This window comes from Papaver somniferum, chromosome 3 (genome assembly GCF_003573695.1).
Source record: "Papaver somniferum cultivar HN1 chromosome 3, ASM357369v1, whole genome shotgun sequence".
NCBI classification, from domain to species: domain Eukaryota; kingdom Viridiplantae; phylum Streptophyta; class Magnoliopsida; order Ranunculales; family Papaveraceae; genus Papaver; species Papaver somniferum.
Genome location: NC_039360.1, coordinates 129361930 through 129433313, shown reverse-complemented (window position 1 = coordinate 129433313; position 71384 = coordinate 129361930). Strand labels below are relative to the sequence as shown.

The 71384-nt window shown below is 37.1% G+C and overlaps 8 protein-coding genes and 1 long non-coding RNA gene across 9 annotated transcripts; 6 read left to right on the top strand and 3 right to left on the bottom strand.

Moving 5' to 3' along the window:
- Nucleotides 1–17337: 17337 nt before the first annotated feature.
- LOC113357358 (uncharacterized GPI-anchored protein At3g06035-like) lies at nt 17338–19257 on the bottom strand. Its single transcript, XM_026600736.1, has 2 exons — nt 19108–19257; nt 17338–18021 (listed from the first exon to the last, which is right to left on the bottom strand). Exons 1-2 carry the CDS (start codon nt 19190–19192, stop codon nt 17516–17518), a joined length of 591 nt encoding a protein of 196 aa, XP_026456521.1. The 5' UTR covers nt 19193–19257; the 3' UTR covers nt 17338–17515.
- Nucleotides 19258–27959: 8702 nt separating this feature from the next.
- On the top strand, nt 27960–30023 carry LOC113357357. Its single transcript, XR_003363580.1, has 2 exons — nt 27960–29327; nt 29534–30023. It is a non-coding gene; the product is annotated as an uncharacterized LOC113357357 (long non-coding RNA).
- A 1749-nt stretch (nt 30024–31772) lies between these two features.
- Nucleotides 31773–32450, top strand: LOC113359982 (uncharacterized mitochondrial protein AtMg00810-like). Its single transcript, XM_026603537.1, has 3 exons — nt 31773–32015; nt 32162–32253; nt 32351–32450. Exons 1-3 carry the CDS (start codon nt 31773–31775, stop codon nt 32448–32450), a joined length of 435 nt encoding a protein of 144 aa, XP_026459322.1.
- Nucleotides 32451–34577: 2127 nt separating this feature from the next.
- On the top strand, nt 34578–36836 carry LOC113361626 (ankyrin repeat-containing protein BDA1-like). The gene is made up of 2 exons (XM_026604814.1): nt 34578–35387; nt 35508–36836. The coding sequence occupies exons 1-2, from the start codon at nt 34797–34799 to the stop codon at nt 36255–36257; spliced, it is 1341 nt and encodes a 446-aa protein (XP_026460599.1). The 5' UTR covers nt 34578–34796; the 3' UTR covers nt 36258–36836.
- Nucleotides 36837–36884: 48 nt separating this feature from the next.
- On the top strand, nt 36885–39362 carry LOC113357356 (ankyrin repeat-containing protein BDA1-like). Its single transcript, XM_026600735.1, has 3 exons — nt 36885–36914; nt 37306–37958; nt 38163–39362. Exons 2-3 carry the CDS (start codon nt 37368–37370, stop codon nt 38958–38960), a joined length of 1389 nt encoding a protein of 462 aa, XP_026456520.1. The 5' UTR covers nt 36885–36914; nt 37306–37367; the 3' UTR covers nt 38961–39362.
- On the bottom strand, nt 39142–44646 carry LOC113357355 (something about silencing protein 10-like). Its single transcript, XM_026600734.1, has 16 exons — nt 44446–44646; nt 44243–44337; nt 44035–44107; nt 43534–43652; nt 43230–43376; nt 42786–42925; nt 42488–42575; nt 42064–42243; nt 41426–41584; nt 41253–41324; nt 41000–41136; nt 40797–40914; nt 40162–40448; nt 39886–39955; nt 39715–39783; nt 39142–39610 (listed from the first exon to the last, which is right to left on the bottom strand). The coding sequence occupies exons 1-16, from the start codon at nt 44564–44566 to the stop codon at nt 39479–39481; spliced, it is 2007 nt and encodes a 668-aa protein (XP_026456519.1). The 5' UTR covers nt 44567–44646; the 3' UTR covers nt 39142–39478.
- A 12390-nt stretch (nt 44647–57036) lies between these two features.
- LOC113357353 (E3 ubiquitin-protein ligase RHF1A-like) lies at nt 57037–60175 on the top strand. The gene is made up of 8 exons (XM_026600732.1): nt 57037–57487; nt 57803–57849; nt 57956–58018; nt 58196–58307; nt 58391–58746; nt 59157–59264; nt 59359–59722; nt 59841–60175. Exons 1-8 carry the CDS (start codon nt 57347–57349, stop codon nt 59850–59852), a joined length of 1203 nt encoding a protein of 400 aa, XP_026456517.1. The 5' UTR covers nt 57037–57346; the 3' UTR covers nt 59853–60175.
- Nucleotides 60176–60275: 100 nt separating this feature from the next.
- LOC113357354 (agamous-like MADS-box protein AGL29) lies at nt 60276–61389 on the top strand. The gene has a single exon (XM_026600733.1). The coding sequence runs from the start codon at nt 60427–60429 to the stop codon at nt 61282–61284; it is 858 nt and encodes a 285-aa protein (XP_026456518.1). The 5' UTR covers nt 60276–60426; the 3' UTR covers nt 61285–61389.
- A 6228-nt stretch (nt 61390–67617) lies between these two features.
- Nucleotides 67618–68139, bottom strand: LOC113359981 (heme oxygenase 1, chloroplastic-like). Its single transcript, XM_026603536.1, has one exon. The coding sequence runs from the start codon at nt 68137–68139 to the stop codon at nt 67618–67620; it is 522 nt and encodes a 173-aa protein (XP_026459321.1).
- Between the last annotated feature and the right edge of the window lie 3245 nt (nt 68140–71384).

Sequence of the window (71384 nt, the reverse complement as noted above, 5' to 3'; positions counted from 1 at the left end):
ACAACGACAATCAGAATATCCCGGAAACAATTCCGGACTCCAACACTGACGGTGGTGACATTACTCCTCCTCACGCTGAGGGTCATCCCCTGTTCGGTCGACACCCTGAAGAAGTCAGAGGAAATCCATCACCTACCATTGTTGATCTTATCAAAGCGCAAGAGACTCTTGCAAAGAATCAGACTGACATGGCTGCTACACAGAAGGAGATGTGTAATTTTCTCAAAACTCTTACTGATAAGATGTCAGAAAAAACTCAAGAAAAGGGAAAAGAGAAGGAGAAATCCTCAAATGCTGCTTATCCTGAAGTAATCCCAATCGATATAGTGGATGATGATGAAACCAGCAAAGCTGCAGGTTCATCAACAAAGGAACCATCAAATTTCTTTACTCGGGAAGAAGTGGAGCGCCTTCTTGAAAACCGTGGAAAAGACAAGACATCACATGTACATCGTCACCAACCTCCTTATCCTGCCGCTACGCAAAGGATTCCCCTTCCAAAAGGTTACATTTCTCCAACTTTCACTCTGTATGATGGAACTTGCAATGCTCGAGAAAATGTCTCTCGTTTCCTCGAAGCCTTGGGAGAGCATGAACATAACCATATTGTTCGTCTCAAGGAGTTTTCAAAATCCTTGAAAGGCAAAGCATATACCTGGTACAAAAACGTCGCACCGGGGACCATCAATAATTGGGAAGAAATGATCAACGCCTTCTACAGGAAGTCCTTTTTCTTGTCAGAACAAGTTACTCTCTCTGACCTTGGAAGAATGTTTCAGAGGGCATTGAAAATCCCAACGACTACGTGAAAAGATTCAGAGTCCAATCCCTGGATTGTCATGACCCAAATGTCACGGAGCAACAACTAGTAGATTTGTGCATCAACGGCATGCTCACGGTTTAAGGAGCTCTACTGGAGAATCTTCGATTCAAAAATTTCTCAGAGCTTCACGATGTTGCGAAGAGATCAGCAATCACTGCGCCTGCTCTGTTGGAAAGAACAAAAGCTACAAAGGCTGAAGAACCGCGAGACACTCGAGGTAGCAGACGTCTGATCAAGAAGCAGTAAAACCTCCAGCCTTCCACAAACACTGTTGCAGAAGGGAGCAAACGGAAATCCAAACCGCCGTGCAAGCATACCTCAGCTCCTTCAAAAGCACAAAGAAAGGATAAGCAAGATGCACAAGCCTCTGACCAACGCACAAGAGTTCCTGATCAAGAAGCACCTGACTTTCCTTTTTTCCATTGAAGAGGTGACTTTCACAGGTTCGTTAATCATCCGACAAGCGACTGCGGAGTTTTGAAGCACATTTTCAAAGAGAAGGTTGATCCACAATAGCTTCGAATGGGTATTGAAGGAGTACACAAGAATTTATCCTAGTCAGAACCTTTACACTCTCTGAACAACCTATCAAAGAGGCAGTTCAATCCTTGGTCGAACGTGAATTGCTTTATCTGTCGAAGGCACAAAGGAGAGACATGTTCTGAACCACATTGTGTCAAGAAGTCCATTCCGAAAATACTTCTTGAGCCTGCAGCTACAGATCAAGAGATATACGACTGGAGACTGCTGATCATAGTCAATCTCAGAAGAAACGAATTTGGAAGAACGTTGATCGATATTGTCACCGCCATCAACAACATTCCATTGAAAACAAGTGGTTGAATCTGACGTTTCTCCGAATCAAGCACTAAAACATTCATTACTGACGTCCAAACATGGCAAAGAACAATTTTGGCGTTTCTCCTGCAAGTCCATGTGTTCCACAAAATCAGAAAGCTCTGATGTCTGCACAAGTGTCGAATCCCACTACTGCAACGAAAGGTATGCTGAATCAATAAAAGATACTCCAGGGTCGAGACGATCAAATCTAAGACCTTCGATGCTTAAGTAATATGCGCTTCAACGCTCAAGAACCTAAGAAGTCTTCAAATTGTACTCCCAATCAAAGAGTACACCTTCGCATCTGGCTTCAGCACCAATATCTCGACGATGACACACTGATTCAACACCAGCACGATCAAAGTGTAACTAAACTACAATCGATAAGTCTTCACTATCCCAGGATAAGACTTCCGAAGCAGATGCAACATCATTCATACATGGATGGCGCTAACTCCTTCAATATACACTGGGCAACCTGAGGTGATTCCACGAAACTTCATCAACAAGATTTCTCTACATCACAAGCCCCTGCACGATTGAGCAACTTCCTTTCTTCACCAATCACATCCAGTATGAAAACTGCTGCTTCTATCTACTGCAACAACGTCGACTTACTGAAAAAGCCAGTTCATGATGAAGTTTAGCTTTCAGAAGCATTCAAGTTGAACTCTCAGTACACCTTCATCTTAGGGACGCTCAGTCAAAGGCTCACTGGATGGAGGAGCAAAGATACTAGCCTTTTCGTTCTTTGGAAAAACTTCAACCATGGTATCAGCATTAACAATAATATCTAGAGGAACACCATACATGATATCAGCATCGACAAGGACCTCTGGAGCGTAATCATTCATGGTTTCAGCACCAACAACGGTCTCAGGAGCAACATCCTCAGGGCTTCATCAACTAATCATTCTCTGAAGTGTTACACATGAAGCGGAATTCTCTAAGAACCAATCATTCATATCAAGATGTGCAGACCGGATAACATGCTCACATGAAAGTCTTCCCAAAGCCGGCACAATCGGTGGGCATAATCCAAAGTCTTCTACAAGATGTTCTCATCACCTCTAAAAATGAGATACAACACACTCCAGGCCATGGGTTTGCAAAAACGTACCAATGGGTGAGGCATGGAACAATTCTTCCTCAATGAAATATGTTCATCTATGTCTCTTCTACAACATACCAAAAGGGAGCATCAATCGGACATACGAGCTGAAAGATATGGCCTTTACCGTCAGGTCTACGAAATCTGAAAAATTTGTACGGGATTACAAATGTGCACGCTTCGTTGGATGACCTATACAACTCCAAATTTAGTTATTCTTATCTAATTAGATAACTCAGTATCTTAGATTTAAAAGTTGGGGTCAAGCATCAAATTCCGACGTCGTATGAGGTTCCTACAGCTTCCAGAGCGTACAACATGCAGGAAGCAATTCTTAGACGGGATTCATAACTTCCACAGTCGATCGGTGTCCACCAGGTCTTTTCGCTAAGTCCTTCATCAAGGTACCTCCAACTTAGACCACCTAGGTCTTTACATCAATTTTTCTACCTGGGTCCTCTATCCAAGTCTTGCCAGAAGAAGAGAAAAGGAAAAGGGAGAGATTTAACAAAATATTGGGGACTGACGGTCCACTGATCATGACGATCAGTTTCACAGTCCAAGACTCGTGAAACCAGACTCTCATGTGCTAATCATTCACCATAAAAGCAATGCTACCACCGGGACATAAAACCATGGTCATTACATCACCCCGTCTCGAGAGCAACCTCAGCTATGGTCTCGTGACCAGGGTTTCAGAAGTGATGTTTCTACGACTGACAGAAGCAAGATGGCGCTGCAAGCACCATGCTCATGTATCAATCAAAGGGTCCTGATCTCAAAGTAATAAATGACATTAAAAGCCTTCACCAACCGTCCAAGACACAAGCGAATGGTCTAAAGACATAACATGAATGTTTTACAACAAGCTCGTCTGAGATGATTTTACACTGCCCTGTACAAACTGACGAGCTGGGAACAATTGGTGAAGAATTTCTGGATTGGTCGTACACCGTTCTCTTCGTATGGATGTCCTCTGCAACATATCCAAAATTTCGAAAATTTGCTCGTTCCTTCAAACCTTCAAAGTCGAGCAAAATTCATTAATCAAAATCATGACTTGATTTTCATCAAACCGTGAACAACCCACGTGAATTTTAACATTCACTGGTTTTTCAAAAAATTGGACAGACGTCCATTCTACAATTGTGAACACTCACATACAGACATTATTTCATCATATATAATTGTATACTTTCAACTGTTGTTCAAAATCAAAATATGATTTTACAAAATATATAAATATTTAACGTGAAACTCACGTAAATTTGAAAAAGATGTCTATATATTTTGCTCCCTTGCACGAGCATCTGTCTTTGAAGAAAGAGTATATTTTCAAAGATTTCTGAAAGCTCTAAGATAAAAAATTTCATGCAAGCTCATAAACAAAATTTTATTACTAACGACGCAAGTCTATTAAAAAAAACTTTTCTCTCGTACGAGCATTCACCTTTGAAACGGGAGTTTATTCCACTCTATGAAATCTCACATATTTACAAAAAATAATAATAAATTTTTTTTTTTCGTGAAACCTCATAGACAAAATTTTATCATTAGACTCGGGTCTATCTTGTTTGTTTCTTAAACTAACGAACGAACGTCCGCGGATTCCCTTTCTTGGTCCCGGACCCGTGAATCCTAAATTTACCAAGGGTCCACCATCGAATCAGCGGTTCTACACCAATTTATGCTCACTGGATGATGCTCTATTACGCTACTGGGATTCCGCTCAAACCATGGTTTGCTCATTCAGTCGAAATCCGGTAATGTCTTATCTTATGACTAAGTTCAATTACTTATTCTTGTCTGAACCTGGAAATTCACCATTCAATGCTAATTGAGGAACATGATTGTTCCTCACTAAGCATGGGACTTAATGTAGATGGTGGATTTTCGACAAAGGGTAAAATTGTAAAAGCATACTCCGAATCTGGCAATCGGATGGGTATTGAGACCCACGTCTCTCATTAAAGCGTAAAAGCTCATAAAATATTTGACTGAGAAGGTTGTCTCTCAGAGTACGTGTGGATGTGTAGTCTCTCAGCTGAGACCACGACACATCTCATGAATACTGAGCAATTTCAGTAATTACTCCGGATCCGGCAATCGGATGAGTATTGAGTCTCATGTCTCTCAATAAAGCATGAATGCATATGCCATAAAACCTCTGATTGAGAAAGTTCTCTCAGAGAAGATGTGGATGTGTGGTCTCTCAGCTGAGACCACGGCACATCTCATGAATACTGAGCAATTTCAGTAATTATTTATACTCCGGATCCGAAAATCGGATGAGTATTGAGACTCATGTCTCTCATTAAAGCATGAAACCTCATGCCATAAATATCTGACTGAGAAGGCTGTCTCTCAGAGTACATGTAGATGTGTAGCCTCTCAGCTGAGGCCATGGCACATCTCATGAATACTGAGAAATTTCAGTAATTATTCCGGATTCGGCAATCAGATGAGTATTGAGACTCGTGTCTCTCATTAAAGCATAAAAGCTCATGCCATAAATATCTGACGGAGAAGGTTGTCTCTCAGAGTACATGTAGATGTGTAGCCTCTCAGCTGAGGCCACGTCACATCTCATGAATACTGAGCAATTTCAGTAATTACTCCGGATCCGGAAATTGGATGAGTATTGAGACTCATGTCTCTCATTAAAGCATGAAAGGTCATGTCATAAATCTCTGACTGAGAAGACTGTCTCTCAGGGTACATGTAGATGTGTAGCCTCTCAGCTGAGGCCACGACACATATCATGAATACTGAGCAATTTCAGTAATTACTCCGGATCCGGAAATCGGATGAGTATTCAGATTCATGTCTCTCATTAAAGCATGAAAGCTCATGCCATAAATCTCTGAATGAGAAGGCTGTCTCTCAGAGTACTTGTAGATGTGTAGCCTCTCAGCTGATGCCACGTCACATCTCATGAATACTGAGCAATTTCAGTAATTACTCTGGATCCGTCAATCGGATGAGTATCGATACTCATGTATCTATGCATCAAAGCTCATGCCACCTCTGATGGAGAAAGTCTCTCAGAGAAGATGTAGATGTGTAGTCTCTCAGCTGAGGCCACGACAAATCTCATACTGTATAGAATCGAAAGATTGGGCGGCTCCTAGACAGTATGCTTGCTAGTATAAAGCGGAACGTCTTCGGGATGTAACCAGGTTTTCCCCGACTATACAAGAGGAATATGACACTCCATCAAGTTCATATTGCTCTACTCTCAGATAATTAATGCTCTTAGATAGGAAGCCCTGTTAATATAGAGCCATCAGTTAATTATCTTTAAATTGTCCGAATATCCAGCAATATTCTACGAGCCGTCAGTTAATCGCCTGAATATCCAGCAATATTCTACGATTCTTCGTTATATTTCGTTACTTCAATTTTTGGTAATTTCCTTTATTCCAAAGAAATTATCTAAATCATATGATTTTATCAAAAATAATAAAATTAAGGAAAGGTGTCGCCGGACCGAGCACCAGCCGGGCATGTCTTTGTCGTGGCCGGTCCCACATCTTACGACTTCAATATTTTATTATTTCTCTCAAATAATGAAAATTCCTTGATTTTATGAATTTTCCCTAAAATCATGAAAATTACCTAATTTCATGTATTTTTATCTAAATCACATGATTTTATCAAAGATAATAAAATTAGGGAAAGGTGTCATGGGATCGCCAGACGGCCGGTCATGCCTTGGTCGTGGCCGGTCCCACACCTCACGTCCGATTATTTTATTATTTCTTCTCAAATTATGAAAATTCCTTGATTTTATGAATTTTCTCTAAAATTACCTAATTTCATGTGGGATTACCTTAGTATTTTACAAAGTGGTTGAATCTGACGTTTCTCCGAATCAAGCACTAAAACATTCATTACTGACGTCCAAACATGGCAAAAAACAATTTGGGCGTTTCTCCTGCAAGTCCATGTGTTCCACAAAATCAGAAAGCTCTGATGTATGCACAAGTGTCGAATCCCACTACTGCAACGAAAGGTATGCTGAATCAATAGAAGATACTCCAGGGTCGAGACGATCAAATCTAAGACCTTCGATGCTTAAGTAATATGCGCTTCAACGCTCAAGCACCTAAGAAGTCTTCAAATTGTACTCCCAATCAAAGAGTACACCTTCGCATCTGGCTTCAGCACCAATATCTCGACGATGACACACTGATTCAACACCAGCACGATCAAAGTGTAACTAAACTACAATCGATAAGTCTTCACTATCCCAGGATAAGACTTCCGAAGCAGATGCAACATCATTCATACATGGATGGCGCTAACTCCTTCAACATACACTGGGCAACCTGAGGTGATTCCACGAAACTTCATCAACAAGATTTCTCTACATCACAAGCCCCTGCACGATTGAGCAACTTCCTTTCTTCACCAATCACATCCAGTATGAAAACTGCTGCTTCTATCTACTGCAACAACGTCGACTTACTGACAAATCCAGTTCATGATGAATTTTATCTTTCAGAAGCATTCAAGTTGAACTCTCAGTACACGTTCATCTTAGGGACGCTCAGTCAAAGGCTCACTGGATAGAGGAGCAAAGATACTAGCCTTTTAGGTCTTTGGAACAACTTCAACCATGGTATCAGCATTAACAATAATATCTATAGGAACACCATCCATGATATCAGCATCGACAAGGACCTCTGGAGCGTAATCATTCATGGTTTCAGCACCAACAGCGGTCTCAGGAGCAACATCCTCAGGGCTTCATCAACTAATCATTCTCTGAAGTGTTACACATGAAGCGGAATTCTCTAAGAACCAATCATTCATATCAAGATGTGTATACCGGATAACATGCTCACATGAAATTATTCCCAAATCCGGCATGACCGGTGGGCATAATCCAAAGTCTTCTACAAGATGTTCTCATCACCTCTACAAATGAGATACAACACACTCCAGACCATGGGTTTGCAAATACGTACCAATGGGTGAGGAATGGGACAATTCTTCCTCAACAAAAGATGTTCTTCTATATCTCTTATACAACATACCAAATGGGCGCATCATTTGGACATACGAGCTGAAAGATATGGCCTTTACCGTCAGATCTACGAAATCTGAAAAAATTGTACGGGATTACAAATTACAAATGTGCACGCTTCGTTGGATGACCTATACAACTCCAAATTTAGTGATTCTTGTCTCATTAGATAACTCATTCTCTTATATTTAAAAGTTGGGGTCAAGCATCAAATTCCGACGTCGTATGAGGTTCCTACAGCTTCCAGAGCGTACAACATGCAGGCAGAAATTCTTAGACGGGATTCATAACTTCCACAGTCGATCGGTGTCCACCAGGTCTTTTCGCTAAGTCCTTCATCAAGGTACCTCCAACTTCGACCACCTAGGTCTTTACATCAATTTTTCTACCTGGGTCCTCTATCCAAGTCTTGCCAGAAGAAGAGAAAAGGAAAAGGGAGAGATTTAACAAAATATTGGGGACTGACGGTCCACTGATCATTACGATCAGTTTCACAGTCCAAGACTCGTGACACCATACTCTCATGTTCTAATCAATCAACATAAAATCAATGCTACCACCGGGACATGAAACCATGGTCATTACATCATCCCGTCTTGAGAGCAACCTCAACTACGGTCTCGTGACCAGGGTTTCAGAAGTGATGTTTCTACGACTGACAGAAGCAAGATGGCACTGCAATCACCATGTCATGTAACAATCAAAGGGTCCTGATCTCAAAGGAATCAATGACATTAAAAGCCTTCACCAACCGTCCAAGACACAACATGAATGTTTTACAACAAGCTCGTCTGAGATGATTTTACACTTCCCTGTACAAACTGACAAGCTGGGAGCAATTGGTGAAGAGTTTCTGAATGAGTCGTACACCGTTCTCTTCATACGGATGTCCTCTTCAACATATCCAAAATTCACATTAATTGAAGAAACGAGCGAAGAGTTGTGGCCAAAACATTGGACCACATGCCAGCTGAAAATTTTCTGAAGGTCTCCTAGAAGTTTACTGTTTCGTCGATTTCGGATCCTAAACATGCTCGGAACCCAAAAATCTTCTTTTATAAAGTTTGTAAATTTCCTGGGCATGAGGATACATGGGTAGACCGCGAAAATCCAACATCGAACGAAGATTCTACAACAATTTCAATGAAGACCTAACTTCTGAATTTTCTGATGACGAATTATGGCGAAATTATTCGTTCATCCACATCTGAATCAGGAGCTACACCATCAACACAAAGCGAACTTCATCTTCAGCCGATATCCTCATTTGCTGAAGTCGGCGGTGCTTATGCTGATAAGGGACGACTCACAGATGATCTAGAGACATACAAAGTACCAGCTTTCCAGCGTCTCTGAAAGGTTGATTCATCCCAGGATGAACATCTGCAAACGTCTTCATGTTCGAATTGATATTTCTGGAGTGATCGCCGGAAGATCCAGAAGGGTGGTTGTAACCAGAAGTCACCACTATCTGAGGCGAAATACACGGAGTCATGGATATACCAACAACAAGCACGCACTGAAACGGTAACAATCCAACTCTTACCTATTTACAATTTCACTAGATGTAGTGATTATAACGTCAAAATTTCAAAAATTTGCTCGTTCCTTCAAACCTGCAAAGTCGAGAAATTCATTATTCAAAATCATGACTTGATTTTAATCAAACCGTGAACAACCCACATGAATTTTAACATTCACTGGTTTTTCAAAAATTGGACAGACGTCCATTCTACAATTGTGAAAACTCACATACAGATATTATTTCATCATATATAATTGTATACTTTCAACAGTTGTTCAAAATCAAAACATGATTTTACAAAATATATAAATATTTAACGTGAAACTCACGTAAATTTGAAAAAAGATGTCTATATATTTTTCTCCCTCGCACGAGCATCTGTCTTTGAAGCGAGAGTATATTTTCAAAGAATTCTGAAAGCTCGAAGATAAAAATATTCATGAAAGCTCATAAACAAAATTTTTTTACTAACAGATGCAAGTCTATTAAAAAAAACTTTTCTCTTGTACGAGCATTCACCTTTGAAACGAGAGTTTATTCCACTTTGTGAAATCTCACATATTTAAAAAAAAATAATAATAAAATTTTGTTTTTCGTGAAAGATCATAGACAAAATTTTATCATTAGACTTAGGTCTATCTTGTTTGTTTCTTAAACTAACGAACGAACGTCCGCGGATTCCCTTTCTTGGTCCCGGACCCGTGAATCCTAAATCGACCAAGGTTCCACCATCGAATCAGCGGTTCTACACCAATTTATGCTCACTGGATGATGCTATATTATGCCACTGGGATTCCGCTCATACCATGGTTTGCTCATTCAGTCGAAATCCGGTAATGTCTTATCTTATGACTAAGTTCAATTACTTATTTTTGTCTGTACCTGGAAAATCACCATTCAATGCTGATTGAGGAACATGACTGTTCCTCACTAAGCATGGGAATTAATGTAGATGGTGGATTTTCGTCAAAGGGTAAAATTATAAAAGTATACTCCGGATCCGGCAATCGGATGAGTATTGAGACCCACGTCTCTCATTAAAGCGTAAAAGCTCATAAAATATCTGACTGAGATGGCTGTCTCTCAGAGTACGTGTGGATGTGTAGTCTCTCAGCTGAGACCACGACACATCTCATGAATATTGAGCAATTTCAGTAATTACTCCGGATCCGGCAATCGGATGAGTATTGAGGCTCATGTCTCTCAATAAAGCATGAAGGCTCATGCCATAAAACCTCTGATTGAGAAAGTTCTCTCAGAGAAGATGTGGATGTGTGGTCTCTCAGCTGAGACCACGGCACATTTCATGAATACTGAGCAATTTCAGTAATTATTTATACTCCGGATCCGGCAATCAGATGAGTATTGAGACTGATGTCTCTCATTAAAGCATGAAAGCTCATGCCATAAATCTCTGACTGAGAAGGATGTCTCTCATAGCACATGTAGATGTGTAGCCTCTCAGCTGAGGCCACGGTACATCTCCTGAATACTGAGCAATTTCAGTAATTACTCTGGATCCGGCAATAGGATGACTATTGAGACTCTTGTCTCTCATTAAAGCATGAAAGTTCATGCCATAAATCTCTGACTGAGAAGGCTGTCTCTCAGAGTACATGTAGATGTGTAGCCTCTCAGCTGAGGCCACGACACATCTCATGAATACTGAGCAATTTCAGTAATTACTCCGGATCCGACAATCGGATGAGTATTGAGACTCATGTCTCTCATTAAAGCATGAAAACCCATGCCATAAATATCTGACTAAGAAGGCTGTCTCTCAGAGTACATGTAGATGTGTATCCTCTCAGCTGAGGCCACGACACATCTCATGAATACTGAGCAGTTTCAGTAATTACTCCATATCCGACAATCGGATGAGTATTTAGACTCATGTGTCTCATTAATCATGAAATCTCATGCCATAAATCTCTGACTGAGAAGGTTGTCTCTCAGAGTACATGTAGATGTGTAGCCTCACAGCTGAGGCCACGGCACATCTCATGAATACTGAGCAATTTCAGTAATTACTCCGGATCCGGCAATTGGATGAGTATCGAGACTCATGTCTCTATGCCTGAAAGCTCATGCCACCTCTGATAGAGAAAGTCTCTCAGAGAAGATTTAGATGTGTAGTCTCTCAGCTGAGGCCACGACACATCTCATACTGTATAGAATCGAAAGATTCGGCGGCTCCTAGACAGCATGCCTGTTAGTATAGAGCGACAACGTCTTCGGGACGTAACCAGGTTTTCCCCGACTATACAAGAGGAATATGACACTCCAGCAAGTTCATATTGCTCAACTCTCAGATAATTAATGCTCCTAGATAGGAAGCCCTGCTAGTATAGAGTCATCGGTTAATTATCTTTAAATCGTCTGAATATCCAGCAATATTCTACGAGCCATCAGTTAATCGCCTGAATATCCAGCAATATTCTACGATTCTTCGTTATATTTCGTTACTTCAATTCGTGGTTCTTCTCAGCAGAATTCCACGGGTTAGTAATAAATATTCAACGAAACAGGCATCTGAGCATCGAATAAGCCCTGACTAAAGTGGTACAAGTGTACTTAGCAAATAATGCACAGACCAGCATTTTGAATGTGCAAACGAGCATTTCAAAAATATGAACGAACGAGGAACCTATGCAAAATAGGAAGGGAAAATAATAATAATAAAATATTAACAAAGGCGCCAGGGGACTGGGCTCACCAGCCGGCCGGTCATGCCGTGACCAGTCCCGTGCCCAATATTATATATTACCATATTTTATTATTTTTTCCTGATCTCATGAAAATCCTCTCGTTCAAGCAAATTTCCTTTATTCCAAAGAAATTATCTAAATCATATGATTTTATCAAAAATAATAAAATTAAGAAAAGGTGTCGCGGGACCGAGCACCAGCTGGCCATGTCTTAGCCGTGGCCGGTCCCATACCTCACGTCTCTAATATTTTATTATTTCTCTCAAATTAATGAAAATTCCTTGATTTTATGAATTTTCCCTAAAATCATGAAAATTACCTAATTTCATGTATTTTTATCTAAATCACATGATTTTATCAAAAATAATAAAATTAGGGAAAGGTGTCATGGGACCGCCAGCCGGCCAGTCATGCCTTGGACGTGGCCTATCCCACACCTCACGTCCCATTATTTTATTATTTCTTCTCAAATTATGAAAATTCCTTGATTTTATGAATTTTCCCAAATTACCTAATTTCATGTATTTTCTCTAAAATCATAGAAAATATTAAAAAAAATTAGGAAAACTTGTGGGACCGAGCTCTAGCCGTCCGGCCATGCCCTAGCTGGCCCCACACGCCCATTAGTTTATTATTATTTGGTGTTTTGTTTCCTGATTTCATGAAAACTCCCTGATTTCAACAAAATATCTTGGTTTTCAACAAATCCCTTTGATTTTATGAAAATTATCTAAAATCATCAAAACTTAGTAAAATTGGGAAGAGTGGTGGGATACGCACCCATTGGCCGGCCGGCCATGCCGTGGCCATTGTCGGTCCCATATTCCCATTCCCTATTTTATATTTATTAATTTATGTCTCTCATCTCATGGAAGTTCCCTAATTTCTCCAAACTCTCTAGTTTCATGGAATTTCCCTTAAATCAGGAAAAAAATACATAAAATCACATAAAACTGGGAAAAGCATGTGGGACTGCGTGTCAGCCGGCCGGTCATGCCCTAGCCGTGGACGGTACCACACCTTGTAATTTCTTGTTTTATTTATTATTTTCATCATCTCATGTATTTTTGTCGGTTTCAGCAAAACCATGCATTTTGCATATTTTCTCCAAATGTTGCTCAAACGTGCACCAGAAAATATCAAAATTCTCAAGACTGAAACGCGAACACTATGGTGACATGGGCACATCCCCTTGACCGACCAAGGGTGACCCTGAGGCTTGCAAACAGCTGGTCCTGCGTGTTTTAATGATTTTAACCTAATTTGCTCAGCTGCTCATATTAGGTTCAAATTCTTTCCAAATAATTGGAAGTTTTCTCAAACGACCATCTATTGGTCCCACCGCCACCAAGAGCCTGTCCCATGACCTCTTGGCCGTTCCCACATCAAGTCTACATCAAGTTTTATTATTTGTCACTCACACGAGCATTATTTTAATAAATGATTAAACCAGCATTTAATCATTATTTTACCAACTGGTCCTCAAAAGACTTTGGTATTTTTGCTCATTCGAGCATCCGGGCGTTATATGGTGAACCCGTCATCCCATGTAGCCGGTCCCGTGTAGATTTGCAATAAATCATCATTTCGGTAAAATTAGGGTTTTGAATTCAGAGCTCTGCAGAAACGTGATTCTGAGCAGATTCGAACACTCTGATAATTTTATGTTGATTCCATGATTAATATTCATATTTATTTTGCTCGACCCAACAGTAAGTAACTTAAATTAATATTTTATTTGGTCCAGCTACCAACAATTCATCAAAAGAACAATATTTGTTCAAACTAGCAATATTTGCTCGAACTATCAGTATTTGCTCAAACCAAAGAATATTGGTTCAACTATCAATATTAAACAATTTAGCAACACAGTTTTGCTCGTCTTAGGTTATAATGATACCACGTCTCAGCAGACACGTTAATTTCATGAGTTTCAAAATATTTTCTAACCATGTTCAACTCAGCGCTACATGGACTCATCGTCTCATAAAGTCAGCAACTGACTCCAAAATCATGAGATTTCAATCGTGTCACATGGGGGGATATTAACTAGGGTTTTGGTCTGGCGGTCTACGACACGTGTGTTCACCCACGATGAGAATGTGAGCAAGTCGTGCAATCAGTTGGAAGAGTCAGCAAAGTAGTGGGTGGAAAGTTAACCAAGTCTCCGCACGATGAGTAATTGGTTTTAACACGATTTCCCACTCTCTGATTCCAGCAACTGTCACACTTCATGGGGTCATGGTGTTTTCAACTCCGGCATTATAAAATGTCTCTGAATCCTGATTGATAGAAAAAGTTTTTCGAACATTCGAAAGAACAAGCAATTTCTTATCAAAGTTCATACAGACAATCTTTCGTCTACACGAACTCATAGAAATCACTCTCAATTGAGCAAAATTCAATCATTCAGAGCATTTTCGCGCTGAATTCACAACATACCTACAAACTCATATCACCATTGATCTCACGCATTTCTCAGCTTCCCTCCTACAGATCAATCCATCCTCTCTTGTGACCGAATTAACTCTGGAACGGCCATTGTTCTTGGTTTAGGCCGGAGTTCTACATATTGATCTCTCGAACTTAAAACACTCCCTTCTTGCAGTGCATCTGTGTGAGGTTCAACATTTCGCTCGGTTCAGGGAGTCTCCACAAGGTCGACTCTTCAATTCCGTAAAAACCAGCAAATCGTTTTTCCCCAACCACAGTGGGAAACTAAATAATTGCAGTTTATCTTTTGTTTTCGATTGATTTGATTGACTAACGGTGGTTGAAATCTGATTGCACCTAGTTTGTTTATTCTTGAGAATCTTCTCTTCTGATATAAGATTCACTCAAACTAGTTCAGAGTTTCGATGGGGATCTTTAGACTGTTGTTAGTTATAAAGACGATCTTGTGATAATCCATTATTAACAGACTCCGTTCTGTGCGTGATTGATCACAAGAGATTCAAGTGATTGTATGCAGGTTTTTATTGAAGATTTAAGAAGATTTGAAGACAAAGAAGATATTGAAGATCTGACTTGGGTTTTATAATCTTTGGTGTGCACAATACTTGTTTTTGTAAAAGAGGATTCAATTAATAATCGGTTTATCCTTGTGGTAGATTGGATTGATTAATTGAGTAGATTGGCATCAATACGGTTCTTCGGATTAAAGGTGTTGTTGGCTTAATCTTAAAGGATTACTTCGGTAATTGAATATAAGATAGATCTAAGGACCTGATGAAGAAGTTTATGTTAAGATAAACAGAAGATCCTTTGTCCGACTCATATCACTTGGTTGAATAGAGTTGATACCAAACAGATTTGTTGTTCCTTTACTTTTTCGACTACGAACCAAAGGAATTGTCCCAAGTACGTGACTTATTCATAAGTCGGAGGCGTGGGAATACAGACGGAACTAGGTGAACTATAGGGTTAGTTACTTGGTATCAACTATACGAAGTTAGGTATAATTTTGTGTAGAGGCTTAATCCTGAGAGTATTCAATTCTGGACAAGGTCCCGGGGTTTTTCTACATTTGCAGTTTCCTCGTTAACAAAATTTTGCTGTGTCATTTACTTTTATTTTCCGCATTATAATTGTTTTATTATAATTAAAGTAAATTACACAAACGTTAATTCCCATTTACTTGATAAGTAATCCTATTGTGTTTGGTTAAGTCTGAACCTTTGTATCAAGTAAACATACTTCGTTGTTGTATTGTCTCGATATCGTATCCATAGACGATCACACGAAGTGTGAACCGATTAGTTGTATTGTCTCGAATCAGTCCATAGACAATCACTTTCGGAGAAAGGACTTATAGGTAGGAAAAGTTTTAGCTTGTGGTATATTTAGGTACCCTCGATTTTCAAAGCGTTATACTTCGTAGTCTAATTCCCTAATACTATAATCATATGATCATGTCTCATTACTAGAGTAATATATCCATACACAGGTTCGCAGTTATGTTTTTAATATAAGACGACTTGAAAGATACTTTAGGAATGAAACAGTTCAAGTCAATATTACTAAACTCAAGAGGAAGGATGATGTCGTCGTTGTAGCTCGTTACTTCTTTACGTTCTTCAGGTCTTCGAGTAATACCTGTATATCTCAACATTCCTAGACTTTCTAGTCTAACCTAAACAAAGTTGTCTCTAGTACATAATCAAGCGACTCTTAGATGAGTTTTGGCTCACTAAAATATGACAACCAAACTTGACATACCAACGCTTGGTGGGTTCAACCGAGCTATGCTCTAACAATCTCCCCCTTTGTCAATTTTAGTGAAAAAAATCGTAATAAATATGGATAAACAAATTACAAGAACTCATTATACATACGTTTGATTCCAAGTTTCAACAACACAATAACCTGCATATATTCAATCAATAAATGCCATTGTTGACATCTCAATAACAAATCTTATACTCCCCCTGAAGGTAACATAGGTAGATATTCAATCCGAACATCTTTGTTATTCCACTTTTGTAATACATAATGACTACACAACAATATGATATGTTACCCCCTAGACAATACACATAAGGGTATAAATGTCTTTTAATATTTTGGAGCTTAGTTTTAAACTTCTTTAATTAAGTGCATGATATTATGGGTAACCCATGAGTGGGGTCTTAGCGTAATTTCCCGTTATAAGGACAATACAGTAATTTGAATATCACTGAAACACTCCTTATATTAGCTTCCACGTGATGGGACTATAATTTTATATGCCCCAAAATTTCTATGTATACCCCAAATGAGGGTTCCTTGTAACTTGACGAGTACCTTGGAAAGGAACGTATGACCCAAAAGGCTAAAGTGGGAATACAACACTGACGGACCTATGAGAGGGCTAAACTGGGCTTTAGTCCGGGTAGCCCTCTGGTCCATCGGTGGAAAAAGTTTTGAAATCTCAAATTTTAGCCGTCTGGTCCGTCGGTGGAAAAAGTTTTGAAATCTCAAATTTTGGGATTAGGCCCAGATCAAAATCAGTTAAAAGGCAATACTTGGGTCCGTCCCTGTCACCGACTAAAGCAGCTGAATGAAACACCATGTTCTGGACTCGAAAAATCTCATTGATAGCAGCAATCATTCTCTTGACCCTGCATTCGTTTTGTTTCCAGTATGTGCAACATTGTGTGATTGTGATAAAGAAGTTTATTTCATGCATGCAACAGTGTGTGGTGGTGATAAAGAAATTAGTTCTACAGATTTACTTTGAGAGAGGTTTTTTTGCCCCTTCATGAAAAGGAGTTCTTCCTGAATCAAGATCTCATCTTCTTAACAGACAAGGGTCTGACATAACTAAGTAATTAAAATTCTAGTAGGATTCTGCTTCAACATCAGTCCAATAGAACAGGAAATGAAAGAGTAGCCAGTATTTCAAGTTCTTATGTAACATGTAACACAACCAAAACTCAGACGTGGGAATACAACATCTACATAACTACTCATCAGTGCATCACACAAACACTTATATTCAACTCCATAAAACAAGAAAGAACCCTAGCAAAGATATCAACAGAAATTTTAACCCCACATCAGGAACTGAAGCAGCTGAACCAGCAGGCGTAAACGCCCCACCCGCTGTGTTTGTGGTCAAAACCATCACAATCCAGTCATCTTCAGAACCAATTCCTACACCAGTATATTTGGTATCATTCAAATATGCCGAGTACTGGGATTGTGTGAAGTTGGTGAGTACCAATGCTGGATCCAGTCTCGGAACACAGACAGGCATTACGATACCATCCTTGGTGCCATTTATGTTCAGATGGCACTTTTCCAACATTTGTGGGTAGTCCGGAAACTGAGTTTCCGTGCCGGGAACCGTGTTAGAACCTGTGGTGTTGGTGCATAGTTGTTTTTTATATTTGTCCGCCATTTTATCTGCAAGGCATTCTGCATTGTCGTTCTCTGTGAAGGCTGTAAGGTTTAGAGATGCCCTGTAGCTGTTAATACTCTTAAGGAGAGTCTCTTCCTCATCTGCAATGGAAGTATATAGATTGTAAACACAATGTTGACAGTAAATCTAGAGAGATAGATGACTCCCAGAATGCATATCAATATGGATTTAAAGCCCATTATAAACAGAAACAGTTGAAGTTTAACTTAAGCACTCGGTGACAGTCATACTTATCCACATGTGTTCAGAGTTTTAACTCAGGATAAACATCCAGAACAACTACGAAACTACTTAAGTTGTATGATCACACATAACTTAGACAAGATGTCGAACATGTTTGCGTCCGATTACAACAAATATTGACTGAAAAATCCTGCAAACATTACTACTTCTAGACCAATGATTGAACACTGATAACACTTTACTGATGTATTATGGCGCCCATTTAGCATCTATGTAAGCACAAATCCTAAATCCAAAACATGAAGCACCAATTCCAATGTATGCAACACCATGCCAAACCAAGTAAAAAAACACAAAGACATAGTCATAAGAAGAAAACAAGATGTCAAGATCAGTGATTTTTCTACCTAATTTTGTTCCTTTCATTTCTTTCTTCCACACATAAATCTAAATTAAAGTAGTATTCTTAGATCTAGATCTTGGATTCTACCAAAAAAAGTTCCCAAAAAGGAAACTTAACAGAACACAAGATCAAAAATGCAGATAATTGTGCATTCAACACCCACCCTTTGTAGTTGGATCATCATCTGGCATGACATTTTTAACACGTTTCTATAAATCAACAACACACCACATGAACAAGAAAACCTGGTGAATTTGATTAAAAAAATAAAATCCTCCTTTTTCTCAGAACTTAAGACCATTAGAAAGAAAAAGGTAAGCAAATCTTAATCAAAGTTTAAGAACAACTAAGTAAATCTCAACAGAACAGTTTGAGAAAAACCCAGAGCCAGAATCAACATAAAACTTGAATAGACATTAAAAATAGGCTTCAAGCACTTAAAAATTTTCTTAATGAGAAACACCTTAAGTCATCAAAACAACACACAATGCACCAAATAATGAAATAGAAGATAAAATTCATGTCAGAGATAAGTAAATGCAACCAACAAGAGAGCCAGAGACATAGAAATACTTCTTACCATTATCAGACTTGACAGTGGAAGAAAGTAAGAGAATAACTGGAAGGAGAGCCAGTAGGAAGTGCTGAAATCTAAGGGAAGCCATTGTTGATGTTCAGAAGAAGCTTTGAGAAGCAGGATAGGATGAAACTTTAGATTTCTTTACTGAACTGCAGTACATCACATTTATATTGAACTAACTTTTTGTTCGGTTTGCTATTTTAACAATACCCTCCTAAGCTTTGGTTTGTTTTGCAATATCATCCCTACACAAATTCAGAAATTACAAACGCCAGTAGTAGGCTGCTACCGACGTAATATACTACAAAAAAAAAATTGATACGCGAAAGCAGTACCCAGACCCCTACCCGAACCCATCTAGTTGGGTTAGCCCCACTGCCAGACCCAACACCGCTAAACCCACTATACAACTAATCTATTACAAACCTTTACGGAGGCAGAGATTGAATTCCTGACTTCCTCCTTACTGGAGTTGATGAGATACCACTGAGCTATGCTCTTGGACCCGTAATATACTAATATGACACTATGATATTTCACGATTCTCACAGTTTCCAAGGGTAACAAATTTGAAGCTATATTTTGGAAATGTTCGTATTATAATGCTCTCTATATATAAATTGATTGCATTCCAAGATACCGAATTTCGTTGTATTTTAATAGTTGAAAATTGATTGATTACCAAACGTTGAATTTCAAGGTAGTAGATCGCAGTGTCATACAGGGACGGGCATAGAAAAAAGGTATAGTCCGTTCCTGTTTTTCCCAAATAAATAAATAATAATAATAATAATTTGTGTATAAGAACTTGTTACAATTGGTCTTGACCGGAGGTCCCGAAAGGAGGGAGTTCCTTTTATGCCACTTTTTATAAAATGAAACCTAACACAAATGTCCAATTTGATAAAAAGATTGAATTTGGTGAGGTTTTTTCGGGTGAAGCCTTTTCACATAAAAGGCTTTTGTTCGGTAAACCTCCCTGTCTATTATATGTCATTATATGAGATACATGCTTCTGTTTTGAAGAAACATGAAAGAATTATGAGAGACTACTTATGGAAGGATAATAAAGAAAAGAAAAAAATACATCCAGTAAAATGGACTGCTCTTTATAGGAAAAAGAAGTTTGGTGTCTTAGGTATTAAGAGACTAAATCTGTTAAATCAATCTTTGCTTACAAAGTGGTCCTGGAGATATGCTACAGAGGGGATGCTTTTTGGAAGGATATTGTTACTGAAAAATATGGTATTCGTGATGTTGTTTGGTCTCCTAAAATTCCTAAATGCACTTTTGGCATGTCTGTGTAGGCAATTATGAAACATAACTAATGGAGCCCTTGTCAGGTTCTGGCATGATAATTGGCTTTATGAGCATCCTATAAAATCTTGGTTTTCAAATCTTTTTGCTTCTACAAGAGCTAAGCTTCACTGTGTTGCAGAAATGGTTATTGTAATTGGTAATGTTGTTACTTGGAATTTTCATGTCCCTATAAGATTAAATTCTTCAGCAAGGATTGAACTCAATTTGCTTTCAACTAACTTGCAAACTTTCACTTTCAACATGAATCATGAGGATGAACTTTATTGGTCTTTAAACTCAAGTAAGTTTTTTTCGGTAAGTTTTGTTCATGAGAAACTTCCCATGAATATTTTCCCGACACAAATACTGCATTGGTACATCTGGAGTTGAAATGTCCACCAAAAATTGGGTTCCTTTAATTTATGGCTTATTGCTCATGATAGGCTTCCTATTAGGGACATGCTGATCAGAAAAAGAACATATGTGCCAAAGACTTTTCTTTTTTGCACTGCCAGAATCTAATTCTCATCTGCTTCTTCACAATGAGTTTGGTAAACAAGTTTGGGGTTTTCTTACTGTAAAGCTTAAATGGCTTTTTTGCTATGCCTTCTGAGGTTGTTTCTGCTCTGCAATCCTGGCAACTACATTTTTCAACCAAGGAAAAGAGTTAGATTTGGAGATTAATATGGAGTGTTTGGAAGGAAAAGAATAATAGGATTTTCTCAAATACTCATTGTAATGCCATTATAGTGGCTAATAAGACTATTTATGCTTTGTTTTGCTGGGTTTTAACTTTTCAAAGAGGTTGAAGAGGTGGACTCTACTGATGACGAAGCTATTTACTTTTATTTTATACAGAGTGCTATTTGTCTGTTTTTAGCACTTCTTTTCTTTTTTTTTCTCTCTTTCTGTATCTTGTTAGGGTGGTATAATCCTTTTATACCCTCTCATTTTGATGAATAAAATTTTCTTTGTCAATCAAAAAAAAAACGTATTTGTGGTTTACGGTTAGAAAACCCAACCGTATTTCAAATTTCTCCAACATTAAGTTATCCTGAATTTGTTTACAGTTGGGAAAGTATGAGCTCCCTTTCATATATTGTGTTTATGATTATATTTCAAACCGTAAGTATGAGCTCTCTTCCGTAAGGTCTTTGATTTATTTTTTTTATGTTTAAATATGATATCAAAATAGCTCTTTTATTTATATAATCAAAATCAATCATTAGCTAGTTAATCATTCATTAGCACTAATTAATTGATGGTAAGGCATTAGCAAAAGTAACAAGATAAGAGGTTTTGTTGATTGCTATTTGATGATCCGATTTCGTCATTTTGTGAGTCCTCAAAACCAAATATTTGGAGCTCTCTACGGTATAATTTCGATAAATTAATCCTCGATAAATTAATTACTTCGCTAAAATAATAAAATTTTCTGGTCCCAACTAGGCTTGGATAAGCTAAATTTTAACTCGATAAATTAATAACTTCTTTAAAATAATAATTTTTTTGGTTCAGTCGCTATTAATTTATTTAACTCCTTTAAAATCCTAAGCTCATAAGGCTCCACGTTGAACGGTGACCCTCACCCACTCACAGAATTGCTCCGTTTCACTTTTCCTCAAAGGAGAGAAAAACAAGGCTTTTTCTCACAAAATAATAGAATTTTTTTAATAATCTCGGGGAAAAAAAACAAAAAACGAAAAAAAAAAAAACTCGACTAAACCTAAAAGAAACCTCTCTTCCATTATTCGATATAGCTTTGCCTTCGCCTTCTTCTCCACTATCTACACATCTGTATCATCCTAATATATTCACCTCTCTTCTTATCTTGGTTGATTTACCTTCCGGTATTATATCTGTCTCATATAAGCTTGTGATGGATTTGATCATTTTGATCAACTAGGGTTCTTTATCCGTTGCAGGTAATAAGTCTCTCTGTTTTCTTATTTTTCATAATTTTTGATTCAATTTTCTTTTTAAGGTTACTATTATTGATTAACAGGAACGAAGAAGTAAGGCACATATGCGTAACAGCTTAGCTCAGGTAATGCAGTTATAATATTAGGGTTAACTTGTTTTTTGAATTCTTAAGTATGGGTTTGCATGATTTTAAGTGAATCCTCGTATTATTACCTGGTGAAAATGTTTCTTTTTATCATGTGTTTTGATTAAAGTTGATTTTGATTTCTATTCACAGATTAACAGAAGATTAAATTGATTTTGATCTATTTTTTCTCCTTATCGCGAAACCCTAATTACTATATTCCCTTTTATTTTTACCGCCTCCTCTCATCTCCCTTTTTCGATTCTCTTTTTATTTACGTGATGTTTCTTCTTCGTTATTTTTCTTTTTTTATATCACAGGTATGAATGTGTTAGAGGTTTATATAGCAAAAAGGATTAGATGTTTTGCTGCAGTTAAACGGGTAAAACAAAAGAACCAATGGTAACCCTAAAACCAAACCATAATGTTTGATGAAAAATATAAAAGCAAACATGCAAGGAGTCTTAGATTTTCTCTTTTACTAAACAAGAGATTATATGTGCAGATGAGATGTTACAAGCTTCACACAGCAATGATATGCTTCAAGTCCAGAGAACAATACTTCGAAACAAAACTTAAAAGCTTGCCAGATGTTACAGGCTTCACTCAATACCTCGCAGATTTAGGGTTTTGCAAGATGTTACTTACTTTGTTATTGAATCTAATCTCAACTCCGATCCACGGCAGGTAATTTATTTTTCTCTTATTCTTTCCTATGTTTGGTTAGAGTTTTAAAGTTTTTGGTTAATACATGTTCTCCATTTTGAATCTTTGATCAAGGATACCACTTTTTTTTTTTTGATTTGCAATTTAATAACAGGGTTAGAGAAGGACCAGAACTATCTGTATCTTGCATTAACCAGGTGCATTTACATTTCCTTTAAAGTTTAGAAACTTTGAATTCAGTTATTTATTTTACAGAAATAAGTAGGGAGATACCCTTGCAAGCAATTGGTTGATACTATATAGTTGCGTATGCCAATATGCTTCAGCCTTTATCGGTCACTTACTTTTCAATAATGTTGTAGTTATTTTCCAAATGTTGTTTTGATATTATAACTTCAATCTCGACAAATACAAATCAAGTCATTGTTGATGGACCGATTTATGTCCTCTACCTTGGGACATTTTAAGTTATGTATTTGTTCTTCTTTGAAAACTATACTACATCTTATACTTACCCTCTTCAGCTTTTTCTCCAGGTCCTGGACCCCATGGTTGGTTCTTCTTTAAGCTCGATTCTCGGTCGCATATGCATTAACACAGTTAATATAGTAAAAAACAATATAAAGGTGTTGTATATAGCTGCAACTTACGAGTACTGGGTTAAGAAAAGTAAGCAAACATCATGCTTGGTATCCTTTGTGCATACCAGAATGTTAATTATTTTCTATCTTTATTTAGTTGGTCGTGTGGTGGGCTACTGTAGAGATCACACTTTGTCAAGCATCGTTATTCTCCCTGGATGTCAGTTCAACAAACTACGGATTCATTCGGAACTCTACCCATTCTTGGCAAAACCATTTTGGTAGTTTTGTTTTTGTTTGCTGCATCCTCATCTATTTGGAGAAACTGTTATACAATATTGAACAGTCACTAAGCTCACTTTCACGGTAATATTCATCAATGGTAATACATTAGTTTATGCGCCTTTGACTTGATCCATGTAATTTTACTATGTTTCTTGGGATTGTGATATGAAGGTACTCATGTCTTCTACTATGACTGAGACGATGCAAGTTTTTTGTCCTTGAGTTTACTGAACATCTTTTCTTATATTGATGTGTTTGGCATTTATGAAACCCTTGATTGACTTAGAGGTTCCTGTGCGAATGCAGAGGTTAGGAATAAAATATTAAAGATGCATACGCATGGGTAAATAATACAAGCATTGATGGCGGGGTGTCAGTAGTAGATGAGGATCAACTAAGCGATCTGATGCTTGACGATGAAAAAACTAAATGAAGGAAACACAATGACGGTAAGATATGGTAAAAATGTCGGGCACCTTATTTCACCTCTTTGCATATTCCTTTAATTACAAAAAAAGTTCTTCACATTTATTCCCGGAGACTCATGAATTGATCAAATAGAACATGTTGCTGCAATGGAATCAGTGACATGCTATTCTCATTCCACCTCTTGCTGTATATATGGTAGAAGACCTCACCAAGAAGAATAATGGTGACCTAGGTTAGCAATAACTTGAATCATATGAGTTGGATACTCGGTCCAGTGCAACAGTTATGTTGTTTTATCTAAATTAATTGGTACATCTAAAGGTCTGGGTGAATTAATTGGACTTCGTGTTTTGTACATGTAAAGTTATGTTAATAATTAAATTGTTATCGTTTTATGTATTCTTTCTTATATTTTCTCTATTGTGTGAATATAGGTCACATGTAAGGTTCTAAGCTTCGGGAGTTGGCGTGAATATTTACATCAGTTCGTGCTATCACTCGATTGATCAGTATTACTCCAGCCGAGAAGAAGGAGGAGTTAACTGCCTCATAGTTGGCCGGTAAAGGGTAAGCTTGCTTTTCATTGTGTGATTTGGATTCTTGGGGTTGTATGTTTATCCACATTTCACAACACACAATATGAAACTTTTTCTCAACCAAATGTCAGCAATCAAAGAAACTGTTCTTATTGGTATACAATAAGTCATTATTTGGTTAGCAATCGAAGCCTACGAACAGGAACAATAATGCATCTTTTTTAACTAATGTCATGAGATTAAAATGTGGCTACTTTTAGCTCATTTGTGGTAACTTTGGAAGATGCTATCGTACCCATCCTTCAAATCTACTATGATAAAGAATGAAGCCTAAATGGGAACATTATTTACATCACCTTCCTAGGTTTGATGAGATTAGATCTGTGGAAGCCGTAGGTGTTCAAGTTTGCATCACATCCCAGGAAACATGAGCTTTCAAGTTTGCATCAAACCTGAAACATGAAAAGTCTCCAAGAAAGTTTCGTTTTCCAACCAATATGCATAAACATTTAGTTACCTTAGTGGTTAAAAATATAAAATTACGTTTTGATACATATTTAGTTTATAGCAAACTCTAATGTTGTGTGCGTTTTTTTTTTTTTTTTTTGCACAAATATTGAAATTATCCTCAAATTATTTATATATTTTTCTAAAAATCATTTCATTAGTAAGTAATAACCCTTCTATTCTTCTTCAATTTGATCACTTCACTCTCCTCCTTCTCTACATCTTTTTTTCTTTCTCTCTTGGTATACTTACTGATTTTTGCATTTGTGTTTGTTGTATAGAGGGGAAAGATCGCTGCGATTGTTTTTTGGTAGAAATTAATGAATTCCTCACTCATTGTATTATAACTCCGAAGGATACAATAGGTGAAAAAAACACATGTCTAAAAATATAAGATCAAATATCACTGCAGGCGTTACCAGAATCAGCAAACAATGAAAGTGCAGATGGAGATGAATACATGGATGATATGATGGCATTGGAAGAAATAGCAGAAAAAGGATTACCAGAGACTAATGAGCATCATGATGCTAACTGATGGCAAATATGTTGATGAAAACTTGGATGATATGATGAAACTTGGATGATATGATGGCATTTGCAGAAATAGAAGCCGCAGAAAAGGCATCACCAAACAGTAATGAGCATTTTGGGTAACTCATAATTATCATTACTTACAATGCAAATATTAATTGAAGTTTTTTCATGAGTTACTAAAAATTATGCTCTCTAATATATGTTACATCATGACTTTATCAACGGTTGTACATTTTTAATTACCATTCAACCGTATAAATACGATTATGATGCATCCTAACCATATACATTTTGGTATTGTGTATCTCTTACACCTCAAATTTATCTTCAATTTAAATTTTATCTTCATATTTAATCATATGGCGAGGTGAAGCCGAGCCACACCAAATCAAATCGGGATGGGCCGAAGCCGAGCTTTATCAAATTGGGACCGGGCGAGGTGAAACCGAGCTTTACCAATTCAAATCGCGGCGGGGCGAGACAAAGCCGAGCTTTACCAAATCGGGATGGGGCGAGACGAAGCCGAGCCACACCTTAATAAAAATGTATTGTGATGGGGCAGTGAAACCCGACGCTAATATAAAATATGGCTAAAAGAACAAAAATGCCCGAGCTTAACACGGGCACAAAATCTAGTTGCAGTTTGCTATCATAAGCTACTTTAAAGTAGTGAACCACTAGTTTTTTTCTTTTTTAATTTTAATTTTTCACTGACACGGTTGGTTGTTGGTTTTATTTTGTTATTTAGCTGAATATACGAGGGGTTTCTGAAAAGTTAACGCTTCTTACTAGGGACGCATTAAATAAATAGAAGAATAATATTATTTCTCACTTGAAAAAGAAGCAATATCCATTTGGCATATTAAGGTGGAATTTGTGCTAGATCAATGACACAGCAGCTAACCTTACCCAATTACTACATCTTGTACGCCCACGTGTTTACCCCATGCAACATCTTGGTGCTTTGCTTTTTCTGAGGGAGGAAAGTGAAGTTGATGCTTAAGATAGCAATTTATAGGTCGACACACATGTGATTTGGTATTATGTCGTGGCAGATTGGACATATACACGTGACATATCTCTAGATTACCCATGACAGGAGAGTGTTTTTCCCAGAGGGAAAGGAAGAGATTATTCTTTCTATTTGGCTTTCCATTTACATAAAAAACAAAAACAAAAACAAAACAAACGATATCCTCCGTTTCACAATAGTGTTTCACAATATAATGCTTGTTTTATTGTGTACATGAAACATGCTCATTCTTTTAGAACGGAGGAAGTAAATTCTATGACGGGTCTTATGGAGGTTCCACACCCTCTTCAGAGCTGAATATATTTAGGACAATGAACTCTGGCATATATTTTCTTGAGTTATTATCCTACAGAAGTTTGAGAATGAAAGATAAGATGAAATTCTAAAAATTTGTGGGTGTAGAAGATGTGATATTTGAGTTGAAATTGATTGAATTTATAACGAACGGACTAAAAGTCATTGGATGGGACTAGCCTTTGCCGGCTCATGCTAGACCCGGAGACTCATATATAACGGCTAAATTTATAACGGTTATATTTTTCATATATAAATTATACTTGCAATTAATATTTTCCAAACATAACCACAAATGCTAGTTGATGTTATGAAGGAGCAAGAAGATGAAATGGTAGAAGCATTGTGCAAAAACTTGAAACTCAAAGCAAATTGTAGAAGTCACGGCACAACCACTATGGAGAAGTAGAGTTTACAACATAGTTGATTGGTGAATGCTCAAGCTCTGCTTGCCAATATTTTATGCATTTGCACACTTCTACAAAAGAAGACACGTGTGGAAAAGACTTCTGGAAATGTCCATCGTGTTTTGAGTTGGAGTGTACTGATTAACTGTATGTATGAATTGATATCATTATGTTGTAAAGTATTTAATTAATGGATATGTCTTTATATTTGCATCATCGGTGCACTATCATAATGTCAGGATATTAAGTGTAACTGAGGTGTTTTTTAGTTTGGTTTTCTGGTATTTGCTGTTGACGGTTACAGGTTGTTGTAATTGTCTTTTAGTTACTGTGTCAGGCTTCTTTCATGGTATCATCCCTTCTTCATTTTTCAAACTCAAACTTTCTTCGATCTACTTCCGCTTATTTTTGAGAAATCTACACAACCTAAATAATGTCGATCGATCAAATTTTTGATTCTCCTGAGAATCAAACACAACACTCACCAAAATTATCAAAATCAAACACACATTCAAATTCTACATCTCAAATCAACCTACATTTACCGCATCTTACAAATTTTGTTTCGGTTAAACTTGAAGCTGATGGATCTAATTACCTAATCCGGAGAAATCAGTTCGAATTTATCTTAATCACCACTGATCTCTTTGATTATGTTGATGGATCTATTGAAGAACCTGTTCAGTTTGTCAAAATTGATGGTGAAAAGACTTTGAATCCAGAGTATTATACTTGGCGAAAATACAACCGGTTTGTAGTGTCCTATATCAATGCAACTCTATGAGATCGTGTTTTTCGAAGTATTGTTGGTTGTAAAACTGCTCGTGAAATCTGTTTATATTTTGAGAAATCTATTCTTCTTCAATTTTCATCATGCAAATCACTTCTTCGTAGTCAACTTCACTCAGTTCGTAGAGGTAATCGTTCCATTTCAGATTATATTGATGAAATTAGGTCTATTTCTGATTCTTTGGTTGCGATTGATCTTCCTGTGGATGACTCTGATCTTGCTATGTATACGCTTCAAGGCTTAGGAAAAGAGTATAGTCAATATTTTGTTACTGCAAGTTACAGAGAAACTGAGTATTTTTTTAGTGATTTGTACTCTAAACTTATACATCATGAGCAGTACTTGAAAACTGAGGAGTTAGAGTCGAAATCTGTTTTAGATGCTCAAAATTCTGCGTTTTACACGAATAAATCAAACAAGTCTAAGAAGAAATCTTATGGATCATAGGATAATCTGAATTTCCATTCATCTTCTGATTCTGATGTTGTTGTTTGTCAAATTTGTAAGATTCCTGGTCATCTAGCTAATCGTTGTATATGGCGTTATACTCCAACTTCTAAGTATGGTTCTAAATTTTGGTTCCAAATCTGGTGCTAAGCCTGCAAGTAAGAGTTTTTCTCAAACAGATTTACCTTCTACTTTAACATCTTCTTCAGATACCTTGCAACAAGCTTTTCATAGCATTAAACTCAACTCTGCATCTGCTTGTAATGATCCAAATGTTTCTTCTTGATGGATTACTGATTCTGGAGCTGCAAGTCACATGACTAACTTTCAGTCTTGCCTTTCTAATGCCAAGTCTTACACAGGTAATGATCAGGTCATGGTAGGTGATGGTAAATTTTTACCAATTGAACAAATTAGTTATACTATTTTAGATACAAACTCTGTTCAATTTCATCTTCATGATGTGTTATATATTCCAAGTATTTAGGAAAATCTCATTTTTATTGCTAAGTTTACTAAAGAGAACTATGTGTCCTTTGAATTTTTTCGTTGGGGATATGAAATCAAGGACTGGGACATTAAAGCAGTGCTTGCTGAAGGATTTATGAAAGACAACCTATATCCATTAACTACTCTACAGGCTACTCAAATTGTTGCTCATACTGCTGTTACACGTATATCTGATTTTTGGCATGGAAAATTAGGTCATACTTCTTCAACAATACTTCATAAGGTGGCTTCTTCAGCTGGTTTTTCAATCAACACTACTTCTTCTCAGTTATGTACTCCTTGTCAGTTGGGTAAGCATCATAGGCTTCCTTTTTATCATTCAGACAGAGTGACAACTGAGCCTTTGCACTTAATTCATTCTGACCTATGAGGACCTGCTCCTGTTGCTTTCTCATTAGGGTTTAGATATTACATCTTATTCATTGATGATTTTTCTAGGTTTCATTGGTTTTATCCTTTGAAAACAAAAGATGAAAGTGTTGATTGTTTTAAACATTTCAAAAATTATGTCTGAAAATTTGTTGAATAAAAGTATCAAGTTGTTTCAATGTGATGGTGGATTTTAATTAATTAAATGCAAATTCAAGGTTTCTTGGTTGAATGTGGCATTAGTTATAGAATTTCATGTCCTCATATTCATCAGTAAAATGGTTTGGCAGAGAGGAAACACAGACATATCACTGAAATGGGTAATACTTGTCTTTTTAAGCTTCTTTACCTAAATACTTCTGGTATGATTCTTTCCTTACAGCTACTTACATCATTAACATATTACCTACCAAAGTTTTGTCCTTCAAGTCCCCATTTCAGATGTTGTTTAATACACTTCTTAATTATCATTTTCTCAGAACTTTTGGTTGTTGTTGTTATCCAAATATTGAACCATATAAACCTGATAAACTTAGTCCTAAATATGCTAAATGTGTCTTTCTTAGCTACAGTCATGTTCACAAAGGTTATAAGTGTTATGATCTTTCCACTCCTAAGGTTTATATTTCAGTACATGTAGTTTTTGATGAACATATTTTCGTTTTTCAACTACATGTTCTGATACAACTTCAGGTTGTTCTGTCACTACATCCTCCACTTACATACCTTACCCACATATATATTGCCTACTTCTACATTCAATGCTTCTGAACCTGATTCATCTATTCTTTCATCTGACCCTGTTATTTCATCTGACTCCACTGTTTGTCCCATTATTTCTTTTGAACCCACTTCAGATCATATTTCTTCAGTTCCAGCTCCTCTTCCAACTTCTACTATAATGAAAAGATCTAGAGCTGGTATTACTAAACCCAAATCATTACTTTCGACTTTTGTATCTCATTTCACCACTAAGTATCCTCGTATCCCTTGTTTGCTACCTTTGTTGAACCAAAAACTTATAAAACAGCTTGTAAGGATCCTAAACGGATTCAAGCTATACTTGAAGAGTTCACTGCAATTGTTGCTAATGGTACTTGGGAATTGGTTCCTTATGATTCTTCTTTGAATGTTTTGGGGTGCAAGTGGGTTTACAAGATTAAACTTCTCTCAGATTATTCAGTGGATAGGTTCAAGGCAAGACTTGTGGCTACATGTTATAATCAATTAGATGGTATTGATTTCAGTGAAACTTTCAGTCTTAATTGTTAAAATGACTTCAGTAAGGATTGTTTAGTCCATAGATCTCATAAGGAAATGGCATGTCAAGCAACTTGTTGTTTCAAATGTTTTTCTTCATGGCAACTTGAAGAGGTCTTTTATGGACTCAAACAAGCTCATATAGCTTGGTTTGAGACATTTTGTTCAGGAATTTGGTTTTATCAGGTCTTCTTGTGATCATTCAATGTTTCTCTATAATCATGAGCATGATATGATGATACTACTTCTGTATGTGGAGACATTGTGCTTACAGGTTCTTCTATGTTTCTATTGGAATCTTTGGTTTCATTTCTTCAAGTTTTATATCCTATGAAAGACTTAGGCACTCTACACTATTTTTTGGGCATTGAGGCTTGTTTTCATCCCACTGAAGCTAAATTTTGCTTACTCAAAAGAAATATACACTAGAGTTGCTGAGTAGATTTGATATGTTACAATGCAAGCCTTGTAAAACTCATGTTGTGCATGGCCCTAGAATTTCTGCATATCAAGGTGATGTCCTCTCAGATGTTACTGCTTATAGGAGTCTGGTCGATGGCTTGCAATATCTTATTATGGCTAGATCAAATATCTCTTTCTCTGTCAATTATGTTGCGCAATTTATGTATAGACCTACTGAAGATCATTTTCTTCTGGACAAAAGAATAATGAGGTACTTAAAAGGCACTCTAGGCTATGGTATTACTATTTCTTCAGGAGATTGCAGTTCACTGTCAGCTTATTGTGATTCAGATTGGGGTGGTTGCCCTAATACCAGGAGGTCTACTTCAGGTTTTTGTGTTTTTCTTGGTCAATCACTTATCTCTTGGTCTTTTAAAAAGCAGCCTATTATCTCCAGATCTTCAGCTGAGGCTGAGTACAAATCCTTAATAGTTGCTTCGGCAGAGATGGTTAGGGTCTCCTTTCTTCTAAAAGAATTGGGTATATCTCTTATTAAACCCTTTACTCTTCATGTGATAACATGTCTGCTGCAAGCTTGGACAGTAACCCTATTTTTCATTTTATCCGGGATCTCGTTGTTGTTTTCTTTCTCAAGATTGTTTTTGTTCCTTCTCACTTGCAAGTTGCAGACCTCTTCACCAAAGGCTTACTGCATTCTCTTTTCACTACTTTAGCCAGCAAGATGATGTACTTGTGTCGTGCACAGCTTGAGGGGGGAGTGTTAGAATATTAAGTGTATCTGAGGTGTTTTTTACTTTGCTTTTGTGTTATTTATTGTTGACAGTTACATCTGTTGTAATTGTCTTATAGTTACTGTGTCAGTCTATAAATGGCCTTTTCCTGTATCTGGTCTCCTTTATCGTACGTGTAATAATAAACTTTAGATTTCTCTCTCCATCTCTGATTCTTTCAGATAACTAATTTAAAATTTTCTTATTTTAAATTAAAATACATAAGATTAAATAAAATTACATTAGACTCAATTACTACTAAACTAAAAGCGAGGTGATATATATTCTCATTCATGGAGCGGCTTCTGGAGCAAACGGTGGAGCATCTAGAGGGAAAAAGGGGTTGAACCTGTGAAGATCGCTAAGGATGTTGAAACAAGGTAAAAACTGAAAAAGCTCTCCCGTTAGTTTGTTGCCATATCACTGCGGTTCTATGGATCACTTTAGCTTCAGTTTCAATGTAAACCTATTTCGGTCAGTTTGCATTAACATGCCAAGAAATTAGTTGACAGCATGACTAATTGCTTGTAAACAATTCGACAATCCATGAGCATCGCGGTTTTTCAGGTTCCCAGTTTGTGCAACGAACATGAAAACATTTTCCCACAAAGTCGTTTGCGAAAAATCTAACACTATGGATATTATCTCTTGTTTGGAAAACATAAGCTGTGCAAATTGATAAATCTTCTTCTTGAGTACACGAACTCTGACAAACATTATTTTGAGATATTTTTCTACAGATTTTGAGACCTAAAGATTAAGATTGAAGTGAAATTATAAGAAGTTGTGGATGTAGAAGATGGAGAAGATGTGATTTTGGAATTGAAATCGATTCAACTTATATGGAGAGGGGTGTATATTGGTCCATGCCGGGAAGCCCGCCCGTTTCCTACTGCAGGCCAGGCCAGTCGGGAGTCATAATTAGCTACCCAAAATGCCCGTCAGGCCGGGCAGGCCTGGTAGAAATACTTATTTTGAGGCCGAAAAGTTGCCCAAAGCCCATTCTATAAGCAGGGTAGACCAGGCAGGCTAAACAGGCTTCGGGCTTTTTGAATTTTCAAAATTCTGTAATAACCTATTTAGCTTCAATTTATAATTTGGAGATTGAATGAACTATAAGTTAAAATAATCTTAAATAATTAATCTTCTAAATGTAAAATAGAAATTAAAATAAGAATTTTAATCCAAAATATAACCAAAACACACAACAATTTGATCTAACACTAGAACAAAAACCCTTAAAAAATTTAAACGGATACCAGGCCAGGCTGTTCGGGCAGGTATCAGACCAGGTTATTAAATTCTAGGGGAAACCCAAGCCCGCCCATCTAAACTACCAGGCCAGGCCGCCCGTGAGGGGATGCAACAGGCTTTAGGCTCATTTGGGTACAGACAAGCTCAAGCGGGTACAAGCAGGTCGTGTATTTTCGGGTATTATTTACACCCCTAATGGATTGAGTGTCATCGTTAGATGGTGTAGAAGTTGTCGGCTCAACCAAGGACAGTCGTCTCAGTGTGAGACGAGTATCGTATCAATGTGATACAAGCGTCGGCCCATGATGATGCGGTCGTCTCAACGTTCGGCTCATCCCAAGGCGGTGGTCGACAAACCCTTTTCTTTGAGGGCTTGTCCATACATTTTATTTCTCTGTCAGACCCACTGTGGGGTAAAATGGGGAAAATCCATTGGTATATCCATCCAATTGGATTTGCTCTTAATACTAGGTTCAAGGTCTAATTTCAGTATAAGGTTATTTTTACCATGTTAAGTATGGGTTATTTAGAGCTTCTCCAATGGAATGTGTGTGAAGAAAAAAGTCTTCATCCACATAGAATACACAACATTTTCTACAAAAAATCATCTTCAACCCATTGATGTGAGGATGATGTGGTAAAAAAAAGTTACCCATCCTCTAGGTCAACCTCTAGTTTTAGACATTCACTTAGAGGATGTTTTCCCATCCTAGTCACATTTTTGTTAATAAAAATCATTAAAAACAAAAAGGGAAATAATTTTAACAAATTATATACCTACAAATGAGTAAAAGGATGATACAACATTTTATGGGTTGGAGACAAAATTTATTTTCTCCTAATATTTAGGATTTTATACCTAGATGATGTCTTAAAAGTGATGCCACATATGGAGGATCTACGATCACCATTGGAGAAGCTCTTAGGAGCTGAAATTCCAACATTTCGATTATATTATTCGTGGATGTCTCCCATAATATAAAATTGAAAATCCAGTGAAACTGCTCCAAATCATCCAGGATGATGTAATATGCGACGTAGGTAACACAAAAAATAACAAGAATTGTTAGGGTAGATAGTTTGCTTCCCATTGACTCTAATAAATAATCCTACACTTCGTTGACACGGCAATGTGAATAATGACCAAAGAGATATTCAAAGTAAACATCAATCTGTATAGATTTCTTATTGTTTTGTAAAATGTTTCTTGTTTGAGTTGAATGAACAATTTAGAGCCGAGAGAATATGGATACAAGGCTTTACGAAGCCTCAATAAGAGGAGATGTGAATTCCTTAGTGGAGTTACTCCAAGAAGATCCATTACTTCTACGTAGAGTAATTACTAGTTTTCATGAAACTCCTTTACATATAGCAGTCATAAGCAACCATGTTGAATTTGCCAAGAAGATTTTGAGCATTAAACCTGAACTTGCATCCGAGGTTGACTTGCAAGGACTCTGCACACCTCTACATGTAGCTTCGGCCGGAACAAATGTTGAGATGGTGAATGTGTTGTTAAGAGCTAATCCAGATGTCTGCAGTGTTATCAATGGTGATGGAAGACTTCCTTTACATTTAGCTGTCATCAAAGGTCGAGTTGAAATTGTCAAATTATTGATCCGGACTCGGCCTGAAACGGTTCGTGCGTTGACGAATAAAACAGAAACCATACTGCACTTGTGTGCAAGGTATAATCGTTTGGAAGTGCTGAAATTGTTGGTGCCAACGTTTATGCAGCATAATAGCAGTGAGGATCAAGTAGTTGTATCCATTAACTCACTAGACGATGATGGCAACACAATCTTGCATCTTGCTGTTGCAAGTAAACAGATACAGGTAAATTGATGGCAACACAATCTTGCATGTTAACCTTGATACATGCAGAATATAATTCACAAATAGCAGGAAAACTGATTGCTTAAACACTAAAAATGGGTATGTGAATTTTGTGTGCAGATGATAAAGTATTTACTGAAAGACAATCTTATGGGAGTTGAAGCAATAAATACTATAAACAAGAACGGTTATGCAGCTCTAGACATCCTATCACAAAATCTTATAAGAGACTTGAAAGACATTGAAATTGGAGATCTTCTCCGAGATGCTGGAGCATTAAGAGCCAGAGAGCAACAATTAGCAGCAGCATCAACAATTAGCTTGATAAGTAATCGGAATGAGAGATATCTTGAGAATGATAACCGGCTTACGAAGAAGCACAGTGCACTGATGGTGGTAGCTTCATTGATAGCAACAATGGCCTTTCAAGCTGGATTGAACCCCCCCAGCGGTGTTTGGCAAGATCATTTAGAAAAACCAGAACGCCTAGCTGGAACCTCCATATTGGCTGATAATGCCCCACGAATCTATATCTTATTCATGATTAGCAACACTACGGGATTTTTGGCTTCCCTAAGCGTAATCTTGCTGCTTATAAGTGGATTACCATTAAGGAGAAGATTTTTCGTATGGCTTCTTACGGTGATTATGTGGATTGCAATCACATCTACAGCCTCAACTTACATCATCGCTCTGATATGCATTTCAGCACAGCACATTACTTCTCCCCTTAAAGTACTTAAAGGTTTATTCTTTGCGTGGATAGGCTTTATGTGCGTCATTGTGTCGGTGCACATTCTCCGCTTACTCTCATGGTTATTCAGAAAATACGGAATAATACCCACAAGAGTGCAAGTCAGAGGAAGCTGAAGAGATACTCTCATTTAAGATATTGATGTCATTATGATTTGCTATAGTATAAAATCAAATTGCCCATATTAAATCAGGATCGCAATAAATAATGTAACCAGCAACGGTTTCACAGCTCTGGACATCTTGCACTCCGACTGATTGTTGCCGATAATTCCAGATACTTATCCACCATAAGGACCAGTAGGCTGCTTCATGTTCGGCAAGTTTCTCAAAAATTCAACAGGCGATCACTACTCCATTTCTTTTACAAACAGAACAGCTTGTTGTAACCTCCACATATTTAGCAGATTCTTGGCTTCCCTAGAATGTAATATCTTATAGCAATTAAATATCGATTGCGATCACCTTGATCTACAGCAACTGCGAACTGTCACCTGCTTAATTTTACCATCACTTAGCCAACTGTCTCAGCATCATGTTGCTCATATAGGTGAACTGCTCAATTTCAAATGATATCTGCAATTCTGCATTACTTTGAGGACGTAGTGTTCGCTTGGCTAGGGTGTGCACAGATTCTTCGCGTGACCTCATGGGTACTCGGGAAGCTATGGATCAAGTCAAAACATGAGCAAGGGTGGACGGAGTCGAAGTCGATTATTATTCTACTTGGAAATTAAAATTCCAGATTGAATTCCTATTCAGATGATTGCTTAGGTAATTGTCACTTTTATAAACAGGAAACTGGGTATAAAATAAAATGAGCAAAATTTATAATCCAGCACTTGTAACTGATCACGCCTAGTGCTAGTTAGTGCGGACAATTCAACAACATAAAAAAATAACTATACGTGCAAGCATGACATACTGTGGCATTTATATGGGGGTGTTGACATTGGAATAAATCAAGTATTCTTATCATCTTCATTTGAGTCAGTCAGAAAAATTCTCAGATTATTCGAAAAACTGTTAACATCATTAATGTGTTTAACTGGACTCCATTTATTTGTTACTAGAATTGCTTCTTCAACGAATCCTTATTTTAAGAAATTAACCTTAAAACACTTATCTAACAAGACTTTTCTATAAAATGGTTTCTGTTATGCAGATAATTTCATTCTTGCATTCCAGGAAGAGCCAGGTTAACTAGGGAAGGTGATAGAGATAGAGATGTGTACAAAGCTTTACGAAATAGCCGTGAGAGGAGATGTGGATGCTTTAATGGCATTACTTGAAGAAGATCCAGTTATTCTCACTCGATTAATCACTGATTTTCATGAAAATCCAATACATGTAGCAGTCATGTGTGGTCATGTAGATTTTGTGGCCAGAGTTTTGAGTATTAAACCGGAACTAGCTTCCGAGACCGACTTAGCCCAATCTTCCACTCTGCTTCACTTGGCTTCGGCAGGAAACAATGCTGAGATGGTGAATGTGCTCTTAAAGGTTACTGCAGATGCTTGCAAGGCTATTGATCGAAACGGAAATATTCCTATACAAGTTGCAACTATGAAAGGCCGAGTAGAAATCATGCAGTTATTGATTGATACTTGCACTGAATCGATCCGGGTGTTGACAAGTCGAAAAGAAACTTTGTTACACTTGTGTGTGAAATATAACCGTCTGGAGGCCTTAAGGCTATTAGTGCCGCTGTTTCTGCGGGCTGATAACGATGATAATCCAGAATTTGTGTCAGTTAACTCATCAAACGATGAAGGGAACACTATCTTGCATCTGGCTGTAGCCATGAAACAAACCGAGGTGAGGAATTAATCGCATATATGTTGCTTTGGAGCAAAATTAGCTTGCGAAGTCGCAAAAAAAAGCTTTTTGAAACAGTTTTTATAACGATAGAAGTCATTTATCCGCTTTTCTCTTTGCAATTTTGTTGTACTTATTGTTGGCCAATATCGTTATGACTCATGAGACCCTTGCCTAAACATGGTTATGTAAAAACAAATGCAGATGATACGATATCTACTGAGAAAGAGGGACAATCTACCCGAGCAAGAGAGGGACAATATTATGGCAGTCGTTGGAGCAATAAACAACATAAACAGCAATGGTTTCACAGCTCTGGACATCTTAATGCAAAACCCTGCAAGAGATTTAAATGATGTAGAAATTGGAGATCTTCTTAGAAATTCAGGTGCTTTAATAACTAGAGAGCAACAACTAGCAGTATCACCTACTCATGGGCATCCCAGGCTAAGACGTGTGGGTGGTTGCAATGAGAACTGTAACGAGTATGATAATTGGCTGACAAGGAAACACAACGTACTGATGGTGGTAGCGTCATTGATTGCAACCATGGCATTTGAAGCTGGATTAAACCCACCGGGTGGTATCTGGCAAGATAACTCTGTGCTTAAGGATCATTCAGGAAAACCTATGCACTTAGCTGGAACCTCTATTTTGGCTGACAATGCCATACACATTCACTTCCTGTACATGATCAGTAACACAACTGGGTTTCTTGCTTCCTTGAGCATAATCTTACTGCTTATAAGTGGGTTGCCCCTGAAGAAAAGATTTTCCATTTGGATTCTAACAGCAATCATGTGGGTTGCACTCACATGTACAGCATCAACCTACTTCATCACTTTGTCATCCATTTCAGCACGGCATCTATCTAAGCATGGTGCTCCTCCTGTTGAGGTACTTAAAGGTTGGTTCATTACATGGATAGCATTCATATCCATCCTTTTGTTTGTACACTTTCTCCGCCTGATGTCCAAAAGAAAGGCAAGTGAAAGAAATTGAAGAGGTTACTTTTTAAGTCCTTTTGAAACTAAAGATGTACCTACCAATCTTTGCTTCCTTTCTTAGAAATCCTAACCACAATTCTAACCTTATGTCTTGTAATGAATTACTAAAAATATCAAACTGTACTACAAAGTTCATGTGTTTATGCGGTGACCGAGCGTAAAACCTTGGGCCAAAATAGATAATTTATCTCACTATATGGTATAAGCATGAGCGCATACAGAACCGAAACATGTGTAGATAATCAAAGAGAAACTCAACCAGGATAGTAATCTTGTACTGTGGCTGGGATACAAAAAATTAAATCAAAATTGTAGGTATACAGTTGATTTAAGGCTGGAGGAGACCCTTACTAATCCTAAAACCACGTTTCTCTCTACTGATGCTGACTACTTTATAGGTGTTGGGTCAAAAATCGGACCATATTTGATGAGCATTCATCTAACATTCTCACCAACTGGTAAAAGCATGAAGACATACAGACAACTGCTGACACGTGTAGAAAACAGGATGGTTTAGCTCTTGAATCTTGTACTCCGGCTGATTTTAGCATTGATTCCGGATACTTCTCCACCATAAGGACCCATTGGCTTCTTCACATCTCGCACTTGTCCTTTTCGCTTCATTACTGCTTTATTGTGCTTGTTCTGCAAAAAGGGAAGCAAACAAACAAAAAAGTGTTATTAGATTACGGCCAAGAGATTTATGCTCTGATCCATCAAGAACCTAAAATATCTTGCCATGAAATTACCTTGTAATTTGTCCTGGGATTCTTCTTGCTCTTGTTTCGAGGGCGAGTCAGACCTCTATTCTTCTCCATCTGTAGTTATTAGAAATGCATATATGCGTAAGAAACTAAGCTCACGGTAGTGATCAAGAAAGAAATAAAAGTTCCCTTGGGTGACAAGGAAACTGTAATGACCTGAGTAGTAATATGCCGTTTTCCATCTGCAACTTCCTCTGTTCCTGCCAGCGGCAGTGGTGCTGAAGTTCTGCATAACAGAATAAGCAAACCATTAGAGTTTCAGATGTTTGAGAAATCTAGATTTGTCAAAATTTCACAAAACTAAGCTCGCAACATAATTTGAATTACGAAAAATGCACACAAGCTTTTGTGTATTGACGAAGTAATCATGATTCTGGAGTTCTAACTTGGCATATGGTAAACAAAAATTTGCTAACATTATATAAACCTGACCTTGAATACAACTGAGCTTTGGCTGAAAGTTTTGCATCTCGTTGTTGTTTCACTTGCTTATAAAATTCGTCTTCTGACTCTTCTGCTTTTACATCATCATCATCAATGTCAGCTCTGCGCCTCTTCCTAGCTCCTGGATTACCTTCATTAACATCACCATCCTCATCCTCATCATTGTCATCATGGATAGAGCCACCTCCAGCTTTTGCTAGAACTCTGAGTTCATTCTTCCTTCTTCTTTCACCTATATCATCTCTCTTGGGCAAATCGTCATCCCCAGATATAACCTAGATATCAACATTTAATGGATACATTTTGGGGTTAAGCTGGTAATGGAAATGAAGGACTAAACCCTAGACTAGATAGTACTAACAGGGTCAGGATTTTTGCCCTATAGATCAGGTAAAAAATGATAATACGTATAAAAGACACTCAATAAAGACACTCAATAAGCTGATACAGATCGACAATAATAGTTATATAGAGTGGCTTAGAGATCATTTATCAACAAACAGGATTCACCAACTAATGATGACCCTTGTTGGTCGTCTTTGATGACTCAACATCACAGCACATGGTTTAACTTGCTAAACTAAAGTTTGAGATCCACAGGGTAAAACCTTTCAAATTCATACCTTGGGTTTTTTCTTTTTCACTCTAACAAGTTCTGACAGTTTACTTGTCTGGCGTTTACTTGCATGTCCATCTTTCTCAACAACCTCGTCGTCAAAATCATCCAATGATTGAAGCTGCCTGCTCAGTTTACATGTCTATTATTTTCAGTAGCTTAGACATTGGAAAAGGTATAAAATTAGGCTCAAGTTCGTCAAATTTATACCCATTAACCCGTGCAGTTAGATGTTTATGAGCTTGATCATGCTTTGGTGCAGTAATCATACCCTTCTGTTTGTATTTTGCCTCGAGATCAGCTCTAATTTTCAACATCTCCATGCTTTGCTTTCCAACCTGATCAGTCTGGCAATTTTTCAAATTCAGAGTAGTCAATCATATCATCCTTCCAATTTATGAGAACGTAACAACACAGCAGGCAAGACAAAAAGCATAGATGACAATCACATATGAAAGCAGACCTGCTTGGTTTTCTCCTTGCTTTTGTAAGCCTTTGACAGGTCTGCTTTTTCCGGCTCGGGTGCTCCAGGAGGCTACAATTTGTTTGGTAAGATTTGAGGATAAAGGTCCACTATTCAGTGAAAAAGAAAACACGGATAAAAATACACTAAAAAAAGGGTGGTAGGTAAACTACCAATGACGTTTCCTGTGTTTTTACGGAAACTGATGAAGGTCTGTGATTTTTTTTGTGTGCTTCAGATGTGACCGCATCAGCGTGTTTGAGGATATCAATTTCATTAAGGTTAATGATCTCTCCAATGCTAGCGGGAAGATTCTCATCAAGTTGCTTCATCTGTCAGAGAAATAGAACTCCCAGGCTGAGTCAGGTCAAACATGGAAAGATAAAGCTTAAGATATAGCACAAGCACACACGATGTGCAAGAAACCTATAAGAACCATTTTGAACTTAATAAGAATGAGTACCAGCAGCAGCAGCAGTTTAAAAAATTCAAATTTCAATCAGTATCAAGAAATCAATCTCGTAAAACTTGAGTAAACAAGGAAGTAATAGGGTGACTACAAGGTACGTGTGTACCTTGACATCTTAATTACCATACACAACGAAGAAATTGGAAGATTCAGGATGTTTCCAAACTAAGGCAAGAAAGCTTACCACTCAAATAACTACAAGGATACTTACTAGTCAAATAACCTAACCTTATAAAAAGCAAACGGCTAAAGAAAAGTATGCTCAAACATCAAACTACAAAATCTCACGCATGCATGGTCATATTTGTGTGACAGGAAGATTGCTAGGGAATAAATACAAACCTTGTCCACTAAGTTCTTCATCTCAACAATACGAGCTAACACGGGATGCTCGCGAACAGAATGCCCCTCTGACTTGAGAAGAAGATAGAAGGTAATAGCTTGGCTATAACTCAACAGCAGAAGTCGTTTCACCTCCAAATAGTGCATTCCTCCTTTGGTTGTATTCTCCTTTATATCAACCTTCAAAAAGCATACCAATACCTTATAAGTATATGATACAGAAGTATAGGAGTTGAGGTCGAAAATCAAGATAGAACCGACATTCTAGACCTTCCTGACAAATTTGAAACTCAGTTAGCCTTCTTAATTATGCTTTCAATATCAATATATAATTAACTAATGGCACCAGATAATTCAAATTCGCTCATTCTAGTTGAAGTGCCAATCCACATCCAGGTCATCCTAAGAAGATGAAGAAAAATACCTTGTTAAGCAAGGGGTTGACTTTTCCTTCAAGCTCATCATATGCAGAATTCAGTTCAGATAACAAACCAACTATTTCTGGGGCTGAGCTGTATATCATAATAAACAAGATATATATGAAAAAAGAAAAACATAAGAAATGGCACAGCATGTCTCGTACACACTCGAAGCTGCCTTCTTTGAACTAGCAGACTTCCTTACACAAACGAACAAGCATTCCGTGATCGGATTTGGTAAAAGAGCACCAACAATTCACACAGTCACACAGTACCAAAGCAAAGTGTCCCGAAATAGCTCACCTGTACACAACGTCCATTTGTTCCTCCCTAGTCAAAGCACCATGATCTTTCTTTATTTCCTCGTATGCTATGTCCTTGCCATCTTGAGTTTCTAAATGTGCATGAAATTTTGACGAAACTTTACCCTTGACCGAAATTTCCTGCACAAATGCAAGTGTGATATAAATGCATCAGCTAACCCGAAACAAAATTGAATAACCAAATAGTTCTCATTTTCCAGATAAGCTAGATTTATTTAAGCAATCATGTAATGTAGCTCTCATTTCAAGTACCATGAAAAAGAATCAGAAACGGGGGAAAACAAAAGAAGAAGGATTCAACAAGTGGGATGGCCTTCTGATTTGACATTGAATTCTGCTATAACTTAAGCAATTTCCAAACAAAGGCAGGGAAACACAAACTTAATTCTTGTGAAATTGACACTAGACTTTCAAAAAACACTACCTCTAAAGTTGGCTCGACATCCGAGTTATTTTCGTCCTCATCGATATCATCAGGCATGAAGTCTGCTTCTTTAAGAGTCTTAGCCTTTTTTTGCTCCAAAATCAACACCTCTTTCTCCTCTTCAACACCCCCCTCCTCATCATCTGACTGTAAATTCAAATGAACCATAAGGCAAATTCAGTATTGAAATAAGGCTGCGTAGACTTTAAAACGTTCATGCATTTGGGATAGAATAAAAAAAGATATATTAAGAATAAAGAAACAGATTCGCTCACTTCCTAAGCACAAAAAGTTTTATTCTTACAAATTCATCAACTTTGTGACGCCTATTACCGAAAGGTAATTCCTTTTCTTCTTCTTCTTCATCACTTTCATCATCAACAATCGGAAACTTTTCTTGCATGTACTTTAGACTCCTTTCAACTAGAGGCACAAAACATCATGATCAGCCTAAAGTCATAACATTGTAAGTAACTAATCAAAATATGAAATTAATAGGTTCTGAGCTCCAATTAATTTTCCAAGGAACTATGCGTAGTTTAACAATATACGTCACCAAATCAAAATGTAAGTCTAACCAACACACCCAGCAGTTAATCCTTAATAAAAATCATAACTAGACCATTACCAACTCGTACGATGAGCAACATGCCATTAGAGAAAACCCCAGATTCAAATTCGGATTTGGATAGAATTCTATAGCTATTTCTATTAGAAGCATGATATGACAAATTCATTCTGCGCACAACGAATAAATAAGAAATGAATGTACAGAATGCATGGAAAGTAGGACATTTTCCCTTACTTTTAGCACCAATCCCCCTAAGTTTGGGCTCGTCTTCATAATCATCCTCATCCTCATCCTCATCATCCAGACCCTGACCAAACACATAACAAACAAATTTTGAACCCATTTTAGTTTAATTTTCTAAAATCTCAAAAGAACCCATTTATCTCATTATCAATATACGAAACTCCTAATTTTACTAAGAAATTAGGTACTGATAACATACCTCAAGATCCATGACTGGGTTTGCAATATCTTCATCGTCAGAATCAGCCATATCATCATTAACATCTAACGGAATTACATCTCTTTGTTTATGAACTGAAACATTATCACAAATTTAAGTAAGGTAACAGCAAAAAAAAACTGAGTGAGGTATTTTATGAAATACTTAAAGAGTACTAAAACCTAAGAAGAAAGAGAACTTACACGCGTCGATTTCATCATCATGGTCATCATTACCAACGTCTTCATCGGAGATATATTCATCTTCTGTTTTCTTTTTAGGGTTTTCTTTGAATTTTTTCTGCCGATTTCCTCCTTTTGCCATGATTCCCGAGAGTTGCAGTAGCAGAGTTGCGAAGGAAACTACTAACGAAGATGTAAACCCTAAATAAACCCTTTCGAAATCGCAATCGACAAATATAGAAGATATAGATTGATGGAACTGATATTTCAACCCAAGTTATCTAAATAAACACAACAATATTAGTTTTAGGCACTATAGGTATTGGCCTTGGCTTTGGCTTTGGCTTTGGGAGCGGCTATATTACGTTACCACGTATTATAAAATAGAAAATAAAATTTACATAATTGTCTAATTAATTTTTTTAAAATTTCTTATTTTTTCTCGAAAAGCAAATACTATTTATGGGGATTTGAAAAGAAGGCTATTATTGGGGCATCACATTCCATTAAAAGGGCGTCACCTAATAGGACAAAAACGGGTCACCTAAAAGTAATATCAAAACCTCTTATCTCAAATAATTGTGTAATGACCGAATAACCCTTTAGTTAATTTTAATTTTATTTAATTTAATTATATAATAATTAATTTCTACGGTTGGAATCAATCCAGACCTGGACGTAAAACCAATTTCTACTGTTGGAATCAATCAAAACATGAACGTAAAATCAATTTCTACGGTCGGAATTAAAAGGAACCTGGACGTAAAATTGAAATTTACGGCTAGGTTGACGAAAGGAAAATTTAGTAAACTAAACCTAGACGTAAAATTGAAAATTACCGTTGGAATTCAACTAAACTTAGACGTAAAATTGAAAATTATGGTTGAAATTCAACTAAACCTGGACGTAAAATCACTTCTATGGTTGGAATTAAAAGAAAACTGGACGTAAAATGGAATTTTACGGTTGGAATTAAAAGAAACCTGGACGTAAAATGAGCCTCTACGGTTGGAAACTAATCCAAACCTGGACGTTAAACTACATGCAAATAAAATTTTACAGTTGGAATTAATCCTAACCTGGACGTAAAATCACTTCTACGATTTTTAAGTTTTATTTTAGTTAAAGGGTAAGCTAGACATTTTGTATATGTGTTAGCATATCCCATAACTACTTTTTTGGATATTAAGAATCCAAGTGAAGCCCCTCTATTGGAGTGTGACGCCCCAATAATAGCCTTCTTTGAAAAGGTAGGTTTTTAAGTTTTATATGTGTCAAAAAATAAAGATGGGCCACATACGCCATATCTTAGACGGAGGGGGCGGACGATACAAGTCTTCTCGATGGATACTTGACACTAGTAGCCTCGTAGGTTAGCAATTCTTCTTTTGTTGAGGAAAAAAAATCATTCTTTTAGATTAAAAAGAGAATGCACTTGTTAATAATGGCAATAGTCCTCCAAGGCATTGGAGGAGAATAAACTGATTTCGAATTGAGAATAGATTTGGGTTCAAACTTGTCTTGGTTAAACTCTCGAATTATGACTCAAGTAATGGAAGTTCTAGATCCTTAGTAATCTTCGTTAGAAAAAATGATTGTTGACAAACTATTTTTGTTTCATGTTGATCATTTGAAAATTTTCCAAACAACATGCGGACTATATATGGCAATTTCAAATGTTTCAACTTAATTATGTGAGCAAAAGGCCTGCTTGGAGATAGTCTGAATTCCGCAGACTATATAAGTTTGCAAACTCGGGGATTAGGTGGGTTCCCAAATTACTACAACTTACTTTCCCGAACTGCCAAGGTTTGCAAACCCTTGTGGCCCGAATTTCGCAAACTGCCAAGGTTTGCAAACCCTTGTACCCTGACTCCGCGAACTGTCAGAGATTTGCAATCCCGATTTGCAAACCTATCTAGTTTCATTATTAACAGAAGGTCATGAACTACTTTACATGCTTGTGTTCGCTTTTCGTTATAATTCCCATAGACACTTCTAATACAATTTTATTCACAAAGTCATTTTGTGATGTAGATCATTGATTAGTTTCGAGTGTTATTGAACACTGCTAATACTTGTTAAGCTCAAAGCCCACTGGGCCGCTATGAACCATCATTATGCACAATTTCAGAATCCTGGACCTTAATTGAAAAACATAGGGTAACTAGTACACCACCAACTTTTTCGTTGGGAAACCTATATGGACAATCCTTGTACGATCTATATGTTCGGTTACGAAACTGTATATAGGATTGTTCTAACAAGGTAAACCTAGTATACACCCAAACTGTTCATGAACCTATTCCAACAAGAACAACGAATCTTGTAGTTATTTACAGTTGAATTAACACTATATAGTCTTAGGCACATACAACATGTGATATTTCAATTATAAAGATAAAACAATATAACACATAAAAGAAATAAAACAGACACCATATATTTATGTTGACGAGAAAAACTACTTTGTTATAGAAAAATCCTAAGACTTAGTTGTTTGCGGATAAAAAAAGTTTGTTGGTTTCTTTGGTAAAAACGATGGAAAAGGCAAGTGCTCAATGAACCAAAATAGTCTAAAACCTTTAAACAAATGTACTGCATGAAAGTACTTTGATTTCAAGAGACTATTGTTTATGACTCTATCCTAAACTGAGAAAATGGTCGTTTCAGATTCAATTCGGTCACAAGGAAGTAGAAGAGTCGATCTGTAAGGAAGGAAGCTGAGAATGTGTAGAGATCAATGGAAATTGATTGATTGATGAGTGATGTGTTGAATTGCTTTGAAGATGATTTCTATATGTAATTAAGACCGACAGAAATATTTTGTAAGTGCTTGATAATTGACTGTCGCAAGTTTACTTACATAGAGTCTGGTTAAGTTCTTGTTGTTAACTTAAGTTCTCCTATCAAGTCATAGGTTGAGGGGCCTATTTATTACAAAGGTGGTTAGCACACCGATATTTTGTAAGTGGTGATGGTTCAAGAGGAGTGTAAGAATGGGAAAGTGGGAAATCGTGTGTTAACCAATTCCATTTTGCGTGGGAGACTTGGTTGATTGACCATCCACTATCTCGTTTACTACACTTCAACTGTCATCACGACTTACTCACATTTCTCATCGTGGATGTATTGTTACATCGCATATGGCATAGGCCGGCAGACCAAAGCCCTAATGATATTCTCCCGTGTGACACGAATTGGTGTCTCGTATGAAAGTATGCTTTGCAGACGTATTTTATGTGGTCAATCGTTGACCTAGTCAGACTATGAGTCTTAATTGATGAATTGAACATAGTTTATAATCATGGTTATGATGGATAAAGTATGAAGTGTTTGCTAAGGCAACAACATGCTTTGTGGACCATAAACGTTGAGTCTGGTGGATCACTGATGATTATGACATATCATTACACTAGACGAAACAACAATCATATTCAGATGATTTGAATAGATAAGCATAGGTTAATGAGATTTTTTGATCGATCATAAACCATTATATTGGTGTGTCAAGCATTTGACATGAAGTCATATGAAGATGATCATTTTTGAATGATCGTAGAAGGTTCATCCTCAATCCACATGTCATGACTAAGTCGAATGACGAAACAGAGAGATTATAATATTAAAATATTAGTTGACTGGCCAATAAAATATTAAGTGATGAACCAACTATATATTGGTTGATGAACCAATAAAATATTGATAGTTGGATCTATGGAATATTGCTTCTCAAATATTGAAAGTTGAATCAATATGAGGAATATTGCTTTGCAGAGCAATTAGATGTTGAATCAATAAAATATTAATACAATATTAATTATAATATTGATAGTTGGACTGCATAATAAATAATTAATAAAAATAGTTAGTTATTGAATCAACGTGACATCACTGGCGTTTGAACATGTTCATGATTATGCTCTGCAGAGCATTAGGTTCAAGACCCTAATTTAGATAGATGGGTGATCCATGAATGATTGAAAGAGAACCAACCAATGAATGAGAGGGGATCGGCCATTGGTGGTGATGCACTGATCAAGTGGCTCCCAGGTGTTGTGCAAAGGACTTACCAAAGTCGATTGACAAGGATTGGGTGCAAGATGATCAATTAATGTTTAATCATAATTAAAATTACGCTCTGCAAAACATTAGATAGTAAAACCTAATTGTGGTAGAAAGAGGGACCGACCAATGGATGTAGAACTGGTCATTAGTGGTGGTGGGACTAGCTAGTGGTGTATGGATGATGGTCCAAGTTGATGGAATGAGTTTGAACCAAATATAGACCGTAGAAGAATAATTAGGTGACCATATTTTGATAACCAAAGGGACCGACCATGGCTAGCCATGGTGATGCACGTGTCACCATGTCATTCGCGGACCATTCCTAAGAGTATTGGAATTCTTTGATGGTCCATCGAGCATTATTTTGTATTTTTAAAAGAGTTTGATCTTGACTGAAACTCTGGATTTTGTTTGAAGGATGCAATAGAACCAATATTTGGATAATATTTGAATAATATTATTTCAATATTTTTATGGTAGAAAGTCATGATGGTTGCGGGACCACTTGCTTTATAAACCATATGGTCCAAGGAGAAAGATTTGATAAGAATCCACTATTATATTGTATAAACCAAGGCTTTGGGAGGAGGATAAGATATTACCAAATCCGAAAATTCTAAAGATATGCATTGAATATTTATTTCCAAATTTAACAAATACCAACTATATTCCAAGCTATAAACCAAAATCATGCATAGTTGATAACAAATAATTAGCACACAACCACGTACTTTACTAATATAGTAACTAGAGATATGTAAATCACTGGAATATGGTAAGCATATATTTTCGATATATAAAAGATATTGAAATTCCGATTTAAGGATCATGACTTGAGTATCTAAGGAAAATACTGAACATTAAGATGTTATATTTTAGCAGATGTTCAAATCACTATGCCGACATTATGTAAACATTTCCAATCTAACCAAAATACATCTCGATGTCTACAGAAACACTAAGATAGTAGATATATTCAAAATGTAAGGTTCGGTCAGACATGTAGGATCGGTCCTGACTTAAATCCTTGTGAGCGAGCGGTCCTGACTTAGATTCTTGTGAGCGAACGATCCTGACATAAAACCTTAGGATCGACCCTAGTTGAGATCCTTAATTAAGGATCGGTCCTGGTTAAGATCCTTGGGAAATTGTAGTCGTTCATTCTTCAATCAATATAGGGGTTGTTCAGCGTAATGTAGTCAATCTCGGCCGATATTATCGGTTTCGATACTTGAGCGAGAAGAACACCATTATACCGGCGATACGAAATATGGTCGATAATCTCAATATTATAGCGATATTACCTATATGGGAAAAATATTTACTATAAAATGTCTATGTATAAATTTTGGAACCGATATTTCAACGATAATATCTCGATACAAAGTTGTACCAATATATTTATCTCCACCGAGACAAACCAATATACAATATTAATCACATTGGTTCTGCACACGGTCTGCCTAGCATGCACCCGTTCCTTAATCAAGCACATAAACATTACATATTTTAAGGTATATAAAAAAGAAAGCTATTATTGGGGCGTCACATTCCAATAGAGGGGCTTCACTCATGATTTTAATGTCTATTTAGTTGGTTAGGGGGTGTCCTAAAAGGCATCTAAAAAGTCTCAACTGTCCTTCCATCTATTTAAACCTAATCAATAAAAAAAAAACTAAAATCAGTTTCTCTTCTACTAATCAATAACAGTGATGATGATCGACAACAATCCGACGAAAATCGATAATCAACTGCTCAATTAAGAAAACCAAGATGAAACCGACGCATAATTTCAAATTCTTTAATTAACCGCACCCAACGATTGTGTGATGTTTGATTCGACACAAACCCAATACTTTTCCCTATCTAGCATTTGAATGATTTGATTTGTTGAAATAATTAGGAAAAATTAGGTTTGCACAATCAGTTACGGTCAGGTAAAAACTAAGTTGGTTGCACAAAGTTGTTGATAATACAATACGTTATCAGCACGAATAGCTCGATGCCACCAATTGATAAATTAGTGTTCGATGATGTTTATGCCAAGCTGCCGGGTATGATACCCACAAAGACATATAATCAACTTCACAATTTATATTTGTGTTTTGAGTTGAATTTGTGTTTTTGATTATATATGTGGATAGTAGTACTGACTCTGTTGCTTCTATTAATCAGGGTAGTAACACTATTAATGGAGGCAAGTTGTTCTACAAGTATTGGAAACTTGTACGAATGTTTTTGGGTGAGTGCGGGAAGGTGAGAACCGCGACTCCGTAAACTTTAATAATTTTCCGCTAATTATTTTTGTTATGGTACTTGCGGTTTTAATATCGGCGAAGCGAGAAATTGTTGTATCCCTAGAGGATAACATAAATTTAATTTCTCTTGCTCTAAATAATCTCCAGAGATTTTGAAACAATTCCACCAGAAGCTGGAATTTCGTCTAGCATAGTATGGATGCAAAAGGCACGGTCCGCTAGCCCTTCGGTCCCAGAAGTGACCCGTTATAAAAGTGCTAGTCGTTCCTATTTGCGGTCCCTGAAGTGACCAAGTAGGAAACTTTTCCATAAAAGAGTGTATCCATTTGTACACTTGTAAATTAATATTTCGTTGACTCTGAAGGTGACGAAGTTGGAGATTTATTGTTATTGTATTAGTACCATATGTGTTTTGATGTTTATCCTTTGTTTTAAGTTTTGTTTGTTTTCTTTGCTTATTTTTATAAGTAATGGATTCCCGAAGCAATCCATAAGACGTTGCCGACTCCAGAAGCAGTCCAACATGTAATTTGTCTCTCCTATAATAATCCATAAAATAGACTCCAGAAGTGGTCTATCGAAATAGTTGGATTCCATGAATTAGCCACGAATTTTTGGGTTCCCGAAGTAGCCCATGATTACGTAATGATTTTGTTAATGACTTATTAATGTCTGTCTCTCGTCTATCTGTGACAACGAATATGGATTCCTGAAGTGATCTATCCATTTTAAATAAACGATAGATATATCTGTCTCAGAAACCGGAACAATAAACACACATTTTTCGAACAATTTCTGTAACCTTGTAGAGGTTTTGAGAAATGTGAAATACCATTTTGGGTTCGGTTAATATGATAGACGACTTCGGAAGAGCGTGTATCATTTTTGTGGTATAAGAGTCATCTTTATTAACGCCTTATAATATTCCGGATTCCTGAAGAATCTGTTGAGCTTTTGATAATATTTGGCGTTACCACCTTGAAACGACAAACGAGCATTTTTATGGAGTATTTTGTTACTTCATTTATTTTTGTGCCAGAAACACATCGTAAAGAAACATAAGGCTTTCTTTTATGGGGTGTGCCATAGGAGAATTCGAATAGTCGAGTTCCATGTTGTCATTAGCCAGAAGTTTAATGACCTTTGAATTATTCATGCTCAGGCATGATCAGTATGGACACCAAAGTTCTACCAAGATGAGTAGACGATTCAAAATGCTCATGGACATCCTTTATAGAATCTGAAGCTTCTATTAGATAAGGATGTAAATTGTGTTATTGGTCCCTGAGACAATTGGTTGTTAAATTGCATTAACATTAACATTATGGTAACCCGTTGCTGAATCATCAACATTAATCCTAAGAAAGAATTCAAGGTGGTATTTGCAGGACTTATTCATCCTGCAATATGAACAATTATTTCAATACTTTAATGTATTGATAGACACATCTACTAGATGGTCTCTTGTTATATTAATGCGTGATGTTAGATTTTTCCAAACTGTTTGTGCAAATCTTGTGGTTGCGTATCCATTTTGGACTTTCCATCTAAGTCCATTTATTTTGGTGGTAAATTTATAGGCTTTTGATGCTTTGCCTTCAGTTGGTATTATATCGAGCATATAGTTAGCACATGTGCGCACTCGACATGGTTTAGTTGAGTTTTTTGCTTAAACATCTTTAGTTTATTGCTCGACCAACTATTTACCATCAATTATATCTTGGGAAGCAACCTTACAACTTACGTGTTTGTTCCATAACGTCACCTAGCTATATATGTTGGTTTCGATTCATAAGACATTTAAAACCATGTGTTGGTAATGTCTTATTGAAGATGAGACTGTATTCCCGCCGTTAGAGGGAGGAAGTAAGCCGTCAAAAAGGAACGACGTGAAATATCTCATCTCTTGTCGAGCCTGCGGCTGTTTTTGGGATACTTATTGTGTGGTTTTAATTAACACCCAAAAACTATCATGAGCAGAATTGCCTTTGAAAATCAGGCAATTATGGAACCAGAAGTTTCCAGAAATGAGATAATAATGTTTCCGCCATGATCAGGAAAACTAAAATGCCACCAGAAGTTGGCCTGGAAACCCGCCGCCAGAATTTTGGCAAGAGTAGGATTGATAACCTTAAAGGTTCTCCCACTTTAGTCAGGGGGAGAAACATCACCATAAAAGGATGGTGCAAATTATGATAACCTAAAAGGTTTTCCCGCCTTAACCAGGGGGAGAAAGACTGCCACATGAAGATGGCACGTATTATGTCGAAAAATTTAAGGACTTTTCCCTTGAAGTCATAAAGATGACAGACACCACCTAAAGGTTGCAGTAAGCAATGTCGACAATTCAACAGGTTATCTGATTAAGTATTTATCCTGATCAAACAAAGTTTGGCTGCCGCTAGATATTGGCGTGAAACTATCTCAGTTTGTTTTCTCGCCAAGATATTGGATGTAATTGAGGTGTTGGAGATTACACATGATTAAAACAGATAACTGCAGTAGCTCTGGGAAAATATCGTTCGTCACTTTCTTGAGGATGCAGACACAAGAAGTTGTCACAGCAGGTTAAATCATGCATCTCGCAATGACCAAGTCGTGTGTTAAAACACGCTTGAGTCCTGAATGAATGCCTCATATATGCCTCACAAAAGAGAATCCAATCGCTTTTATAATATGTAGTGCTCTTGAAAAGACTACAGATCGTTCTCGTAGAGACTATCGGAATATGATCCACATTCTCTAAGCTTATACCTCATTAAAATGGGGATATGATAATGCCCCTGAAGTGGCACTGGTACCAGTCTATGAAATTTTCATAAAGGTGCATGCACTATAGAATGTGTTAGATCGTATATGATTGTCGATTACTATTTACAATAATGGTTATGTACCCCTCTGCAGAGGAACATCGACATTGTGATTGGTGGGCATATAGTCTATTCCCCTCAAAATAAGGTAGAGGATGGAATCTCTCCAAAAAGCGCAAAAGATCGGATCCGACTCACACTGTAAAAATCATGAGGCATGAATATTACAGGTTGGTGTTTGAGATAAAGCGCAGAGAGAATACTATTATCGCTTTAAGCGCGATACAGGGTTTCCTGCTGAACCCCAGGATTGGTTCTGTAAAACTAAAGTATTCCCCTAATATTGATGCATTTTAGCGTGGTAGTCGTTCAAGGACTCTGATTGCATCTTGCTACGACTTATTATTGGTGATTATATTTGAATCTTTGAAGGATTCGATTTTCTGAATCAGGCAGCCACCTGACTTTGTGAACTATGTCAGGCTTGAAATCAAGTCATAATCACCATTTAGAAATGGAGAATTTTGTGAACAATCCTTTGTGTGTTTTGAGTTGTTGAAGAATGACTAAATTCCGGATAAGTTGATGATATTATCCTTGGCCTCTTAACGAGCACTTAATAGCGCTAAAATCCACGCTTGAACTAGATTTTTGAGATCTCACTGAAATCGAAATATTTGCTCGACCTGAAGTTCGAGGACATGCTAGCATAATAAAACTTTCCTGTATATACTAGAGTATCTAGTTTTGATACTCGTAATACTTATCGTGCTTCTAAATTAGCATCATTACTGGGAAGTGATCGATCCATCTGATACGTACGTTAAATTTATGGTCCAGAAGTACTATACATGGATATAATGCATGCATTATCTTGTGTTTTCTAACTTTTATTTTGCAGGTTACACTTTTAGAGGCTGAAGATGATTCTACGGTGTTTATGAGTTTACAAAAGGCCTTTCATTGTTATGCCTGAAGTTGAAGCGGAAAAATGAAATTTGGTGTGCAATGATGGAGGATTTAAATGCGAGGTGTACAATGGCGATTGTTCACCCGGCGCAAAATCTGGCAGTCAATCCTCCATAAACTGAACTTAGTAAAGCAGTTTTTCTAAAGGCTGTAAAATGTCCACACCACCAACTGCTTTAAGAAGTCATGCTTCAGGGAGAGTAGACTCGTAGAATCATAGGCTGGACTTAAACGCGTTGTACTCTTTTTCCTTCATCAAGGTTTTGTCCCCAGGGGTTTTTCTTGTCAAGGTTTTAACGAGGAAGCATATACGTGTTCAGCACCATTATCGAGCGGTGTCCGTTGTACTCTTTTCCTTTGGTCTGGTTTTGTCCCACGTGATTTTTCAGACAAGGTTTTTAACGAGGCAACATGCTCTTCGACGTCGGCATTATTCTGAATTTTGGTGGTCAGGTTTTGTCCCAAGCGGTTTTCCTGGCACAAGCGTTCAGGTTTTGTCCCCAAGTGGTTTTCCTGACGCAGGCGTTCAAGTTTTGTCCCAAGTGGTTTTCCTAACGCAATTTTTTTATGGTGGAGGTATTTCTCGGCGCTAAGGTTTTGTCCCAAGTGGTTTTCCTGGTGCGGGCACCCAGGTTTTGTTCCAAGTGGTTTTCCTGGTGCGGGTGTTCAGGTTTTGTCCTAAATGGTTTTCCTGACGCAACTTTGCCAGAGGAAGCATTTCATGACGGTGACCAACCTCACTCTAAGTTCAGGTTTTTCCTAAATAGTTTTCCTGACACGATTTCGACGACGGGAGAAAATGTGCGACTAGCATCATCACTTTGAAGCTACCGATGTTGTACTCTTCGAATGAATTTTGTCCCACTTCTAAAATACTGAAACAAGTTTTGGATACTGAATTTTTCTGCCAAGATTTTGATGAAATGACAATTCAAAACGGTGGTCATCCAAGAGGGAGTGTTATATAATGTCACCTTCTAATTGGCTGACCACCTCACGCCAAATACTGCCGCACACACTACTAATAAAGGGATGGAAAATGTGGGTAATGGTTATCATCCCATTAGAGGATAAAAATGTAATTTACATGTTATTTATAGTTTTCCACCTGTTGTGTTAAGTGGCAAAGTCTTGTACTCCTACGCATGTATAGGACTACTATAAATAGTCCTCTAGTGTCTTGTTATTACTGCGGTTTTGGAACATCAGTTTTATGAATCCTAGAGAAATGAAATTCTCTTTTCTTCCTCTCATTTATTTGATTGCAGTAATAGGGCATACATTTATCTTAACACACCATTAATTAGTGATCCATATTACGTTCAAGTATGGATGCACAAAGTTGTTGATAATACAATACCTTCTCCATTTTAGGATCAAAAATTAAAATTTAACGCAGGAGGCAGGAGTTACGGTTGGGTCTTGTTAACCGTAAGTACTCTACGGTTGGGTCCAGATAAAATCTAACCGTAAATTTTCCAAAAATCAGACTTACGGTTTGCTTCAAAAAACCGAAAACCTAACCGTGACCGGTTTATAATTAGGTGTTCCCAGTTTTACCCAGTTACGGTTGGGAGTTCATCATTACCTAGCCGTAAGTTAGTTTTACGGTGATTACGAAGGGAAAAACCCAACCATAATCCATTATGAAAAGTCAAAAAAAATTCAGTCTTTAGTTAGGTGAATCACGATCTCCATCAGAGGTATGTAAACTTTTGTTTTTCGATCATATATGGATTCACCCTCCTCAAATTTTTCACTTGGTTCAAAATCTAAGGTTTTCAAAAAATCTCGTTTTCCCTTTTACTCTCCCTTCCAAAAACCAAAACATAAATTCCAATTTTCTATGTCTTACTATGAATTAAGATCATTAATCTAATTTAGTAATTAATACTACTAGATTAGCTAATTTAGTTAAATGGTTAATACTAGCTAAATGAGGGTAATTTAGTCACTATAAAATTATTTTAGATAAGTAATTTTTGAAATTATTTATGGACGATCCGTTTTTGTCCTATTAGGTGACGCCCAATAATAACCTTCTTAGATATGACCATAAATTCATGTCTTCCAGGAGAAGTCGACAACATTTGATGAATGGTGCAAAAGTTCAAATTCTAACTCTAAATTTTTTGTTTTTCATTTGGAATCAATTTTATTCTTCGTTAACGTTAAATGCTCAGTATAGGGGTGATTTGCCCATCGAAATCGCTATCAAATCCCGTCTTTATCATTTATAAAAATGTAAATGCACGTTACAGATTGTCCTGGAAAATACATTTGTATCAAACAAACAAAATAATACCTTTTTTTGTCTCGGTAAAAAAATAAAGAAAAAAAAGCACTTGCCGGTCACTTGGCATCAAAATTGATTCACAGTGCTCTGTAGACATACCGGTGCCCGCTTCAGATCAGATTAAATTTTGTTGAGTCAGCTAAAAACAGACAACTAACTGCTCTTACCAAAATTTGGATTGTAAGAGAGAAAAAAACTGATCGGTTGAGATCTAAAACGATTAGTCAAACAATCCGACTCGGAATATTCTCTCATCTTCAACAACTTCTCTTACACTCAACTACTGCAACATCTTCTTCCACTTTCTCTCCTCTATCCTTTTTCTCTTCTCAAAGTTATCATCAAATAAAAAATTCCTTACTTTTTACTTACATCAATCATCTTCTCTCTTTACCTTTTTTATTTTATTTTATTTCAAAGGGGTTTTTCATTTCTTCTTTATTTTTTCTCTTCTACTCCTACATTTTCAATCTTGTTTCCGTTCTGTAATCCTACATTTTCAATCTTCTTTTCCCTTTGTAATGGAGGATTTCGTTACTCCCTTGAAGAGTGATCAGATGATGTTGAAACCTGTTTGTTCATTCAATGAAGAAGAAGAAGAAGAGGAAAAGGAAGATTGTAGCATTTGTTTCGAACCCTTTACCTCGGATGATCCTTCTGCTGTAAGTGTTCTAATGAAATGTGTTTTTGATCAGTTTAATTGAATCAAATTTAGTTTTTTTATGTTGTTCGTATGGGGGTTGGTTTTGCATTTGTATGCTCCTTCACATTTTTGGTGAAAACTTGAGAAATTTAGGGGTTTGACCACGTTGACCGGTGGTTGTGGATGACCTGTGGTGGTGGTTTGACCAGCGTTGCCCGGAGGTGGTGGTGGATGGTGGTGGTGATGTTTTTATTGTAGAATTAGATTATGATTGTTTTAGTGGGTACCCCAAAATCTTCAGGTGATAATTTTGGTTGGATTTGTATAATTGCAGGTGACCAGTTGCAAACATGAGTATCATCTTCAATGCATTCTCGAATGGTATAGTGAATTACTGTATTCCTCGTCCTGCACTTGTTTTCTCTAAATAAATTAAGGTATTCGTACGCTTATAGGTTGATAATTTAAACTGGTATTTTTACTTCAGGTCCCAGAGAAGCAAGGAGTGTCCAATATGCTGGCGGTTGCTTGTGTTGAAGGACTCTTCAAGGTATATTACAAACATTTCGATGGTTGAGTTTGTCAAATGTTTAAGCAACTTGAGGGTTATTCTGTGACTTGGGTTTGTATCTTAATGATTATGTGATGGAAATGGAGTTAATTTGCTTCTCAATCGCCAACTTAGCCGGTTAACGTTCTATCATTCATTTTTTTCTTAAATCATTAGCCAAGAGCTCCTTGCAGCAGTGGGGATTGAAAGGGCATCTAGATCAAGGCGTGGATCTTCCAATACACCCATAGTTCGTCAAAACTCCTTCGAGGATATAGAATCTGATCATGTAAGTCTATAAGTGTCATTAGAAGCCAATGGTCTTACATGCTTATTTTGATTTTGGGTCCTGACTGTAAATTGGATTTGCAGGTCGGATCATATGCAGTTGACTCGGAATTTGATGACAATATTATGCAGCATCTAGCGGCTTCTGCAATGGGCAGGACTCATCATTTTAGGAGGAGGCAGAACCGTCGATCTGATGTCGACCGAGACATATATCTTGGCTTTGCTTCTCCTTCAAATGGATCTGAGTTTGAGCATGCATATACAAATTCACCAGTTCGCAGTCAAAATCTTGGAAATTTGGTGTCACACGAAGCTAATTCTGCAGCATCCGTCATGGCTTTTGGAAGATCAAATCAACCTACATCAACTGTGCTGCTGTCTAGTCTACATACAGCCTCTAACATATCAGACAACAGATATGATCCTCCCAGACCAAGGTTTACTTGCAATATTTCGGCATTTCCATTATTATCGTCTCTTTTTTAGTCAAGTCATAAAATTTTATTATCTTCTCACTATTGCTTTGTAATCAGTATACCCTAACAGATACACGTTTGCATGACTGCATTCTAAATGCTATTTAACATCTTCTCTGAGTGAAATTAAAAAAAAAAAAAACATCTTCTCTGAGCTTTTAGTCTTTACTCATAGGGTCCTCACTATGTATTATACACAAGTAGTGGATATGAACTCTCTACAAGTTTCCTCGAATACCCTTTAATGTAGAGGCTACAAAAGTACAGAGTAATGGTGGGAAGATTAACTTGTGGTGGTGTTCTTTGGTTCTTTTGATTCAAAATTCGTCGTGCAAAGTCAAAATCTTAACATTTTGCTTGTTATTATTCAGTATATTTGCTGCAGAAACACCACCAACTAGTCCACAGAGATCACGGCCGTCAGACTTGCTCTCGCTTTCTGAATCCTTTAAATCTAGATTTTCTGCTGCTTCATCCAGGTAGCTGTTATAATGTCTCAACTGGATTTTCCTTTTATGGTGTCATTCTTCTTCTTCTACAAGTCTATGAAGTTTATGTGTAATTTTGTTACAGATATAAAGAATCAATCTCAAAAAGCACTCGAGGTATTAAAGAGAAGCTACTATCACGAAACAACTCAGTTAAAGAGCTGAGCAAAGAAGTTCAACGTGAGGTCACTGCAGGTATTTCTGGTGTAGCCCGGCTGATGGAACGCCTCGACCCTACCTCAAAGCGAGCTGGACCTTCTGCTGGTTCTGTTACTAGTGATACTTTGAGAACTTCGGAGTCTCTTCGTAACAGGAAGGTCATGCAAGATAGCCTGACTTCACATTCTAGTAGCAGCAACAGTGCAAAGATTGCTCAGACCACTAGCTCAAATGCTTCTGTTTTTCGCCCTAGCAACCTTTCTTCTAACCCACGTCATACTCATGTACAGGTCTGTAATTGCTAAGCCCTTTTAGATTTATGCTTTCAGGACCATTAAGCTTTCTTCATATATTCTTCTACTCTTCTACCTTATAGTTTCATGATTGCTTTTCTCTATGTATGCCCAGGATGTTCTTTGATGCATCGGGGAAAAAGATGAAGATCCAAAAAGCTTCTGAGAATTTGAAAAGGAAGCATTTAATATGTTGTGATATATATACTTGAACCGAGTAAATCAATTACCCATATCCAAAGAACTGACGCACATTTCTACTAGGATTTTCAGCAATCTTGAGTATGGGATTTTGATTTACTTCGAGTTAAATTTCGTACCAATGCCAGGAGGAATGAATCTTGTTTCCATTTTTTCCTTTTTTTTTTTTTTTTGGTAAATTGCCCTCATTTGCCTTAGTTATGAACTCAACAACACATTATGTATAAATTTCAGAAACTTTTCTTTCCTTTGTTATGAACCGACACACTCAAAACCACAGCTTGCTCCAAGATTTTTTCTTTCCTTTTATATGATTCGGCAAATGAATATTTTATGTCCACACGATGAAATTGCCATTTATGCCTCTCAAAAATGCCATTTTTGAACATGTTAACAGTTAAAATCCAACCAATCTTCCTCCAAAACTTTAGGAACACGTGTATACTATTACCAAACATAGTAAAATCTCCTAAATTCTTTTGTCTTAATTGAAATCTTAAATGGAAATTTATTGGCACACTCATATATATAGACTGGTCCATGCCAATGTTCTTACTAAACTCGGCTCTTATTTTCTCCAATTTTTACTTGATTTTCAAGCTTTGTCAGCAACTATGGTGGCGATGGCAGTGAAGAACAAAAAAGAAAGGAAACCAAGTCAAGGCAGGAAAAAGATCCCAATAAAAATGATAGAAATCAAATCAAACAGACAAGTCACGTTTACTAAGCGTCGCAATGGTTTATTCAAGAAAGCAAGTGAACTCTGTGTATTATGTGGTGCTGAACTTGCTGTTATCGTTTTCTCTCCGGCCGGTAAAGCATACTCTTTCGGAAACCCACAAGTCGATTCCACCATAAATCGGTTCCTTAGCTCACATGATAATAATAATAATCATCAACTGGCGATTCGACCGAACAATGTTCATCGACATGGATTTTCGGCGCATGAACAACAACAGCAGCAGACACAGCAACAGTATATTAAGGTTTCTAATCAGCTAGACCTTGAGAAAAAGAGAGGAGTTTTGGTAGAGAAACTGAAAAAACTTAATTCTACTGATAGCGATAAGTTTTGGTGGGAAATACCCATTGATGGGTTGAGTTTGAATGAACTAGAACAGATGAAATCAGCAATGGAAGAATTGAAGAAAACCGTCGCTAAAAGAATCGAGGAGTTGGTGATAAATGGAGCTGCTGCATCTTCTTCTCCAGTGATGATGCCGACGCCGTTCCTGAACCCGAATCCAATCTGTTGTATGAATTCATACGCAGCTGTTGAGAATCTTCCAGAAGCAAAATGCAGTATCACTGCTACTGCTACAACTGCTATTGTCCCTTATGATGATTATAATTGCTGATTTTTTTTTTATAGGTTATTCTTTTTCTTATTCTTTAGATTGGTTTTTCTTACAATGTTTTGCGCTCTTGTAAATTCAAGTTACAAATAAAACTTTCTTTATTTAGACTAGTGTAACGCGCACGCGCGATGCGCCTGCGGAAATTGATATATAGCAAAACATGATTACCAATCAAACTGCTGAAAAAGAAAGAGTTAACAGATTATTCTCAAACTGCTGAAAAAGAAAAGAGTTGACAGATTATTCGGATCCTAAATCAGGACTAACGGGGCTAAAAAAATGTAGAAATGGTACATAAAACTACATAAAGACTCTGATCAAAAACAAAAACAAAAAATCCTACATAAAGACTGCCATATACATTTCAAGTTGGTCTTTGGTTAGTACTAAATCAATTTCTAACATATACAAAAGTAGGGCTGCACACGCTTCGGTTCGGTGCGGTTATAGGTAAAACCGTTCAACTAACCGTGTTCGGTGCAGTTATCACAATTGAAACCGTAGCCGAATTGTTCAGTATTCGGTTCGGTTTTTAACCGCACCGATACTGTTCGGTTACGGTTCGGTTCGATTTTCACCTATACCCTGCACCTGTATATAAATATATTCTGAAATTCTTAATAAACTGATACTACATGCCATACTTAAATCTTGATAATATAACCATAGTCTACAGATAACCAAAGTTGAAGTTCACAAACAAGTTAGCCAAAGTCTTAAGTCTAAAAGATAACCAAAGTCTGATGAAACGAAAGTTAAAAGAAAACGATGTTGCCAATAACATAAAAAGACTGCAGTCATCCATTTGATCTTCATTTCTCAAGTTAACCAAAGCTAAAAGACTGCAGTCCATCCATCTCTCAAGCCAATCTCCTTAATCTTCATCCTTCCCCAAAATTTCTGCAACAAGAAAAACAAGAAGAAATAAGATAAGAGAAACTAACAGATAAGAAGAAAAACAACAAGAATGCAAAGAAGAATACAAACACTTGGCTGAGTATGAATTATGATTGCTGCTGTTGTTGTTACAGCAGGTGAGAAACTAACAGATAAAAGAAGATACACTCATTCAAATTTCAAGTCAAAAGAAAAGGGATTCCATTACCATCTTCAATGTTGGAATTGTCATCAGGTACATAGTCACATAGGAAATCAAGAGAGATAGGTTTCTGCAACCAGCTTTGCGTACAGAGAAGTGCTTCAACTGTCCTGGCAGATAGCGAGCTTCTCCATGGAGTAAGAATGCGTTTTCCAGTACTGAATGCAGATTCCGAAGCAACGGAGGACACTGGTATTGCTAAAATATCCTTTGCCATTAGTGATAGTACCTTAAACAACCACAACAACAAATGGTTTAAGAAAATGAAGCATCACCAAGATCGTGGTACTATTAGCCTGCCACCATGCTAGTTTAAGAAATTTATTAAAAGAGTTGATTAAGCAAATACCTTATACTTGGTACTATTAGCCTGCCACCATGCTAGAATATCAAACTCCTTGGTAGATGCTTCACAGTCATCAAGCAAATACCTTTCAAGCTCTGACTTTGGATGAGTATTGTGAACATTCATTCTTCGCCTTTTCTTCCTCGACTCAAGCATATCCTCAATGTTCTCTTCTTGCACACAAACAACCATGTCATCAACACCAGCAGCAGATGTTGAGCCAGTACCTAAGACATGAGAACAATCAATAGTAAGTAATGATGATAAAATAAATAAATAAGCAATATTAGTAATGAACTAATGATGATCAACAGTAAGTAATGATGTCACCTTCCTCTGCATTGGCATTTGAATACATGTTGTTTGGAGAAGTCCATGTATCAGTTGTGAGAGAGACTCTTTGTTTACTTTCCTTGAAGTATTTCTTCAACTTCTCTTTCTCATCTTTGTAGATGATTAAAAGATCTCTGTAAATTGTCATCCTGCTTGGCACCTTGAATCTAGGCTCCAACTGTTCACTGTATCTTCTAAACCCTTCTCCTTCTACAATTCTAAATGGAAGTTCATCTATGATGACAAACTCAGCCAATCTTCTTCTACACATATCCTTGTCATAACTTACAGCAACCAGTTGTGATGACTGTCCTGGTCTTGGAGGTGGAAACATCAAATTCTTCTGACCCTTCTGCTTCTTGTTGGGATTCTGAGGGCATGTGCCTAAATGTGTCTTCATGCTGGAAGTGCCATTTCCTCTGCTATGTGCTTGCAATTTCTTCTTACAATGCTTACACTGAGCTTGTTCTTCACTGAGCCTTACAAAGTCATTCCAAACTTTTGATCTAGTTTTCCCCTTCTTCTTCGGTACAACCTCAGGTGCAGGGTCCTGTGTAGCCTGCTCTATAGCTTGTGTTTCTTGTTTTGTAGCATCAACTTGAGGTGTTATTGACAGTGTCACATCAGTAGACCCAGCTGCACGGGATGGAGAGGGAGATGCACTTGCCATCTTGCAGCTTGATAATGAAACTGAACTTGATCCAATCATTACCCTGCCAAACAACCAAAGGTAAACAAGTTAGTTCTTACTTCTTAATACAAGCATTCATATTTCTTAAAACAATCAAGTTAGTTCTGAACTTGATAATGAAACTAAACTTCATTTGACACTGCCGTGTTACTCAGTTTAAATTAGAAATACATTTCAGAGTGCTAGCTCAGAGTGACCCTGAGTTTCAGAGTGCTAGCTAGCTAGCACTTGCAATTTCAGTTTAAATTACACTGCCACTGCACAGCAATTTCAGAGTGCTCAACCATATCAACATTCGACACCCATTAAAAATTTAAACCCCTTTTTCGAAATAATTTACATCATTCAACATTAAACCATATCAGTACTCAACCATATCAAATCACAGATCCTAAATCACTTCATTTTACATCAACTGACCTTTTTCAAAACATTTTCACAATAACAAACCCTAAGTTCAAAACATCAATCAAACAGAACAAGTCAAAATGAAGATTGAACTAGTTAGTAGTTACCTGTAATCAGACTCCTTCCTTCCCTTAACTCAAACAGAATGATAATAGCTTTCAGACTCCTTCTTGAGTTCCTCCCCTCAACTCAACCAAAACCTAAAATAAAAAACCCATGACTGTAATCAGAAAAATAAGATTTGACAAAAGAAATTGATTGATAAACACAAAACAACAAGCAAACCATTTCGAAGAAAGAAACTCTAAGTCCTAACAGAAGAATAATTAAAAAAAAAACCCTAGAAATTGAAAAACAAACAAATCAATCGAAACGAGAATGAGAAATAGAACAGGGGATCTATTTACTTACTAGATAGAGCCAAGGAGGTGGTGGTGCTCTTGATGGAGGTGGTTTAAAAGATCAAAGTGGTGGTTCTACTGGTGGTGGAGGCGACTGGGGTTTCAGACTGAAGAGCGAGAGCCGAGAAGAAGAGAAACGAGATGAAAACTTCTGAAAAAATTAGGGTTCCGAAATATATATGGTGTAGGCTTTAATCTAGACGGCTAGGATTAATCAAGATAAAAACTAATCGACGGTCCCTATTAATCGGTTTTTCGGTGCGGTTATCTTGCGGTTATGGGTAAAACCGTACACCGAACCGTAGATCTAACGGTTATTAAAATGAAAACCGTCACCGACCGTTGGATTATCGGTTCGGTGCGGTTACGGTTCGGTTATGCGATTATCGGTGCGGTTACGGTTATCGGTTCGGTTTCTGTTCAGCACTATACAAAAGTTCGAGAAGATATTTATATTCGACAATCATTTAACAGTCCACATCATTTAACTTTAAGAAGTCTGGGTATTCATCTCAGCATCAGGACCCGTTCTTTTCATGACATCCTTCAGATTTGCTCTCTAATGGCACTCCCAAAGGCCAGCATCATTGTGCAAGGATCATGATTAAACGGACAGTTCCTGGATCATATAAAAGAAGTAGATCCAAAAGAGCACTTCCTGCAATATTCACATTGTCCATCAATCCCATCCTTGCGAGATCTCATGTGCGAAATTTACAATTCCCAGGAAAAACCTGAAAAAATGACTCACCACCTCGGGAATTTGGGTAGGTACCTCACCTGAGAATTTATATTTATTGAGGAAACATAGAAAAAGAAAAGATAATTCAAATGCAAAATTATGCAAGTGCAACGTATACCTGGTGTGTCAATCACATTAACAACTTGACCATCATCCCGCATAGTTGTCTCCATTTTGCATTCAATTGTGACACCTAGGGCACAGGCCTTGCATCAAATTCCTTCCTTCCTGGGATGCTATTACCAAGAGCACATTCCATTCCTAACTCTTTCGAACAGAAGTTACAGAACTAAGGTTTTTGCTTTTCTAGATGCTGCAACGGGGACTTTGAGCTGCTCGGAAGCAGAGAGAAGCTTTGCTCCTCTTCAGACCATCTCCCAGCACTTCCATCTCACGTATAACAAACTTTCACCTAGCAGTCTACATCAACATCAACATCTCATCTTCACAACACACCACCAAGTCTCTTACAAATACTCATTGTATACACACAAAAAGAAAAAAAAAAAAATCTAATTCTGCCGTACCATAACTCATGGCCGCTTCTTGCTCGCTGATTCTAGGGCTAAGTAAAACACTATCAGCAATGAACATAATTATGCCTTACAACAACTCGCCGCCGATTCTTGCGCTATGATTCTAGGGCTGTGACGGGTGAACAAAGACTTCCTTGCCTGCCATTGCTTCAAAGAGGTATATCCTCAATCAAGAAACATAAAAGAGAACTTCTTTAACCGGTACTTTGCATGCTAATGCATATGATTCAAAAACGATAAGGGGAGAAATGCCAACTTCGCAAATCACCTTAATAATATCTTTCCACGACAGCTGCTAAAGCATTAGACCCTGTTTTGTAAGCACGTCTTAATGGAGATCACTGCCACTATCTAATTTTCGTACATCTCTAATGCACCTGCATGAAAAAGAGCAACTACTTGGTTTACACATGATATGCGGTCAAATTGAAACACATGATTATTTTATTAGGTGATTTAGGAGCATTTTGTAGAGCCAACAAAGTGTGGTTTTGAACACCTTTATTATGACTGATAACTGTCTGATGTCTACTGCACATCTCGACTTCAATGTCACAATCATTAATTGAAGTATAGAGAGACATACCAAACTATAATAAGTATTCATTTAATTTCTCAACTTTACCTCTCTTAATAAAAATCATCAGTAGCTAAAGAGTTTTGGGCTCGGAAGATACCGTGTCTCAAACAATCCCCACTATGACTAAACCATACTCGTCTAAATGTTAGCTAAACAAACAAAAAGTTACAAAATAATTTTTAAGGTATGATGCAGAGGTCTAAGAAATACAACAGGTTGAATAGAAGCACAATCTTCGGTTTTTTCTATCACGCTCTTACAATAAACATACATTGAATCGCCGATCTTCACTTTTCTCTACGAATCTTACGATAAACATATACAGAATCTTCAATCCTCAGTCACCAAATGTATGAGAATTAAGTTGAAACTCAAATTTGAACATGTTTTTTTCTGTCAGGAAAATACACAAACAACTGAACTTCACAAATTTTAAAATCAAAATTCACAAATTTAATGGGTTCTTTGAAAGTGAACACGGATATAAAACATACATTTGCCAAAATTATAAAGAATCGAAAAAAATGGCAACTGAAATCCGGAAACAAAATTCAAATTTTAGGTCAAATAGGAGTAGAAAATTGGTGACAAAAATTCATAAATTTGAACGAATAAGATTTGGACTTACTAACCTTGATAGCTGAACACACAAATTTGATATATAAAAAACGTGCTCTCTCGTACCCGTTGTTGTGCCGTAGCCGGCAGCTCAGTTCACAGTTTAGGTGTGTTCGAAGAGTAAGAGCACAACAGAGAAAACGAAGATGAAGATAGATAGTTTAGTAAAAGAAATGGATGTGCGAGGTTATTTTTTATCCTCACTAAGTGAAAGCTGTCACAAGTTTCTCAAAAAGTGAGACGGCGGCACACCGGAAAGACAAACAAATGAGATTACAAGCTATTAGGCCTCCCTCGGCGGTACAATATATATATATATATATATATACGAAGCACAAGATCGGTATGTTAAGAGAGGAGAAACTTGGTCGACATATTTTTGCATCATTGCGCTAACATCAGTTGCAAGAGTTGAAAAGAGAACTCAAATGATTTTTCAGTTTCTTCCAAACAATGGTTTTTTTCTTCTCTACTCCAATATTTAGCGACTTTGTTCAGTTTCTCCCTCACATTCTGCAACTGCTGGCAAAGGTTTCCATCCCACTTATAGAACTCCAGTTCCTTCTTATCCAATATCTTCTACGCAACCTTTTTACCGATCATCCGGCCTCCTGCGGTATGTGCAAAATAAAAATTATAATAATGACAAAGGAAAGCTTGAGGATCCTTCACAGATAGTTCTTCAAGATACTGCGAGTAAGATAAACTTAGAGCAGACGGTTTAGAAATTGTGTGGCCTTTATCTTTGAACCCCTTTAAATCTTTACCCAACGCTTCTGACCGTTCGAGTCCCGTATTCATGAAATTGCCGTATAAAGATGATGAATTCGCAGTTTTTTGACCAATAATAGTATTCTCGAGCGTGTCGTAAATCATTTTGTTATCCACTAAGAATTGAAGATACCCTACAATAGAGGGTTCCCATTTTCTCCAAGGCTGTCCTCGTGGTTCTTTCTCTCCTTCTTTTGCTTGATCTTTTGTGTGTAATTTCATAGCAACAGCTCTCATTTCCTCCACAAATTCTTTCTCTTCTATCCGATACATTTTTTTCTGTTTCTCACAAGCTGTTTTTGCTGGAATTGCAAATGTAGTTGAAGCCATGTTCCCTAAAAAATGTAGTTTAAATTTGTCTGCTCAGCTTGAAACTTTGTGTTTTTGGTGAAGTAGGCTGTGTTAGACAATTAAGAGCTTGATTTATAACCTGCCTCGTCGGCAAAACTAATATTCTACTCCCTCCGTCCCTAATTAGATGACCTAGTTGTAGTTTGCACAATTTTTAAGACAAGAATGTTAGTAAAACTTAGAAATGATTTATCTCTTAAACTATATCTCGGTTTTTCGTAAATTTTATACCGTTGAAAAATATTTTAAAACACCAACGTAACAAATATAAACATAACTATCAAACTATACATATTTCTTATAGTAACAAAAATAGATCACCTATTTATGGGACAAAACTTAAAACCAAGTAAGTCATCTAATTAGGGACGGAGGGAGTACGATGTAATTATACATCTCTTATGAGTTTGGTTAAGCTTGTTCATTAAGAATTGGTATTAATACATCATAACGTAGTTGACTTGGTTTTTAATTTACAAAATGCAGATCATCACAACAGATGGTGTAAGCAGACCATTGGATTGGAGAACTAGAGCATCTCCAATGGAACTAGAAAAACCTTTTAATAATTAGGCCATATAAAATTTATTAAAAGTTTTTTCAAAATCACTTGTCCAAGGAATATGGGATAAGATGTAAGATGATTCGGCATGGTACTTATCAACACATCTTCTGGCTCATCCTCTAATTGAAGACTAAAAGGAAGTGAGCAATCCTAATCGTATTGTTAGTCACTATTATAACTGCAAAATAATAAGTTACTAACAACCAATAAGATTTTACAACTAGATGACCAATATAATGAAATAGTTTTAAGTAAAGTGACCAATTTTTGAAATTATAATTAAGTGATTGCTTTTTTGAATAACTAGATTACTGCTTCAGCAGTGCTGGGATGACCAAAGTAGGGGGCTTGTTTTTGGTGACACAATTTGTAACAGCTTTTGCAACAATATTTGTAACATGATTTTATAATATTTATAAGCGTTATATTCCTGTAACATTTATATTGTAACAATTGTGTAACATAATTTGTAACATTTCTGTAACAGTTTTAGGTCTGATGGCCGAATTTCGTTGGCAATCAACGATCAGGATTAAAATTAAAAGTTTAGGTGACGGTTTTTTGACCATTTTCATGCCCTATTAGCCGTCAATTGGGTCGACTTCCATTCGTTTTCATCGCTCCTAACCGTAGTCGGGGACGATAACTCTCCGGTTGTTGACTCAATTTCGAGAAAAAACAACCAATACACATTCAATTGAATCGATTAAAAATGAAAAAAAAAAAGTGTTGCAAGCAATGCATTTTTAGGCCCCATGGTGATAGTATAGAAGGGACTCCCTTCGGTCGTCCCGATTATATAAAATAGCCGAAATTAACGCTTTCCGTCCCGTTTTTCCAGAAAACGTGTTAGTTATATTGGCTAGTAAATGACATTTAAACCCTTCAAATCAACAAACTAGGACTGAGTTATGAAGTAGTGGATAAGTTCAGAGTTAACTAAGTGACCCAACACTGTGCAAAAACGCGTCAACAGATTAGATCTGCTATAAATCAAAACCCGAATATTCAAAATCCCCAATGTTAGAGCATTGCTCGGTTGAACTCGCATGCGTTGCTATATCAAGCATGTTAGTCAATATTAGTGATCAAAACTATATGTCTTGATTTCTAGTATACTTATGACTAAGTCTCGGTCTAGGATAGTTAGGAATAGTTGAGCTCCAGACTCCATGGCGATTATCTTGTAAAGACGAAGAACTACTCAAGGAACCGTTGGAACTTCATCCGAATAAAAGGTATGTGGAGACTTGAACTCATCTTGTCACTCAAAAGTCTATCTACTCTATCTCATACTCTTGAGACAACAGTCGTATAAGTGTGATAGTTTTTATACATACACACTTACTATTTCGAGCCGAGTTTACTCGCCTATCTTTTTCTCGAAATACGTGTTGGTAAGCTTTTGCTTTAACCATCTTCATATTTACCCGTGACGAAAGTCATGATGACGTTTCAATCTTGAAAATATCTTTGATGGCGATAGTCGATTCTTTATGTCTAACGACTGTTATAACATTATAGAAGAATGTTTCAATGATTGAAATGTAGAGTTGAGAATATGTAACCACCTATGGATGTTAGCATTTAGTGTGTTCGCACATTTGTGTATAAATCCATGTGCTGAAAACCAAGTGCGTGCATGTGTGTGCATGCGGTATTGGTTAAGGAGACAGGTTGGGCATGCGTACCCGTACACATACTAGCGGAAGTTCACGTCCGTGAAGTTCTGCTGGGTTTGAAGTTTACGAACTCAAAAACCAGTCACCTTATGTACGTGTACCCGTACGCGTACTGCCGGAACTTTTTCACCCGAAAAAGTCTGCTGAGTTTGGAAACTAAAACCAACTCAAAATCCGGTAGCTAAGGTACGCATACCCGTACGCGTACCCAAGCTGGTTATTTCCCAAATCGGTAGTTCATGAACTTAAAACAATAAATTATAAGGAATGCAATCTTTGCAAACCGTGGGTATATTGTTCATGAATTGATTCAAATGAATCAAAATGATTTTGTTTCAATTGTGTCTATGTATAAAGACCTAAACAATTGAACAACTCTTGAACTAGTTATGAGAAAGATGAATACAGTTGATATGAAAGCACTCATATGGCTAACCATTGGTCAACCATTTGTGAACCAACCAATGTACACGTTTAGGTACGGTTACTCAAACCTAAATGAATACATTTCATTTGTGTGTGACAAGCTAAGTTTCGATCTAACGGTTGAAAGATATTAGCTTGGATAAATCAGGTCTTTCATCTAACAATGGATATTGAATGCTCTGTTACCAAGGTAACTTGGATTGCAAACCCTGATTTGAAAACTATATAAGGAGACGTCTAGCAACTGTGCAAAACCAATCCCCACACCTCCTGTGTGATACTAGTTGGTTTGCTAGAGTCGATTCTCCTTTAATTGTGGGTTTCTTCTCGAGACCCTGTCGATCAACGACTGAAAGACTTCATTGGGATTGTGAAGCCAGACGAAACTACTTCTCTTGCAGTTGAGCGATCTGATCTTGCCATTTTCTATCGTACGAGTTCAATTGGAATAATTGACTTGAGATTATATCTCCGATAGGGCAAGATAAAAAGAAATCACAAACATCTTCGTCTCATCGTTTGTGATTCCGCAATATCTAGTTTCGCTACCA

Coding starts and splice junctions, on each gene's coding strand:
- LOC113361626 (XM_026604814.1), top strand. CDS start 34,797: ATGGATACAAGGCTTTACGAAGCCTCAATAAGAGGAGATGTGAATTCC. Junction 35,388..35,507: donor TTGCAAGTAAACAGATACAG/GTAAATTGATGG, acceptor TTTTGTGTGCAG/ATGATAAAGTATTTACTGAA.
- LOC113357355 (XM_026600734.1), bottom strand. CDS start 44,566: ATGGCAAAAGGAGGAAATCGGCAGAAAAAATTCAAAGAAAACCCTAAA. Junction 44,108..44,242: donor ACCCAGTCATGGATCTTGAG/GTATGTTATCAG, acceptor GTGTTTGGTCAG/GGTCTGGATGATGAGGATGA. Junction 42,576..42,785: donor CAAATGGACGTTGTGTACAG/GTGAGCTATTTC, acceptor TATGATATACAG/CTCAGCCCCAGAAATAGTTG.
- LOC113359982 (XM_026603537.1), top strand. CDS start 31,773: ATGAGGTACTTAAAAGGCACTCTAGGCTATGGTATTACTATTTCTTCA. Junction 32,016..32,161: donor TAGTTGCTTCGGCAGAGATG/GTTAGGGTCTCC, acceptor TTCTTTCTCAAG/ATTGTTTTTGTTCCTTCTCA. Junction 32,254..32,350: donor ACTTTAGCCAGCAAGATGAT/GTACTTGTGTCG, acceptor TATTGTTGACAG/TTACATCTGTTGTAATTGTC.
- LOC113357356 (XM_026600735.1), top strand. CDS start 37,368: ATGTGTACAAAGCTTTACGAAATAGCCGTGAGAGGAGATGTGGATGCT. Junction 37,959..38,162: donor TAGCCATGAAACAAACCGAG/GTGAGGAATTAA, acceptor AAACAAATGCAG/ATGATACGATATCTACTGAG.
- LOC113357358 (XM_026600736.1), bottom strand. CDS start 19,192: ATGGCTTCCCTTAGATTTCAGCACTTCCTACTGGCTCTCCTTCCAGTT. Junction 18,022..19,107: donor CACTGTCAAGTCTGATAATG/GTAAGAAGTATT, acceptor CTTCCATTGCAG/ATGAGGAAGAGACTCTCCTT.
- LOC113357353 (XM_026600732.1), top strand. CDS start 57,347: ATGGAGGATTTCGTTACTCCCTTGAAGAGTGATCAGATGATGTTGAAA. Junction 58,019..58,195: donor GTGTTGAAGGACTCTTCAAG/GTATATTACAAA, acceptor TTAAATCATTAG/CCAAGAGCTCCTTGCAGCAG. Junction 58,308..58,390: donor AGGATATAGAATCTGATCAT/GTAAGTCTATAA, acceptor TTGGATTTGCAG/GTCGGATCATATGCAGTTGA.
- LOC113357354 (XM_026600733.1), top strand. CDS start 60,427: ATGGAAATTTATTGGCACACTCATATATATAGACTGGTCCATGCCAAT.
- LOC113359981 (XM_026603536.1), bottom strand. CDS start 68,139: ATGGCTTCAACTACATTTGCAATTCCAGCAAAAACAGCTTGTGAGAAA.